This window comes from Centroberyx gerrardi, chromosome 15 (assembly GCF_048128805.1).
Source record: "Centroberyx gerrardi isolate f3 chromosome 15, fCenGer3.hap1.cur.20231027, whole genome shotgun sequence".
Classification (NCBI taxonomy): domain Eukaryota; kingdom Metazoa; phylum Chordata; class Actinopteri; order Beryciformes; family Berycidae; genus Centroberyx; species Centroberyx gerrardi.
Window position 1 is genome coordinate 1,109,198 of NC_136011.1, and position 59,352 is coordinate 1,168,549.

Below are 59,352 nucleotides of genomic sequence, written 5' to 3' on the forward strand. Positions count from 1 at the left end.
AGTCACTTGTGCTATTGTTACCCTCTCAATGCTGATATAGATTAGAATGCATGACATTTCAAATGGGCCACGCCTACAAGGTGCGGTACAAGTGCGAAACCCTATTCAATTTCTCTGGGCAAATTTTTTTTTTGTGACATTTTCTGTGGTTACTTTTTCTGTGTTCTAATAATTTATGTGAAATGTATGTGGTGGTGTTAATCTCCCGTAACCTTCTGTCAAACAACTGCATGACTATTATAATTGAATTATCTGAAAGTCACTAAATGCTAACAAGCTAGCAAACTTCAGTGCAAACGTGCAAAATATTGTGAACTCGGCAACATCACGGTTTTGTACAGCAAGATAATTTGACTTGAAATATTTTGAATGAATCTTGATGAGTTTAAATACAAATAAAAACCTAAGCTTGTTAATATAATCATTTTTGAGGTGCACTGTTGTGGGCCTGCTTTCTCAGAAGTATCTTTCCTCTAAAATCTGTTATCCCTATTACAAATCAATGGGGAAAGGATTATTTTAAGACTGAAATATTTTTGAGAAGCTGAAACCTGGTCAAGTTGACCAAAGACTCGTGCCACCGCCAGAATCTTAACCACATGATTGGCTCATCAACCAGCATTAAACCAGTTTAAACCAGATCATCCAGTCTCTTGTTCATCATCGTCATTCAGAATGGCAGAGTGGGGAAACTAAGAACGATATCCTCGGCTAGCGCTCCTCTCTGAGGGAGGCTTCCTATTTTATGGTACATGGCAAATGTAATAGTAAACCTAACAATGCAAGTCCTCCATCTGACAGAGTGGTATCCTATAGAAGCACAATGTGAAGAGGCCACATGCACAAAATAGTAAACTGGCTATCATCAAACATTTGTATGTATATAATAATACTAACAGGTGTACAATAGGTGCTCTATACAAAGCAATTCAATGTGCATTTTAGTTGGCTAACCATAGGGACAAGGGTCAGTGTGTGTGTGTGTGTGTGTTGAAAAGAGAGATGTTATGCAACTTAGAGTGAATAATCTGTCCCTTGCAGCATTTGATATAAAGGAACTATATCCCTGTTATGGTTTAATGTGATCTCTGTATCGACCTATGTATACAAGTTAGATATTGCTTAACATTTGTGAACAAATCTGTCTATTTGTTTATTATTGATGGAAGGTATTTTTGGACATTCCAGAGCTGTGTTCTAGATTAAACAGAATAAAATGATGTGATGTCTTCCCAGAAAAGGCCTCTACTTCATGTGTTTTTCTCATCAATTAAAAAGCAATCACAAAAGTACAGCTCCAAGACATTTTAGTCAAAGACCACACACAACTATACATGCACACACACACACACAGACACATTGGGTCAGCAACATCAACAATAAATGCATTCAATCAAGCTCTACTGGATCACTTTAAGGACAGACATTTTACTTCGGTAGAGGGCATTCATTTTCTCTACCCACTTATTCCTTTCCAGGGTAGTGGGGGAATGGAGCCAATCCCAGCATGCATTGGGTGGAGGGGAGATACACTGGACAGTCCATCACAGGGCTAACATAGACTGATAGATACGGATAGGAGGAAATCCAGGAGAACACAGCGAGAACCCGCAAACTCCACACAGAAAGGACTGGGAATTGCACCCACAACCTTCTGACTAGGCCATCCTTTGGTAGCCCATACAAAAAGGTTTTATAAGAATTCATGTAAAGTCTGCCCTCTATGATTTGTATATGTTTTGCAATTACATGATACCATAAGTTTAATAGTATGGAAGTGGCCGCTTTTATACTATAAAACGTATAAGCCCTATGTAACTTATAAGACTCAAGACTCAAGTTTTATAGTAGATTTTTGTCTCACTGACAGTATATGGGTGGCTTACAAGTTACTTGGTATGAAAGGGGCCACTTGCATAAAAGAAACATAGCTTGACATATGAAAGTCAGAACATATACACATTTTGTTAGATTCTTGTACATTTTTTCAATATGGGAGAGTTAATTCCTTTATTTAAACAGAGTGAACTTTACCACCAGATGGTACATTTTGGCTATAAATTGCTTTGCCAATTTTGCCATCCTGACACAAAAGTACAGCCAAATGAAGACTGGAGATACTCCTGGCGTTAGTAATAAATATCTAACTTTTTAGATGTTCTGTTCTCAAACTCAGACACTATTTTCACTCTTGTTCCAAAGATAAAAACTTGCGCTAATGTTATAATTACTTTAGGTATGAATTTGCCACATTTCTTCAAGTTGCCATACAATAGCCAACTACCATCAAGTCTGTTGAAAAACTGCTTTAATGGCTTTAAACCAAGCAGTTTTCCAGTCCAGCAGGTGTCACTGTTGGAGTGGACATGTCCTGCCCAATGGCACTAAGGGAACTCCAGGTGACCGTCAATCAAATAATCAATTTAAGAAACAGGCAAAATAGGACATACCTCTATGTTCAGATATAACATGGTAGAATGGTAACTTGTTTTCTCTATGAGGTTTTGGGATTAATACAGTTAATGGTGGTCCATGTCCCAGTGGACCTAAAGGAGACCGCTGCCAAAGTGCATATGTTTCAGCTTTTCACTCCTCTGGTTTATATGTAGCTTGTTTTATCTCTTGTTTTACCTGAAATCTATGCTGTAAACAGATTATCGTGCTCCTCAGTTCTGATTCAAAGCCATTGCCATTGTAAAATATCAATTACACACATATCTGTGAGCTCATAAGAGTTCATTTAAATATTGATGATGTTGTGGTGGACTCTATAGACATTATTCACCATAATCTGTGGTTTGGGTATGTTTAACATACACAGTTATATTGTGTGCTTCTCAGGGTTAAGGAGACACGGTCTCTTTAAGAAAGTCTGGTTTTCTGAGTCTGACGTCTGCTCAATGTATGTTGTGTTTTTGAGCACTAAGTAAATTGTCTTGCTCTGTGGTTAAAATAAATGACACACGAGTTGGTGTAGTCAACGAGAGAGGGTGTCCGTCTCAACTTTCCTGCCACTTCTACACTGTAATATTCTAATATATATACACACACCTGTGATCTCATAATAGTTCATTTAAATATTACTGCGCTAACCCAAATCCCCACTCATACCAATAGTGTCTCATAGTGTCATTGTTTCATTTCTGTTCAAGAAATACTGTATATTGCTAGGCAGAAAAATAACAATTACATTTTATTGACTAAAAAATGAAAGATCTCTTGAACATTTACTTCCTTTATATATAACCTATATGTAATAGTGTGTTACAGCAGATAGACAAAAACAACAAAAATAACATTTGAATTTTATTGAGTAAAAAATGAAAGATCTTTTGAACATTTACTTATTTTATATATAGCCTATATATAATAGTGTGTTACAGCAGATTGATAAAAACAATAAGCCACTTAAGCTTGCTGGGGAGCCAAACACTGGCTTTATTTCAGCATGCCACAGTAGCCCATAGAGTTGCATATAACATTTATAGATGTATGTGTTAACATGCTTTTTCTACAACATGATTCATAGTGAGTAAATAGGGCTCATATTGTCATCAAATCATACCGTAATTTGGCAGTAAGAAGAATGCACATCAGATCGTAAATTAGACCTACTCGTGTGATCAATCAATGGGCTATTATGGTTCACATTATATAGGCCTAGGTTCCTGACTATAATGGCTCACTATATGTATGCCAAGCGGTGCGTAATGGCTTTTATGGCTCACTGTACTGTATATAGGCCTGAAAGTCCCTGTTTGATATTATGATCGTACAATAAGGTTGCTTAGTTGGTGATGGGTTGGGGTGAGGGAGGGAGATGTGGAGGGCCTCCCCAGCTCCGAGCCCCGACATAAGCAGGGCAAGGCAAGATAAGGGGGGAAGGGGTCAGGGGTCTGAGGCAGCCCCCAGACCTTTAGGAGGGACCTTGCCAATCACAGGTCAACCATCTTGTGCTCTGTGCTCATCCTGGTCAGGATTTTTTTTCTTCATTTCCTTCCCTTTTTAAATGACATATATTTCCCAGAGTGACCCCAATAACACAGATGTATGTAAGACTTATGTATTTTTAATTGCAGGTAAAGTAGCTGTCCTGCAGTAATGTAAGTGTTGGCAAGGGTACGGAAATTTAAGTCAAAATGTCAAGTCTGGTTAATGAGGACTGATGCTGCTCTAACTGCTCTCCCTACTAACACAGAGTCGTTGCTGGAACGTAGCTGCAACGTATTTTTAGGAAATGAAAGTGAGAACGTTATACGTTCTCACTTTCATTTCCTCTCTCTCACTCTCTCTCCTCCTTTCCCTTTCTTCACTTCTATGCCCTCCCTCCCTCCCTCCCTCTCTCTCTCTCTCTCTCTCTCTCTCTCTCTCTCTCTCTCTCTCTCAGTAATAAGGTATAGAGATGAGCACTGGACCATGAGATTACATCGTGTGTAGCGCATTAATTCCCATACAAACTCGCGGGAACGCTCGTGCACACTAAGACACGCACGCTAACGCCAGCTGGGCGCTGGGGAATGATAAGCAGTGTCAGTTGTAATCAAACAGCGGTTAATTAGGTAATTTTCCATTTAGCAGATATTATATTTAAACAGATGGCGAGACTGTTCACTTCATGAACAACCGTAATTGCTTCATTAGTGCTACGCAAGGAGGTTACGGGAGGTTTAAAAAAAACGACCAAAATATTACGTCCCGCTCTGATGACGTATGAGAACGCGTCATCATCCTCGGACGTCAGATGTAAACATGTCGAAATCCAAAGTCCTGTGACTTGTTGGACTGCTCCGCAAACTGCACAAGTGACTTTTGAGGTGAGACCAAGTTCGTTTCGTCGCCAGAGTTGTTTTGCTGCTCATCTGTTATTATTCTATCTGTAACTGGCGCTTTATTGTAGTGTAAAAATGTCGGTAGCAGGCTGTGGATAACTCACATAATACTATACAATCAGATATAACAGTTACTCTACTGTTACATATACTGTACCCATTGATTACAAAGTTTGGTCCCGGATGGTTTTGGGTCAAATTGTTCCTATATTTTCTATGGGGTTGCGAAAAGGAGGGTTGAGGAATTTTCTAGTTCAAGTTCAAGTTCACTTAATAAAGCACACTTCAAAACAAGTGTCAAGCAAGGTGCTGTACAATACAAAACACAAAGGCGTGACAAAAGAAGAAAAAAGATAACATAACTTAAAAATATAAACAGTGCTACACTGTTCTGTTTGTTGCTTGCTTTTGTCTACAAGGTACAGAAGAATAGAAATGAGGCCTCTTTTACAGAGAAATCTGCTTTTCTGCCCCTCTGCCCTGCTACATCTCTCTGTGCTGTCAGTTTCACCTGTATCTTTACATAGTTAAATTACAGCCCTTGACATTGTTATCTGCTCTGTTTTACTGCTCAGCAGCTCCTCTGGTCCAGACTGTCCCTGCTCCTCCTCAGGACGAGTCCTTTTCCTTCTTTGAAAATATTTTTCAGTATTAATCTTGGATTGAGGGAGCAAACATTCAGTCAGAGTTAAAAAGTTAATAATAATAATAATAATACACTTTTTTTAACACAAGTTACAAAGTGCTTTACAAGACCTTTGTAACATTAACGTTTGTAATATTAACGTTATCTGTCCAGTCAGTGGATACTGACTAGCAGCTTTATACAGCGTGCTAATCTCGGAAATGCAGCTGTATTCCGAATAACGTTAACTGTTAGTTCTTCTTTTCGGGAATTCAGCCGGCCATCTTCTTCACGCCCCAAGGAGGTTCCACATTAACGCCCTTGTGTGCAATGGGACGTGCACAGACGTTGAGAGAGAGAGAAAGAGAGAGAGAGAGAGAGAGCGCGGAGCAAGTAGGGGCTGAGCGAATCAATGGCTACACACAGCTCTACAATCAAATAGTGAAAAAAAAAAAAGAACACAGTTGTGGTGGTCAGTGCTGATATTTGTTGTCTATGTATGGGAAACCCTGTTATCTATAGGTGATGACTGTCCTGTCACATACTGTACTGTACTGTCAGATATACATGTATTGTACTGTATTGTCAGGTATTGTACTGCACTGTACTATCAGCTCTACTGTAGACAGCCACTGTGGTCTGGAGGATGACTGAAGTGAGCCAGCAGCAGTGGGGGGAGGTTCCAGGACTGGGCAGCGTGGACCAGTGGGTCCTCCAGTCCTCCCAGGTCCGGGTGGAGGTCCTGACCCTGGGCGCTATCATCAGGTCGGTCTGCATCAAGGGGAAGGATGGGCAGCTGGAGGACGTGGTCCAGGGCTACGATCACCTGGAAGGTAGGAGTGGAAGATCACGTGCAGGTTATTTGGCTTCCAACATATCAGGAAGGGAAAAGAGAGTTAATGCTACTTAAAGCAATATTCCACTTAGTTTCACCATGGGGGTTATTTAGCACTTGACTGCCATGAAAACCGTAATATAAACTACTCACCAAGATCAGATGCAGCTGGACAAGTTTGTAGCGTTCAGACTTTTGTTTCCCATTCATTTGAATGAGGCCACGAAAATAGCCTGAAAACTTCCCCCGCCCTTTTTGCTGTGAGTGCCGATGTGCCCTTTTTTTTTTGTACCTTATTAACCAGGGTAGGTCCAGGCCCTAATGGACACTTCCATGCTTCATTCTCTTCACATTAATGGTACACACTCCACTATATTAAAAGCAAGTCTAAAAAAGTGAGTTTTGAGAAGGGATTTGACGGAGGCCACTGAGTTTGCCCACCTGATATCCTCTGGCAGGCTGTTCCAAAGGGAAGGGGCCCTACTAGCAAATGCATGATCACCAAGAGTCTTTAGCCTTGACCGAGGAACTGTCAGAAGGGCCTTGCCAGAGGATCTCAGGCTGCGCTCTGGATCGTAAGGGGTTAAAAGGTCTGTGATGTAAGAGGGAGCTAGACCGAGCTGTGCTTTTAAAGTAATCAATAAAATCTTAAAATCAATTCTAAAACTAATGGGTAGCCAATGAAGGGAGGCTAAGATTGGGGTGATGTGTTCAAATCTGCCTTTACCTGCTCAATGATTGCCTTTACGTGCTCATCATATCCACATTACTTATTACTGATTACACATTACTGATTATTAATGATCATCACTAATTTTCAATATTTTTGTGTGTGTAAATCTTATGAAAGCAGGAATAATCACCCCCAAAATATCCTCACATTATCAATATTGAGGTATTCGGTCTAAAATATTGTGATATTTGATTTTGTCAATATCGCCAAGCCCTAATACGCTGTCTAAATACTAGATGGCACTCAGTAGAGAGCATACCTCTGCCAATGCCATACAGTTGGCAAGATATGCCCGTTCCATATGTCGAAAGGTCAAAATGGTGATCCAAATTGTACTTTAATCTGTGGTGTGTTGTCTTGTGTTGTCAGGTTATGTGTCAGACCGGCGGTACTTTGGGGCACTGGTGGGGCGCGTGGCCAACAGGATCGCAGGGGGAAGGTTTGTAGTGGAGGAAACAGAGTACCAACTGGATATTAACAATGGACCTAACGCACTGCATGGAGGACTGAGAGGCTTCAATAAGGTAGGACATTCATTCACTTCATTCAGTTTGTGGAAAGCCTACAGTAATTTGAGGTAGAAATAAATTGCCAGTAAGGGTGTGATTGCTGGCTGGTCCGAGCCAGAGTGGAAAATTGACTGTGTTGCATTTTTGTATTTGTTTCGTTTAGGTGCCACGCTGCCCAATTACAAGCAAACCGGGGCTTTTAAACAAAAGTCACATGGACTCATAAGTAACTTGTTTATTGGACAGCGTTTTGGTAAGCCGTCATCCCGCCAGGTTTGGGTGGCGGCGGCGCTGTGGGGGTTAACTTTATCTCAGCGTGATGGGGCTCTTTTGCTGTAATTTGGTATACATACCAGTTAAAAACACATGAAGGGGGGACGTCGTGATGGCTTGGTGGTCTAAGGTGTATCCCCCGCTCTCCTCCCTTCCCTGTTTCTCTCCACTGTACTGTCCAATAAAGCAGAAATACCATTTAAAAAAACTCTGTGTAGAAAAAAAAAATGTGTAGAAATTTGAAATTTGCCCTCGCTTCATTTTGTTGTCCTAGGCTTTCCAAGCATGAGGAACCGCTGGCTATCACATATCAACACCCGTCTCCTTACACCCATAAAACCTTTTGTTTTGGGGTCATTTCTTGCTGTTGGTTTGGATTATGTTCACACTCCTAACGAACCGCACTGCAGTTCTTTTGGAAGAGGACAAAGGCGTCTCAGTGCAGTTATTTGGTGCCACCCGAGTTCAAAAGGCATTGTTCTCACCTGGCCAAATGAACCAAACTAAAAGATGAAACGCTCCAGAGTTCAAATAAACTGCTCCAAACATGCCAATTATTGTAATTCTGCATCAAGCTCAACCATAGTTAAATACTCATCAGAGGTTCCGGCTACACAAGCTGACAAGGAAACAGTAAAAACAGAATACATCAGTACATAAATGAATAAAATGTTTTTGTTGTATTTTTGCGAAGGCTTCGTTTGTATTGGTTTTGTTTTAAAACCAACAGTCTGCCCATCAGGCCTGAGGGCTGAAATGTGCTCAGCACTGGCTAATTACAGATAATTAAATTAGCTGCTCCATCAACTACTACAAACACACACACACACACACACACACACACACACCACAGATTCCCTCCCTCCCTTAATGGCTCTTCAGATGGAGCAGCTCTCAGCGCATTATGTGTTAACAACTCCATAAAGACACTACAACTAGTAGAGTGGGAGGACTGTGTGTGTGTGTGTGTGTGTGTGTGTGTGTGTGTGTACGTGTATGTTTGTGTGTGTGACAGATGTTAAAGTCCAGTGGTTACTGCATACTGAGGCTGTTACTTTGTGAGCCCATTCTCATCAAGCTGTCGCCGCTTTTATACAGACTGTCATTACTTTTGATGTTGGCACAGACAAGGTAAAACACACTCGGGTTATTTTTTTTGATTGCACTGCCTGGGGTGACTCAGGCAACATCAAACGTGGTAATGTTTAAGCAGATGCTGGAAAATAAAGAAAGAGGGAGAGAGACAGTCATAGAGATAAAAGTCCTCCAATATCTCTTAGCAAACTTTAGCAAGCATCAATCTTTTTCCATGCTGCTGGTGAGGCTGGTTTTGATTTTGTCCTGGAAAATACATCCTACCTATTGAATGCTCACTGAACAGTTTCTGTCACAATGCTGCAGTTTGTATCGAGGCCTTTCTCTCTCTCGTCTTTTCTTGCTGCCTGTCTCTGGGTTATCTAATGAAGCAAATCTATTAACCACACACCCTCAAACCACTTACGTATGCACTCTGGTCAGTAGCAGACAGTCATTGACGATTCATTGATTTGCAGAGCAGTGAGACACATTAACACAGCCACAGTTAAACTGCTGATTCATTCCTTCTCAGTATAGGGCAGGTAAGCCGTCATGTCGCCCCCTGCTGTTTGCATTCAAAACTGGCCATCAAAATGAAATAGATGGTTTGCACATTTCAAATTCCACAACATGAGGTGTGGCTCCACTGCTACTACCTGTGAAATTTAGCGTTGTCTCAGTGTTTCAAATAATCCGGTGGCATTAAAATGCAATACTATATTTTTCGTTGAGATATTTGCAAAACAGACTACAAAGCCCACGCCGATGATGTCACTGCCATAGTTGCCTTCAGCACAGTAGGCATGCAGTGGCTGTAGTTCTCTTGCACATGTATCTGTTGTTTTGTGATTGTTAATTAGTTGGATCTAGGTAGGCTCGTTCTCTGTGAAATCCTTGGAAACATGCTTGTGATGAAGGGCTATATAAATAAACTTGACAGTGTTGTGCCTTTGCAAAAAAAGTTGTTTCATGTCATTCATAGCTGATGTGCTTTAGTGTCACAATATGTCTGATATATAAAAGTTCAAGCTGTTACTAATTTATAGTCAGTTATTAAAAATCCTCCTGTGGCTAAATGAATGGTGATTTATTTATTTTTTCTTTGAAAGCAACCAGCAGATGGTCGGTAAGGCGTAAGTTGACACCTTCCCTCCCTGTTGACGGGGGCAGATTCCAGCTGTGAACTTGCGGATGGAGGAAGGCAATATCTTACTCCTAAGATGGAAACGTCTTACTGCTTTCACATTTGATTTTATGAGAAACGTGGTTAAGACGACTGGCTTACTACCATATTAAACAGGTTACTGCGGCGTGGAAACATCTCACTGCTTTCACTTTTGGTTTTCACGTTCTGTCAAACTCAGGCTCGCACAGCATTACATTTTGATGTCAACAAAAAACATGGAGGCTCAGCAACAGGGAGGCTTAATCACAGGGTATCAAAGGTTGGGAACAGTTTAACCTTAACCAGTATGACCAGCAGCCAGGTTACTCCGCATGGAAACATAACCAGTGATTATTCTCTCTCTGGTCTTGGTCTGGACTATTTAGAAGAGGATGTGCCCAACCCATAACGTGTTGCTGTATACCAGCATAACCTTTCCTTTTGTTGTCAAGATGACACGATGCCCTGAAAGAGTGTTGATGGCAATATGTGCCTGGCAGTAAAACACACACACACACACACTTTTGTTTGTCTCCGCAGGCCATCTGGGTTGCTAAGGCTGTGGAAGGTGGTGTACGTTTCAGCCATACTAGTCCAGATGGAGACCAGGGCTATCCTGGAGAGCTGCAGGTCTCTGTCTCCTACACTCTACAGGTAATCACACCTGATTTATCAATCCAGAGCTCTATAGCTGATCATCCCCTGATCATAGTCCATTACATAGATTTGCTTTTGGTCATGACACCTTGGTGGTGAAGAAGTTCAGCCATGTTTGGTGAGTCCAGCTTTCTCTGGATAGAGCACTCGCTTGCTGCTGTTTAAGAGACACTTTTGGATTTCACTCTTTAGTTTTGAATAAAGAAAGAAGGAACTTTAGCACATCTAAAAGTCTTTTAGTGACAGGTGCGTAGGACAACAAGCACAGATCCTGTACAGACCCACGGCGTGTTCAGTTCTATGCACTGCGACACGGTTAAATTACCTAATTCCACTAACGTTACTTAAATACCACAAGGTAACGTTAAAGTCACCTACCGTTAAAGTTTATAGGGCAGCGAAGACAAGTTACTGTCTACAAGTCCCCGTTACTGACTGTGGAATGTTAAGTTTCACTTTTGTTTTCACACTGGGAGACTCTGTGGATTGAATTCAATGCTGCTGGTCTGTTGTCTGTACATCTCCAAATTACAGACTTGATGTGATGCACACATCAGGCGCATTAGAGATCGATTTAGATCCATTTCTTTACACTGACCAACTTTTGATTTTGTGCCTCTGCATGGGAAACACTGCATCTGACAGTCAAAAATGCTAGAGGCCATCTGACGAAGTGCATCATCTCACTAAGCGTTACCTGACTGACTGAGTGACTGACTGACTGCCTGACCTGAATTTGCCTCGTGATGCCCTCGGCTGCGCCATGGGAAAAACCAACGAGGCAGTTACTGAAAAAGAAACATAATCCCGTACTCTGTCAGCCACACTAGTCCAGATGGAGACCAGGGCTATCCTGGACTACACTTGCATGGTGCTTTATTACAATCTTTCGGTCATAGGACCTTCATCAGGCAAAGATGAAACAACCACAAAAGAGTAAAGAGTTACAGACCAATGAGGAAAGGTCTCCGAAACGTTGTAATAAAGCACCATGCAAGTGTAGACAGTGTGCGGGATTATATTTCCTTTTCAGTAACTGACTCTTTAGTTTTGTTTTGTCCCACCAGTGACCATACCGACACTAGAATTTGGACAAATAGGGTGAACATATGGCGTCTCAATTAGTGGGTCGATAATCACCATGAAATATTAAACATAACCAGTTATGCTAATTGGGTTATTCATTGAATAAATAATGCATTAATAAGCAAATATGTCAACATTTAAATTTATAGTAATTTCAAGAAAATCCTAAAATCCTAAAATCCTAAATCCTAATCCTCATTCATATAAAAATGTATACAGCAAGGTGCTCCAAAATCTAATCAGATCACCTACTATGAAGTTTCTATCGTGTATTGTTACGGCAGTTATTGTGTTCACAAGAATGTGTCAACACACACACAGACAGACAGACTGACGACACCAGGACGACATGATGGTATAAAAATACGTAGCATTATAATTATGAAAGGTCAAGGCTGAAGTGCAGAAAACAGCATTCAGTCTGAAGAAGAAGTATAGCTTATATAGTACATGCATTGAGTGCAAAATGCTGCATTTAGTCCATTTTAAAGCAATATTCCACTTAGTTGTAACATGGGGGTTATTTGGCACTTGACCGCCATGAAAACCAGAATATAAACTAATTACCAAGATCAGATGCTGCTGGACGGATAGTGTTTGGATTTTTACTTCCCATTCATTTGAATGAAAACTGATATTTAACACATTCCTGAACATATTCAACATCAGATCCCGCTACTGTGATTTTCAATTGACTGTGGGTCCAACATTTTAGAACATAATTTGGTAACCCTTTATTTTACAGTCCGCTAATTACCTGGTATTTACTAGGAAACTAGATGGTAACAAAATATAGTTATTAGGAAAGTACCAAAAATAACTGGCTAGTGAGTACTAAGTTATTACTTATTAAGTACATGGAAACCTACCAGGAAACTAGATGGTAATGAAATCTAGGTATTAGTAAAGTACCCATAAGAAAAGGATAGTAAGTACTAAGTTATTACCTAGTAAGTACATGGAAACCTACTAGGAAACTAGATGGTAATGAAATCTAGGTATTAGTAAAGTACCCATAAGGAACAGATAGTAAGTACTAAGTATTACCTAGTAAGTACATGGAAACCTACTAGGAAACTAGATGGTAAAAATATGGTTAAGTTAATTAAGTAAGTACCCAAATAAATTGGTTAGTAAGTACTTAGTTATTATCCAGTAGGTACATATTACTTACTAGGAAACACCACAGTATTTACATGGAAATACCATAAGTTTCATTGTTCTTTCAACACATTGGTGAGTTCCAGTTGCTTACCTTTATATACCATTTACTGCCAATCCGAAAGTATCCTGCTGTTGCTTGATGATGTGTCATAGGTGCTTATGCAATGTTTTCAATGAACTATCAAAGTACCATGTTCTTTCCCGGTACTAAATTATTACTTTTTGTGTACTAAAAATATACTAGGACTGTAAAATAAAGTAATTCATATGTCCCTATAAATACCAAGTACTTTCTTACCAAGTATACAAGTATACATTTTTGGACACGTGTTTTGGTTTTCCACGTGATTCAAACCACATGTGAATATTCCAACATGTAATCTTAAAAGCACATGTGATTCAACATGTGCTTGTCCACATCTTGAACCACATGTGGTTTTTGGACACGTGTTTTACATGTTGGTTTTTCACATGCGATTAAATTCTTCATATGTGGAAAAACACATGTGATCTTAAAAGCACAAGTGATTCTTCATGTGGCTGTCCATATGTAAACCATGTGTGCTTTTAAGATCACATGTGGGGATATTCACATGTGGTTTTCCACATATGAAGATATGAAAAACCAACATGTAAAACATATGTGTCCAAAAACCACAAGTGGTTCAAGATCACATGTGGGAACATTCACGTGTGGTTTACATGTGGACAACCACATGATGAATCACATGTGCTTTTAACATGTGAACATGACCACCTATCCAGTGGTTGCATTAGACTTTCTCGTTGTCCGTCAAAATGACGGACAGGGTCGTAAAAATTCCGCCATAATCTATTATTGATTGATTGATTTTATTTGGATCTCTTTTAGCCTATTGGCTAATCTTCCAAGAGTCCACATTAAAAACATTTAAGCATACAATAATTCATATTATACAACACATAATTATTGACACACATATATCATATACATACATGCATGACACATATAACCTACATACATTGACACTTATCCCGTATGGACCTACATATATACACATATTAATCTACATGTGTTCACTCTACAAACCTACTGACAGTGCAATACAATAGTATGATGATAACTACATTTAAATCTTGAAATCTTGCAATCAACAATCCAACCGCCGTACTGTTCTTGAGTGAGTTATTGTAATGAATTCCATAATTTAACAGTTCTGAAAATAAAAGTCCGTCTTCCCATTTCAGTTTTTATTTTTGGTAGTACATAATGATTTTTATCTCTTATTCTTATGTTAACTTGATGTTTATCACGTACTAATAGCAGTTTGTCCTTAATACTAACTGGCTTTTTAAACTTTTGAATTTTTGAAATTAGTACTATAGAATGTTGTCTCACATGCTCTACTACTGTGGGCCATCCCATTGTAATATGTAGTTCACTCACTCCTTTTTCAAACCCACACCTTAAGACCATTCTTGCTGCCTTGTTAAGTGTGATCTGCAGTCTCCTCATGTCTCTCTGAGCTGCATTGCCCCACACTGCACAGCAATAATTAATATGACTATAGATTAGACTATGAGATATTACCTTTAGAATGTCTTTAGATAAAAACTTTGCAATTCGTCCAACCATTCCTGCCATTTTCATCACTCTTTTAGAAAGATCTGTAATATGAGCCGTCCATGAGAGATTGTTTTGTATTTTAACTCCCAATAATTTGACTCCTGTAACCTCTTTAATTTGAACACTGCCATATGTTAAATACCATGGCTTTAATTTCTTCCTCTTTCTTGTAGTACATATAATCATATTTTTCGTTTTATTTACATTTAATGCCAATTTATTGTTTTCCACCCATTTGATGACACATTTAAAATCATTTGATAAATATTCATGCAACTGAGTTTGTGAATCTGCCACTGCAGTGATGGTTGTATCATCCGCAAACATATGTGCATTTGAGTTGGCTAACACTAAGGGAAGATCATTTGTGTATATAATAAATAACAATGGTCCGAGGCAACTCCCTTGTGGGATGCCACAGGTAATCATACGTGGAGAAGAAAAGGAGCCATTAACATAAATAGATTGCTTTCTACCGTTTAAATAAGATTTCATCCAATTAATAGCATTCTTACTGAAGCCATAATGAATTAATTTTTTAAGTAGAATTGTGTGATCTATCAAATCGAACGCTGCAGTGAAATCAAGAAGAAGTAACGACACAAGTTTACCTTGATCCAGGGCACTTAGCCACTCATCCGTCATATGTAACAGAGCGGTTTCAGTAGAATGATTTTTACGATATGCATGTTGAGCATGGGTTAGAAGGTTATTAGTTTCCATATATTTCCAAATGTGATCACTTACTACTCTTTCCAAAATTTTGCTTAAGGAGGAGAGTAAGCTAATTGGGCGACTGTTGGGTGCAGTAAAAGCTATTTTAGCATCCTTAGGAATGGGGCAGATTTTTGCATGTTTCCATTCTATTATTACCCGTCATTTTCATTTTCATTTTTTTAATGATAATGAGACATAGCCTATTTAATAGCATTTAATTTTCAAAAACAATCGATCACAATAACATTTAATATACAGAAGAACAAACTTAGATTATGCATTTATCATAGGCTACTATAAAGCAAGGAATCTCTGTCTGTCTGTCTGTCCTTCGCATATCTCGAGAACCGTTCGTCCGATCGACTTCACACTTGGCGGATGTATTGCTGGGGACCCAAGGACGTGCAGTGTCGGATTTGGTGCAATTTGGACACGAGACAGGTTCAATATTAATAAACTTTGAATAAACAAGCGAACAGCGCTCTGTGCAGCAGCGGCACGAACGGGCACTGCACTAGTAAGAGAGAAAAGATGAACAAACGGAGACACCGACCGTCCTGAACAGGCAAATATGAACGATGCAATTTTACAGAATTAGACAATTACAATTAAAATATGAACAAACCATTTACAAGAAATTAAATTGAACTCAATTGACCTGCTGTAGCCTAGCCTGAACTCAAACCTTCCTCCTGGTCCGCACGGACTTAAACTGGGTGCTCGCTTGAGCGTAATCAAACGCATCAAGGGAGATTGCTGCAGAGGCAATTGTCATTAGGTTTTGCGTCTTTGCCTCGGACAGACGGCTTGTCATGGCCGTTTTAATTTTGTTCTGAAGGCTGAACCCACGCTCTGCTGCCACACTGGAGACTGGAATTACCAGCGCCACTTCAGCCAGAGTTTTGAACTCAGGGAACATTTCTCCCAGGGAAGTGATCAGATGTCGGCAAGACTCTCTGAACGTGGGATTTCCTGCAAGCACTCGCTTCACCGGGAGGAAATCCCGCAGTATGCGCTCCTTCTACATCAGGGGCGCGGCTGCTGCACCCCTCTGTGACCCGTAGTGGTCACAGACATGCTCCAAGGAGAGTGAGATCAAAGACAAGATGAGTAAACAATAGCTAATTAATATGCACACTCACCACCAACTGGACAGGGGGGTCTACTACAGGTGGTCTACATGTGGTTATTGACAGTGTTGCGTGTGAATTACTTAACGTTAGGGTAGATCGCCCTCAGTGTAATCTGTCAAAATGACGGACGGCCTTCAGATTTTTCCGTCATTGTTAAAAAAATTCCGTCAATGACGGAAAATATTCGGTTAACGCGACCCCTGCACCTATCTACCAAAGCCAGAAATCAGAGAACTAAGAACTGAACCTGTGACATCTTCAAAATATAAAATCTGGAGCTGGAAGTTCTCACTTGTGAATGTTCTACTGTATATATACACATATATAAGTATAAGCAGTATAAGCAACAAACAACACATATACAGGCTAACACCTTCCAAATCATTATGCCATTTATTGAATACCCAACATATCACCAATAACTTACAATCCCCCTATGAGGAAATGGTCTAATCTAATAGTAATATAATGGTCTAATCTTTCCCGCTGTTTGATTTAGCCAATGAGCTTCTCCCATAAACAGGGTAGAGACACAAGGATGATATGTGATGCATTTGCATCTTTAAAAAAAATACCAGTAAACAGGATAAGGTGTTTACATGCCTGGCAAATGGAACATGATGTTTAGATGCCTCAACGTATCGCCAGAATATGAAAATCCTAATCTTATTCGATGAACAAAAAACATTGCATTTGTTTAAAATAAATAAATAAATGAATAAATATTTGTAACGTAATGAACTACACTTGGACATGAACATGACATCCTGACTCCTATAGTCTATATTCTCTTGTAAATTTAACAATTGAACAGCATTACTTGAAAAACAAGTATTTTGGGAGCAGCCCAAAATCTCTTGCTACACTACATCAGGAACATCTTGCTTCGTAGAGACTGTACTCTTGGAGTGCACTTATCGGCAACACCCAGAAAGACCTTCCTAAATTCAAAGGTGCACTTTAGGCCCTTGCAGTACGCCATGTTCAATGCGTAAAGCAAACCAAACAGAACAGTAAAGGCATTTGTGATGTCTCCTAAGTTGTACATTACAACCTCCTCTTCCAGGATAACAGTTACATCGACCACAGTGGGAAGGGATCTTGGTAGGGCTGCATCATCCTTCACCACCTCAAGAGTCCCCAATGCCAGGTCTGTCATGTGTGCCTCCAACCCTTCAGTATCCTAGGGAAGACAAGAAATAATATTACAGCATTACAGTTTACTACAAAAAAGACCTGATAAAATACAGGCTCATTCACACTGTTGTGATAACTCTAACTATAAAAGGACATGAAAGCTATTTGTAGTTGGCAGAGAATTCACACAGCACCAGTGTGTAGTTGAATGATGTAAATTTGTGCCCTCTACTTTTTGGTTCACGTGCCTCTCTCTAATACTCTCTAAAACAAAATCAATAGTCAAGGGGAATTTCTATTGTTCAGACTTCACAAAAAACTTACAATGTTATCCCAGTTACAACTACCATTATCACTGTGCACCATTGTTGTAGTTATTGTTACAGTGTGAACAATGTCATTTACTAATGTAAAAAAAAAATGTCTCCTGTTATCGCTGTAGTGTAAATGGTTGTGAACTAAGGGCAGCACATAAAAACAGACAGACCTGCATTACTTTAATATGTCAAAAGAGTAACTGGCTGCACAGGTGGTGTTTTGCTTTTGTGTTACCAAATGTAATGTAACCCACATGGGTCCCAGAAAATGTATCAGCAGCATTCATCATGACAAACTCCGACAGCGAGTGGAAGGATGTACTTGTTTTTAACGCCGGGGCGTTCAGGCTTGACATAGGCAGAGTTAGCCAATAAAATAAACGTCAACCAGAGGAGTAGATCAAAAATCATTAATAAACAGGTCTAAATCTTACGAGCACCATCTATGTTTGACAAAATACAGCAAACCCTGACACAAGTCCATCTAAATCTGACAAACTGCATCTACGAATGAAAAAGGCAGTTGAGGATGTCCTAAAATGGCCACCGTAAAGTTGGTTAGATAGACAGATGTGTTAGACATGTCTGTAGTAGTAGCAGTAGAAAGAGTGAAAGCCAGTGCAAGTCTTTTAAACAGCTAGAGTGGAGTAGAGAGACTGCTCAGAAGTTGAAGGAGCCATTCAGAATAGCAAGATTTTGAATATTGAAAGCTGTTTGGCTGGGAAGGCTAGCATGAATTGTGAGTAAGACGGATAATAATAGTGTTCTTGCTGAAGCAACTAGACTAATAAAGAAGTAAATAAGAGTGTATAAGTGTGATTTGTGAATATGTGAATTCTGCATAAACGTGGGGGTGAGGGAGAGAGAGAGAAGAGAGAGAGTTACCTGTTCCTAAACTAGCCACCTTTGTTTAAATGTTGACACCAGTGGCTGGTCCTGTAGCTTTGGTCTAGCTAGGCCAAAGCTAGAAATTGATATCCAAGTGGTGGCGCTACAGGTGACACACACGCACACACACACACACACTTAAAACTCATTTTGTGGCAGTCTGCTTGATTGTTCAATGTAAATGCCAACTTTCTCTTACAGATCACATCTTGGTGGTTCTGTTTTGAGCTCATCTCTAACTAACGTTAGCTTATATTATCACAGAGATAAACTACTTTTCATCCGACATTTGAACCTGCAAAGGAATAACGTTACGGGGAAAAATTAGATGCAATTCGTCATCGGCTACAAAACAAAACAGTCTGAATCAGACGTTTTACTGAATAAAAATGTAGCTACTAACTTGTGGCGTTAACGAAGGGGCTCGGGAAGCGCTGCACCCTACCATTTTCAATGATGTAAGTTAACGTTAGTTAGCTAAGGTACATTTAAGGTAACGTTAAATCAAGCTAACTTACCTTGGAGAATCCACGGTCGGATTGCATTTTGAACTTGAACTTGAATTTTTGTTTTCCCTTGTAACCTATAAGAACCTCCTTGCTTGTAACACAGTAACCCTAATTACCATTTGCTGAATATAATTTGCTTAGTTTACTGGCAAAATTTACATGGTCATTGCCAAAACATTTTTTTATGATGTGATTTGTGATTTTCACATCTCATGTCAAATTCACGTGACTTTGACACAGACTTCATTTTCACCTGTGAAAACCTTTTTTCACATGTGAATAGAGACAATCACATGTGAAAATGTCGAATTCCATGTGACTTTGTAACATACTTTATTTTCACATGTAAAAATTTCAGTTTACATGTGAATAAAGCCAATCACCTGTGAATCTGTCGAACTCACATGTGACTTTGTGACAGACTTTATTTTCGCATGTAAAAATTTCAGTTCACGTGAATAAAGCCAATCACGTGAATATGTCGAACTCACATGTAGTAGTCTATGTATACTTGGTAAGAAAGTACTTGGTATTTATAGGGACATATGAATGGCTTTATTTTACAGTCCTAGTATATGTTTAGTACACAAAATGTAATAATTTAGTACCGGGAAAGAACATGGTACTTTGAGTTTATTAAATCCAACCATTTTAAGGTAGTCTATGTATACTTGGTAAGAAAGTACTTGGTATTTATAGGGACATATGAATGGCTTTATTTTACAGTCCTAGTATATGTTTAGTACACAAAATGTAATAATTTAGTACCGGGAAAGAACATGGTACTTTGAGTTTATTAAATCCAACCATTTTAAGGTAGTCTATGTATACTTGTTAAGAAAGTACTTGGTATTTATAGGGACATATGAATGGCTTTATTTTACAGTCCTAGTATATTTTTAGTACACAAAAAGTAATAATTTAGTACCGGGAAAGAACATGGTACTTTGATAGTTCATTGAAAACATTGCATAAGCACCTATGACACATCATCAAGCAACAGCAGGATACTTTCGGATTGGCAGTAAATGGTATATAAAGGTAAGCAACTGGAACTCACCAATGTGTTGAAAGAACAATGAAACTTATGGTATTTCCATGTACATACTGTGGTGTTTCCTAGTAAGTAATATGTACCTACTGGATAATAACTAAGTACTTACTAACCAATTTATTTGGGTACTTACTTAATAACCATATTTTTACCATCTAGTTTCCTAGTAGGTTTCCATGTACTTACTAGGTAATAACTTAGTACTTACTATCCTTTTCTTATGGGTACTTTACTAATACCTAGATTTCATTACCATCTAGTTTCCTGGTAGGTTTCCATGTACTTACTAAGTAATAACTTAGTACTCACTAGCCAGTTCTTTTGGTACTTTCCTAATAACTATATTTTGTTACCATCTAGTTTCCTAGTAAATACCAGGTAATTAGCAGACTGGAAAATAAAGGGTTACCCATAATTTCGCCAAATAGTGTTTTTATTGATAGAAGAGAACATAGCAGAGGGATACCATTTAGAAGAGATCATTCCTGTTTGGGAGACCGGATCTACTTTTATTTTTAAATAAGAATTTTAGTGTAAACCAAGAGTAGAAATGCAAAATTACGATGGACCAATTACTGCTTTATTGTCTTAAAAGCGGGATCTGTTGTTGAATCTGTTCACAAACTTGTGAACAAAAGGACTATAAAATGTAAAATGAGCTCTTGTATGCTGTGCAGGGGGAAACGCTGACTGCTGAATACCAGGCTCGGTCTACCAAAACCACCCCCATCAACCTCACCAACCACTCCTACTTCAACCTGGCTGGACAGGTAAGGAGATATGATTATCTATCTATTATCTATTATTATTATCTATTATCTATGAATTGCAATGTGTTATTTTGTTTATTGTAGAAAAAAGATGGAAGGAGTGCAGGAGGAAAGAGAAATGGGGGAAAAAGGCCCATCGCTTATTTAACCATTCATTATGATATTATCTTATTGATTGTAGGGTAGATTCTAGGGTGGAGGGGTGAGACGGAGCAAGGGGAAATAATAGAAGGAGTGAGGAACAGGAGAGGAGAGAGAGCAGAAGGAAAGGTGGGGAGGGAGTTAAAGTCTAATTCATCATAAATTATTTGATTGTTCTGTTTGAATATTGCAGGGAGGGAAGGATGATGATTTGGTAATATAAGGGATATAAGGGATAAAACTGGACATGTGACAGTGACTGACTAGTAATGGTGTTATAAACCCTGCACCCCACGTAACTGAACAGAGATGTTTAGTGTTTTGACTTTGCTTCCATATGTAGTTCTGGCTTTGCTAATTATCAATATTTTTCAGTGCTGGCAGTATAATCTCTTTTCTGTGCTATTCCTGGCAAGGGCGAATATTTCATTTCACTGTTGGGGGGGACAATAAACAGAAACATTTCTCAAGAGCAATTCCTGAAGGGGACACCAGACCTCCTGCCTCCATAGACATACATGATTTAAGTTAACCTTTAAGTTAACCTTTGCGAAGCAGCTACTTACTGGAGGTCTGCCACCACTGACACACTTCCAGAAATTGCTCCACAGACGCTCGTACCAAGGGCTAATGTGTGTGGGGGTTCGGGGAGGCAGGTAGGCAGTGGACCAAACCACTGTGAGGCATATGAGAGGGGGGGGGGGGGGGCGCAATCTTTAGAAACTTAAAAACGCATTGTTTTGTGTCTATAATTAGCACAAGTGCTTTCAATGCATATTATTATATTATTTAAAATTATATAGTTATGTTTACAATGATATATTGAGGGGACAACTCTCTGTTTTTCCCAGGAAGGGGGGGTCCGGACCCCCCTGTCCCCCCCGTAATTTCCGCCCATGATTCCTGGCACAACAAAATTTACGTTTTGTCTCACTTGGCAAGTGCTGGTAAACTAAAAAAAAAAAAAAAGTATCTTCCAAATAAAATAATTAAACAGACCCTATTATAGGAATTCAAATGTTCCTCTTTTTATATACATATATGATCAAAGACTTACTTTTGTTCTTAAAGGAATATTTCACCCAAAAATGAAAATTCAGTCATTATCTACTCACCCCCATGCCAGCTGAAACTCGGGTGAAGTTTGTTAGTCCATACAACAGGCCCTGAGCTCCACAGCGGAACAGCATAGAAGCCTTCTCCAAAACAACTGAAGTTGCTGGAGACCTAACTTCACAGTTCAGAAATGTATCTAAACTCCCATTGGCTGTTGCCAGTGTCACTCAGATTTCAGTCTTGGTGAGTCTTGTACCACTTCACGCTAGATGAGCCCGAGCAGACTTGGCCAGGCAAAGTCAAACATGTTTGAAAAAAAATGCGTCGGGCCAAACTGCTAGGAGGCCAGTGCCAGATGACCTGAGACGCATGTTTGGCTCATAACCAGTGAGCAGGTCTGAGAGGTGTTGTGGAGCGAGACCATTTAATGCTTTGGAAACAAGCAGCAGAATCTTGAAGTCAATTCTGAAGCTTACTGGGAGCCAATGCAATGATCTGAGAACTGGTGTATTGTGTTCTATTTTTCGTGTCCCAGTCAGAGCTCTGGCTGCAGCTTTTGGAATGAGCTGCTGCTGCCCCACAGTCTTTTGGGAAGTCAAGTGAAAAGGGCATTGCAGTAATCTGACCTACTAGAAATGAGTGCATGTACCATTTTCACGTCCAGCACCCACGTTGTTTAAATAGCAAATGTATTTGCGCCCATCTTTGCGCCCATGGGCGTGTTGGTCTTAAAATGAGGTGTGGTCAGGCGCATTGTTGGCGCATTGCTATCTTGAGGCAGCGGAAAGCGATTGCGCCATTGACCAACAAAAACCTGGTCTAAAGTCTGGCGCAGTATTTTCCTGCTATTTAAAAGGCGCATTATTCAGATATAAGATGCGTCTCTCTCTCTCTCTCTCTCTCTCTCTTTCTCTCTCTCTCTCTCTTTCTCTCTCTCTCTCTCTCTCTCTCTCTCAAACACACACACTCACAACGTTACCATGCAAAATAGAAAAATAGGATAATCTACTATGAAAATTTGCACTTTACTTCGTTCCTGACATGTATTTTGTTGCCAAATTGCCATATGCGTTCACCATTACGCAATGCCAAATGTGCAACGTACATGTCCCGTTAACCATCATCACACATTGCCAATTGCTAAATACGCAACCTACAACCAAGAAAAACAACACAGTAAATATGTAAAAAGCACAGCCCAACAAAAAGTCATGAAAATAAACTGCAAAGGCATCTTACCTTCACCCGACGCACAACATAGGCCTACCCGACGCACACACACATCGCCATCGCATACGAGCAGATCCGTTTCCTCAGCAGAAAACCGTTCGTTTCTCCAACTTGCCGAATCCGCCATTTAAATAGCAATGCGTCAAGGTGCAAGCGCACCTGGCTCTTAAAGGGAATGGGAGATGACACTCTGATTGGTTGAGTTCATGTTACGCCCAAAACACACCTATGATTAATTAAGGGACTTAGTACAACCCCTTTGCGCCCACATTGTGCGTTGTTTAATTTGGATTTGGACACGCCCTAAATGCACTTTCGCCAGGCGCTTGAGACCATGCGCCATGGATCGTTTAAATAGGACCCACGGACTTAACTTGGACTTGACTTGATGATCTACATTTAGACTTGGGACTTGACTTGAGACTTGTGCCTCAAGACTTTAGACTGACTTGAGACTCGAGCAAAGTTGACTTGGTCACACCTCTGCTTCTAACTTTAGAATTTATTCTTCAAGTGACAAAACGCTGTTGCAGTGATGTTGCTGATATGATGAAGTTGAGGTCTGCTTGCTGTCCTAAAGAGACAGGGAATCCAAATAAGACAGGATTTCCTGTCTCTGTGCCTTTGCTCCTAGAACCAAAACATCTGTCTTAACTTTGTTGAGGGGCAAAAAGGTTCGGACATGCAGTGGTTAATATCATTAATACAATTAATCAGTGTTTTAACAGGACTTCGATTATCAGAGGATAAGGAGATGTAAAATTCTGTATCGTCTGCATATGTTTGTTTCTGGATGATGGAACCAAGAGGGAGCATATAGAGATTGAATAACAGCAGACTAATAGGAGACCCCACACATTGTCAACTTTCTCTGACATCCCCAAGAGAGACGGAGAATGTTCTGCCTTTTAAGTATGAGGCAAACTAATTTAGAACAGGGCCAGCTAGGCCAACCCAATTTTCAAGCCTTGTAAGTAGAATGTTGTGATCCATGGTATCAAAGGCCGCACTCAAGTCAAGCCTGTAATTGCTAATTATAGGTGCATCCAGGCTGCTCCTTTTTAGCAGAGGTTTGATCATGGCAGACGTAAAAGAACTGGGGAAAATGGGGAGAACAGGTGGATGACTTGAGCCACTATACCACCTGAGGTACACTGATAAGGTGGGAGAGGAAGGTCAGATCCGGCACAGATCCGAACAGCAGCTACTGTGATATCAAGGCCTTTGGAGATAATCATGTATGGTATTTTTTATGGGCCCTGAGACATGCTGTGAGAATTAAAAAGTCCCAAGCAGACTGATAAACAGTTTTGCATCTGAATTAATGAATTGTAAATATGGATGTTGAAGTCACCAGAAATTAAAATGTAGTCAAATCTATGGAAATTTTAGATAGCAGCTCAACAAATTTATCCAAGAAACTGCTCTTAAGCTTTGGTTGGTGATACACAGTAAGCAGGAAATCTGGACACTGTACTGGAAACTGTATTTCAGAATCACAGCTAGATATTCAAAGGTTGGTCCTATAGATAAGTTTATCTGCATACAGAGCAGCCACCCCCCCTCCTTTCCTTTTATGTCTAATACTATGGAAAAAGTTTGAATTTGGTGGTGATGATCCGATCACCTCTGTCACTGGTCTGATCTAACCAAGTCTCTGTAAGCATAATGCAGTCCAGTTTATTTGTGCTTATGACAACACTAAACTTGATTTCAGACCTTATAACCAATCCTGAAACTAATGTGTGCTATGTGGAGATTTCATTGAGACATAATGATATAAACCAATATCCACACACGCAGGCCAGTTGTGTTGCTGTTTTCACCTCTTTTCTAAAGCTTATTGTCAAATTCCGGTCCGCTTCAAAGCCTCTCCCGCTCCATTCAGTAGTTAATTTTTTTAAAACTAGCTTGTGTCCTCCCTCGCTGTTTAAAAGCGGCACTCACTCCCTCCCATTCCTGAAAAAAATTCTCGTAATGGCGGAATCAATGAAGCGAATGAGTTAACTTGTTAAACTAGTAAACTTGTTAAACTAGTAAACTTGCTACCTACCTCTTCACTTGTCATTGTGGGACATGTAACCTTCAGTGGGAGAAAGATCTCGCAAAGTGAGACTGGTAACCAGTGAGACTTCTCAGCAGGTATGTTTAGCTTGGCTGTTAGCATTTATCCTTCCATTTGTCCTTTATAGGCCTCCGTAGTGCAGTGGCTTTGCTCTGTGTTATTTACAAATGTGTTGCAGTTTCTGTCGCCCTCTAGTGGTCAGAAAAATCACTTATTGCAGCTTTAAGCAGTGCCAGCTTTAATGAGCATAGTGATAGTGGAAGTCACAGCAGATGATTCTTTACATTAACTGCATCATGGTCAGTAGGCCTCACACTGACTGTTACTGATCTTAACCAGGATGAAACAAGGCAGAGGACAAGCTAGTCCATTATTTCTAAAATTAAAGGTGTCTTGGTTTGACAGTCCAGGGGCCTCATTTATAAACATTTCCATGCAAACATTGGGATTTATAAAAAACAAACTTGACGTGAGATGTTGATGTGCGTACCTCTACGGAAACTTGCACATTTTGCACTCACTGAGAAATTGTGACTTTGACTGCAAAGCAGTGAAATAAAGGAAAACGTTTTAATTACACTTTTAATAGATTCTTTACTCTCCATATCAAGTTATACAGCCTTGGTGTTCGGGTAGCGTGGCAGGAAAATGCTACTACTGTGGAGACCCGGGTTCGTATCGCGGTAGCGGTGCCAGTGTTTGCGGGTGGGAAGCCGGCGAGGGAAGCTGTCCTCGTTACTGAAGAGACTAAAATCCCAGAGGAACAACCAGGCCTTCATCATTTATTTGTTGCATTAGTCTAAAAGCCGTCTGCCCAAAAGCATCTCCCTATATGCAATGAACTTTAAGTTCATAATATATACGTTGCATGTCCCAATTAATGGGCTACAAATTGAAGGTGTTAAGCAATTGGACTGAATGTCACAAGGTTATAAGATAATGATGCTTTCACCACCAGTCGCACCCATTATCTGATACCTCAAGTCCGAAAATGGGAATAAAAAACCTATCAAGTCTGTTCGTTTCTTCTTTTTTTTGTAATACCATTATGAGCAAAGCTGTATTTCTGTATGGATCAGTGTGGCCGCAGCCTTAGTCCCTGAGGTATTAGTGGTGTGGCACCAGTCTGCCACACCAACAATGGAATCAAATCATTTCTTGGCATACCTAAATGCCGTTACCAACACAAATTGCACAAATGCATGGGAAACTCTACTACAATGTCACCATGAGTGGACACAGATCATCAGAGCGTGCACAGTGTCTGAGATTAAGGAGCTCTAGGCACAATGGTCCTGAACTTTTATCTTTGTGCTGTGTGTGTGTGTGTGTGTGTGTGTGTGCGCGCGCGCACGCATGTGTAGGGTGCAGCAGATATCTACGATCACGAAGTGTCCATCAGTGCTCAGTCCTACCTGCCTGTGGATGACACATCAATTCCTACAGGTAAAAGATGTACAGCACAACACACTCTCTCTCTCACTCACACACACACACACAATCTTGTACTTGCCACATAGTGAGGTCCGAGTAAATGAACCAGCAAAGTGAGGACCGCCATTTCTGTTACACTTAGGAACACAAAAATTCTCATTTTGGACACCAGATGCCGCTCTTACCCTTATTATCACCACAGATTATCTGAACCAGTCAAGACTAAGAAAAAGTTTTTAAGGGAATAGTTTTTAACCATCAGAGTGAGGACCGTCCTTGTTGCTAGACAGTTTATGCAAGATTTTTAGTGACTTTTGCTCATAGAATATTAATCCTAGTATTCTGGAGGATTGTTATGTATATGTATCATTTTACATCATCATCATTCCCACAGTCATTTTTAGAGTGTAATGACCGTAAACAAATGAGACCATCACAGAGAAGATTGGCAGCCTTTACCGGCCTCTACACTGCTTTTTACTGGGGCAGATTTGGCGAAAAATCAGCTGTATTGCTTTACGGCACAAAGGGAGAGTGATTTATGCCACAAAGGACTTTACTAGTAATCCACAACTTTATTCCAATTCCACTATTGTAACTGCATAGTTTCAACTTGACGTTAGCTTACCTGGTCTGAATACATATTGGCTGCTATCAAAGCTGTTATTGGCTCTTATCCTTCTTGTTATTCTTTACAACAAATTAGGGCTGGGACGATATGCTTATCTCCCGATTCGATACTATCACGATACTTGGGTGCCGATTCGATATGTATTGCGATTCTTAAGTATTGCGATTCTACAAGTATTGCGATTCGATATTACAATTTATTGCGATTTTCGTTTGCTTTTTTAACACTAGACCATGGGAAAAAGTTGAATCATACACTTCTAGAGACTGTATATGGGACAATATCGCTGTAGGGTGCCTTTTTGTGTCCTGTACTTAAATAATTCATTTGCCATGTTAACTTAACATAAAAATTACTATGAAAGGATTTGTTATATTGGGCTAAGTCTTTATATTCATAAAAAAGCATTACTTGGCTCTTTAGATACATTTTCTAGATTTTTTTCAGTTTTGTATAAGAGGATGCATGCTATTTTGCTATGTCCCATGCACTGCTCATTCAATTTCAATGTGAGTAAAATATAGTCAAATCATAAAATTTATGTGACTAAATGACATGTGATGTGCATTGTTTTTGGAAATATGACTCATGATATATCATGAGTCATATTTCCAAAAACAATGCACATCACATGTCAGTCAGTCTTTCTGAGATTTATTTCAGCAGCATCACTGCTATACTGCATATAAAAGTGGTACATAAAATGTACAATAGAATGCATAAAAAATATATATACTTTTTGAAGTAAACTGCTACATTTAGCTGTTCCTGCTCATCAAGCTAGTGCTCAAAAGACTTCCGGTGCGCCTGAAGGATCCTCCATGTCTCCTCGTCAGTGCGGCTATCGCACGGATAGCCGCACTGACGAGGAGACATGAAGGATCCTTCATGCGTTTTTTGACCAATTGGAACGTCCTTCATGATGGCAGCTCATTTTTGGATGCCGAGTCAGCGAAGAGACGAGGCCGCGAGGACAGAGGAGAGGACGCATTTTGGCCAAATGGAATGCACCTCAGAGCTCCGTGTCAACTCAGCAAACTTGTGTGTATTTACTTTGTATTACTGGTTCTTTTTGCACATACGGTACTTTCACTCATTCAGTATGATCGGCAAACACTTTTGGAGTTACAATTGTCAGCCAGTTCGGACTTTAAGCCGACTTTTGACATCGCGGACCACGTACTCCCCTGGGTCTTTTGTTTACCTGCGCGCCGACGGAGGAAAACAAAGAGAGGGAAGCGCGCCGGGGCTCTGTGCAGAACCCAACAGAGAAACAACAAACCCCCTCTGCCCAGCATTCTGCTAGCTAATGTTCAGTCCTTGGACAACAAAGAGACGAGCTGCACGCACGGATTAAACACCAACGGGACATTAGGAGCTGGTGCGTTCTGGCGTTCACCGAGACGTGGCTGGAGCCCAGCCTGTTCGACTGTGCTGTCACGCCGGAGGGTTTCTCCGTCTATCGGCAAGACAGAACGAAGGACTCAGGCAAGTCGAGGGGAGGGGGTGTGTGCTTTATGGTTAACTCTTCATGGGCCACGGATGTCTGTGTCTTAAATACGCACTGCACCCCGGTTCTGGGCTGCTGACTATCAAAGTCTAGACCAACTACTTCAACACAAATAGGCTACATTTCGTCATCTGCTGGATAAAAGCGGTAACTTCTTTCCACCTCGTTTAATAAGCATAGACTAAAATGAAGCAATTGAATTTGAATTATATCGATTCAGGAATAAAAAAATCGATTTAAAAATCGTAATTAAAAAAATCGCGATACTTAAGTGAATCGATTTTTTTCCCCCACCCCTACAACAAATGGAGCGATGCTGGGAGTGGTAGGGGGGCAGTAGCAACATCCTCTTTGTGACACAAGCACAAATATATGGAGCACCTTTCGTAACAATGGAATAGAAGAGGGGACCACAAATTATAGGATAAAAAAGTGGGTGCAATATTTTTACAAACAGCATTTTTATTTCAACATCCTCTTTGTCTCTCCTCTACCAATTTTCTCCCTCCTTCCTCTACCTCTCTTCTCCACAAGAAAATACTCCTTTTCTATCTTTACCTCTCTCTCTGTCTGTCTCTCCGTCCCTCTGTCTCTCTCTCTCTATCTCTCTCTTTTTTCGGAGGTCAGGTATTGCTGTCTGTGTTGTGGTTAGAGATAATTGTTAGTGTAGTCATCATTAACTTACCCGTGTGTGTGTGTGTGTGTGTGTGTGTCCATCTCCACTTCAAGTTTGGGTGTTTGTGCATGTGCAGTGTGTACAGTACAAGCTTTCATTTGTGTTAACATTTGTTGGTGTGCACCCGTGCCTTCATGCCGTCGACTAGGCATTGTGTGGGTGCATGCGCATTTGTACTTTTGTTTGTTTATGTGTGTATGTGTGTGTGTGTGTGTGTGTGTGTGTATGTGCCCCCTCATGCTCTGTCAGACAAACATTCTCATTACTCTCCAATTAGCCTTGGTTTTCCCGGCGGAGGTCTGGCCTCAGTAGAGACAGAGAAGCTAATGACTGTTTATTTATAGCACTGAATCTGTGTTAGTTAGAGTGGAAATCCGCCCCAAGGACTGAAGATTAGAGCAGCACTTTATTCAAGACTTGAAAGTAAGAAATGTATCCTGTATCAGAGTTACAAGTGCAGGGCTACTTGCAAGTGTTGACAAGCTAGTCCAGGGGAGTGTCCCAGTCTCTCGGATACTGTGGTTTCATAGGGTGGTTGAGGGGGTGAGATAGGACGGCATTGCCCCAGGTAACATTATAACAGACACACTGTATACTGTAGGTCCCAGTTAGAATGCAAATCAGCCCAAAGGACATCCAAGTAAAATAAAGCTTATTGGAGCTGAGGCGGCTCCCAGTGCAGTGTATCGGCTGGTACAGGAGACTAAAGCAGAATACTCTAGCCTTTTTTTTTTAACAGCACATTTAGTGTAGTCTAGTTTATTTATATAGCCCTTTATCACAAGCATGTCTCAAAGGGCTTTACATAGCATCATAGTACATGTCATATACATACTACATCATATATACATACTACATATCCCTTTCTGTGTAGAACCTGCATTTATTTTTTCCCTGTTTGAAGATGCAAATGAGTTGGTAGTAAATTATATTGCAAGCTACCATTTTGACAAAATTAGTTAAATATAATTGTTATGTTTTTCCACTGCCTCCTTTGTTCAAGCAGATTCCATGACAGTGGAACAGTGGCAAAATATTTTCTTGGACATTAAGACCATCAAAGTTCTCTAAAATGCATCAGCTTTAAAACCAAGCACTCCAAAAGTCACACTGTGAGAAACACAACAACAGTGTCACTGACTCAGTGGCTCAGTGTGTATGTCAACTAGGGCTGCCCCCTAATAGTCGACCAAAGGTTAGTCGATGAGAAGAGTCTTAGTCGACCAAGTTTTCATTGGTCTGTTAGTCGCAGAAAAAAACAAAAACAAACCCTCAAACTCCATTCGGGAGCTGCGCCTTGTCGTTAAAAAGTTATTAGACCAGGGTCGCCAACTTTGGGTACCTGGCTGGAGTGAGATTTTGATGCCATCAAACTACAAAGCAAGGAATCTCTGTCTGTCTGTCTGTCTGTATGTGTGTGTGTGTGTGTGTGTGTGTGTGTGTGTCCTTTGCATATCTCGACAACCGTTCGTCCGATCTACTTCACACTTGGCGGGTGTATTGCTGGGGACCCAAGGACTTGGGTGTGTTTTTTCCCGTGAACCAGAGTGTATTTCACCGGTGTTTCTGACCACGAGTACTTGGGTGTGTTTTTTCAAAAAAAATATATTTAAATAATTAAATTAATATCATAAACGTGCGATGACCAGTCGACTAATGGCTTGAACTAACGACTACTAGTCGACTAGGAAAATCTTTGGTCGGGGGCAGTCCTAATGTCAACTGCCTTCGGCAGTAAGAGTCATGAGTTCAAAGATCCAATGATAGGAGACTTGCCAAGTCTTGAGACACTTGGTCACATGAGGGCACTATTCTCTGCAAGCTCGCATGAATAGTAAGGTTTCTCATCTTTGGACAATTTAGCACATTGTGCTTGGACCCCGTTCATTGCCGCGTGTGGCTATATTTTGTTTGGATTAGTGTCAGCTAGCCTGAGGATGATGGTCTGACCATTCACACAGAGACGGAGAGAGAGAAGAATCAAGAAAAATGTTATCTAGACAGTTGTCTTTGTATTTATTTTTTCATATAGAGAGGACCACGATCTTTGTGTTGTATCATCTCTGCTTTAATAATAATAATAATAATAATACATTTAATTTGAGGGCGCCTTTCAGGACACCCAAGGTCGCCTTACAATGCATAAAAAAAGAGAAACACACTCGAAACAGATAAAAACAGCGAAACATGGCAACAACAACAGCATAGACAAGACAAATGACATAGAGTGGGCAGACACGTGTAGGAGGGGGAATAAAAACAGTAAAACTGTAAGGATAAAAGGGGAAATGCATAGTACGGTAAGGGTTACAATGAGTAGGCCAGTTTGAACAGGTGAGTTTTGAGGTGGGATTTGAATGCTGTTATGGTATCAGACTGTCGAATGTGTGGGGGCAGGGAGTTCCAGAGCCTGGGAGCAGTGCAGCTGAAAGCCCTGGCACCCATGGTGCTGAGGCGGGAGGTGGGGATGGTCAGGAGACCAGCTGAGGATGAGCGCAGGGAGCGGGAGGGGATGTAGTCCTGGAGGAGGTCAGAGAGATAAGTGGGGGCTAGGTTGTGGAGGGCTTTGAAGGTGAGCAGGAGGTTTTTGTAGTTGATTCGGTATTGAACAGGGAGCCAGTGTAGTTGGATGAGAATGGGGGTGATGTGGTCGGATGATTTGGTGCGGGTAATGATCCGGGCAGCCGAGTTCTGAATGATTTGAAGCCGGTTGAGCAGTTTGGTGGGAAGGCCAGAGAGAACAGCTTTACAGTAGTCAATCCGGGATGTAACGAATGCGTGGACCAAGACTTCAGTGCTGGATTGAGACAGGGATGGGCAGAGTCTGGAAATGTTGCGGAGGTGGAAGAAAGCAGTCCGGGTGATGTTTTTTATGTGAGGTGCAAAGGAAAGGGTGTTGTCCAGAATGACACCGAGGCTCTTAACTTGGCTGGAGAGGGGTACAGGGAAGCCATCAATGATGATCTTTAGAGCTTCGGTGTTTTGGGCTTTGGATAGGGTGGTTTTGGAGCCGATGAGCAGGGGCCTCAGTCTTGCTGCCATTGAGCTTCAGAAAGTTCCTGCTCAACCAGCTCCTGATGTCCTGGAGGCAGGTGGTGAGGGGGGTGGGAGGAAGGGCAGTGGTGGGTTTAGTGGAGATGTAGACCTGAGTATCATCGGCATAGCAATGGAAGTGGACACCATGGTGACGGAGGATTGTGCCCAGGGGAAGGAGGTAGATGATGAATAGGAGTGGACCGAGTACTGACCCCTGAGGGACACCCAGTGGAACAGCAGAACACCTTGACCTATGGTTCCCCAGTTGGACATACTGTTGTCTGTCGGTGAGATAGGACGAGAACCAGGAGAGTGCAACACCAGTAATCCCAATGTCAGCCAGGCGCTCCAGGAGTAGTGGGTGGGAGATGGTGTCGAAGGCAGCACTGAGGTCAAGGAGGATAAGGATGGTAAGCAGTCCAGAGTCAGCTGCACGGAGGAGGTCATTGGTGATTCTAACCAGGGCTGTTTCAGTACTGTGTTTGGGGCGAAAACCAGATTGGAAGAGTTCATGGAGGTTGTTTGAGTCAAGGTGGGACTGAAGTTGAGCGGCGACCACCTTCTCAAGAGTTTTGGAGATGAAGGGAAGGTTGGAGATGGGCCCGTAATGGTTCAGGTCAGCTGGGTCAGCACCGGGTTTTTTGAGGGTGGGTGTAATTGCAGCCATTTTGAGAGTGGGGGGTACAGTTCCAGAGGTGAGGGAGGAGTTAATTATTTTTGTGAACATGGGGGAAATGGATGGCAGACAGGCTTTGACGAGGGTAGTGGGGAGGGGATCAAGCTGACAGGTAGTGGATTTGGCTTTAAGGATGAGCTCAGAGATGGTGTGTTCCGTTGCTAGGGTGAAGTTGGAGAGGGAGCTGATGAGTGGTTGGCCCGTGGTAACCATCCAGGGTGGGTCCCCTGGGGAAGTGCAAGACGAGGCCAGCTGTAGGTGGATGGTGTTGATTTTGGTGTTGAAGAATTGCAGAAAGGCAGTGCAGTGATCAGAGGAGATATTTGGAGGGAGGGTTCTAGGAGGCTGAAGTAGGTGGCTGACTGTCGAGAAGAGGGCTCTAGTGTTGCCTTTACCAGTACTGATGAGGTTGGAATAGTACGGGGATTTGGCAGTGGAGAGGGCGTTCTTGTAGTGGTGTAGGTGTTCAGCGTAGATTTCGATGTGCACTGAGAGTCCGGTCTTTTTGCACAGCCGCTCGAGTCGACGACCAGTGGTTTTAAGCTGGCGAAGGTCAGCAGTGTACCAGGGAGCGGTGTGGGCAAAGGAGACTGTGCGGGTTTTCAGGGGGGCCAGGGCGTCAAGGGAAGAGGAGAGACAGTCATTGTAGTGACTCACCAAGTTAGCAGGGGAGGAGGATGGGGGAGGGCTGGGGTAGGAGTTAATGAGGGTGATGAGATCTGTGGGGTTGATGTGTTTAATGTTTCTGAAGGTGATGGTCCGTTGCTCTTTTACTTTGGACAAGGGGGCATAAACCTCAAAGAGCACAACTTTGTGGTCGGAGATGGGGAACTCGGCATCAGCGAGGTTACAGGGAGTGATACCAGTGCAGCAGATTAAGTCAAGTATGTGACCTTTGTTATGTGTTGGGAAATTAACATGTTGTGTGATACCCAGACAGTCAAGGAGTGAAGTGAAATCGTTTGCAAAAACACTGGAAGGGTCATCAATGTGGATGTTAAAGTCACCCAGGAGGATAACAGTAGGGGACATAGCACATACAGATGTTAATAACGATGAAAATTGAGTGAGAAAGACAGCAGAGGGCTTTGGTGGTCTGTAGATGGTAACAATAATGATGGGTTTAGAACCTGTGAGTTTTACAGCTAAACATTCAAAAGAGGAGTGATGGGGGACAGTGACAGCATTGACTTTGATGTTCTCACGATAGAGCACAGCAAGACCACCACCCCTCCCGGTAGCACGGGGTATGCTAATATAGGCAAAGCCCGGTGGGACAGCTTCGTTAAGCTGGGAGAAGTCATTTGGCTGTTGCCAGGTCTCAGTGAGGCATAAGAAGTCAAGCTTTCTGTCCATGATAAGCTCATTAACCAGCAGGGCCTTACTGGTAAGAGATCGTACATTAAAAAGAGCCAGTTTTAAACAGTCATGTGCCGCATAGGTGGCTGCCTTGGGCAGGGGGGATAACACACTGTGATTAACAGTACGGGTGGCAGTGCGAGGGGGGTGGGGCTCAGTGGACCAAAAAGAGCGAATGTTTGTGTTGCTGTTATGTTGTGCGTATTGAAAGTTCCGACGAGATCCACGATGTACATATCTTGGTCGTTTGAGAATGTCACGACCAAGGGCAAGCAGAGCTGGAGGGGTCCTGAGGGGGGATCGGAGACGCAGCAGCTCCGTTGCAGAGTATTTCAGTGGCAGGGAGGCGCTCGTGACTGTGAAACACAGAGCGATCCATATGAAGAGTTTGATAATCCACATGATGGTGAGAAAAATTAAAAACAGTGTAATCCAACAGTTTGATAATCCAGATGATGATGAGGGAGCTACAAATCCAGCGTGGCAGAGGCGGAGGAGTGGAGTGTATTGGCTGTAGCCACAAAGCTACACTCGGGGCGGGGAGACCAGACACACGCTGCCGGGCCACGCAGCAGGTTAGCCGGCAGGCAGGTACCATGCACCGGGATGGGGCGGCCTCCGCGTTAGCGATAATCCACGGGAACGACTTGATACCCAGGAGAGCAGGCAGGATAGCAGTAAACAGCCCCAATCAAGTGTACGTGACGAGGCACACCAGATCAGAGTATCCAGCCACGGAGAACACAGAGGAGACCCGACAGTCCCATACAGGTGAGCCCTTACCGGCGAGGTTAGCTCCAGGCTACAGAGTGTCACCACATTGCGCCAAGCACACATAGAGACAACCAGACTGTTAAACTGCAGTTACGGCGTCACAAGATGTCAGACCGGACAGGCTAAGCAGTTAATAACAGACGGATTTAAACAAATCGAACAAAACACAATAAATCACAGTGGAGGCGCGGCAGCAACTTGCCAGCAGTCCCTCCCCCGGAAGGTGAGGCTTTCTTTGTTGACGTGAGCGTGAAGGATTTACACGATGTTGCCAACTCAACTCAATTTCCTGTCTGACTTCCTGTGTGCTACCTGAGCCTGTGTGATGGCAGTGGAGGGATGAGGAGGAGGATTGTGAGAATTGTTGATGGATGTTAAGGTGATCGGTCTGGACTAGGAAACTGCAAGAGAGGGTTGGGTGGTGTGTGTGTGGGTGTGGGTGTGGCTGTGCTGGTGGTCTAGATATAGAGGGAGAGCTGAAGTCTTTCTCTTCTCTAATGATGATTTTTATAGAATATTCTTTTGTCATGTTTATTGACATATAGTCTACAGTAGATCGAGACAGGGTGGGGGGGGGCTATGACAACCCACAACGTTCTGGGTACATGGTATGCACTTTAGCTGACTGAGCCACCAAGGCAGTGATGATTTTGATGAAGATGATGATGTCGACCCATTTCCCAAAGAACTAAATCTAGCTGTGCCTTCACATATCAAATAACTTCTACTGGACATGTTTCTTGTCTTCTCTTTGTAAATGTTTTATTGTGCTGGTTTGCTTTCTCAGGTATCTCTCTTTTTCTATCCTGGTTGTTATATATTTATACATTTGTGTACAGCTAATTCTCCAAAGGACTTCCATGATGGAGCCAGACATGGTTGACGAGATTTGTGACACGACTATAGTCTCCTGTTGAGAAGGGTCCATGGTAAAACTACTGTGTGCCAACATTCTAACTTAGTTTCAGTGATGCACAACGACCAATCAATAAACAAATCAACCTGTCTCTGTCTACAGGAGAGGTCAGATCAGTGGAAGGTACGCCGTTTGACCTCAGAAACCCAGTTCTGATTGGCCCTCGGCTGAAGGAAGTTCCGGGGCCAGGGTTCGACCACAACTTCTGTCTAGCTTCACCTGGAGACCCCTGGGCAGAGAGGCACACTGCCAGGTGTGTGTGTGTGTGTGCGTGTGTGCGTGAGTGCATGAGTGACAAATATTTGTGTCATTCTATGCCTGGCTTTAGCAGAGAACTTCAAATACTCCTGCTAAACTCTCTGTCTCACACATACATATACACACACACATATATACACACTCACTCACACATACACACACACAGCGACAGACACAAAACACATAAGTGGGAAAGACACAAGACTTCAATCCTTTTTTATAAAGGATAATTCCAGTTATTTTCAACCTGGGCCTTGTTTTCCACACTCAAGGGCCAAGCAAGCTCTAACAGTTGAACCCAAAAAGCAATTAAAACACGTCTTTTCAATAAAGTAACACTCACACTGCAGTTCCACGTCTTTAAATAACAGTGATTGAACAATTATCACGACATTTGAGTTATAATAGTACATTTGATACTTTTTTTGCAATGCGTTTATGTCATATCAGGATTTTGTTGTTTCAGCTTGAAAGCGTTCTTTTCTTGTTTTACTCAGTGAAAAGCCCACATCCAAAATCATTTGTATTTATGAACATAAATGAACTCACTTTTCATAAATACGGTTTATTGTATTAGTGTTGATATACACTCACTGGGCACTTTATTAGGAACACCATACTAATACTGGGTAGGTATCAGCTTTCAGCTCAATGTCAACCGGCTACCGAAGTGACATCTGCCTCAAGGTTCGACGTGTTGTGCGTTCTGATGCTTTTCTGCTCACCACAGTTATAAAGAGGTTATCTGAGTTACTGTAGCCTTTCTGTCAGCTCCAACCAGTCTGGCCATTCTCCTCTGACCTCTCTCATCAACAAGGTGTTTCCGTCCTCAGAACTCCCACTCACTGGATGTTTTTGGTTTTTTGCACCATTCTGTGTAAACTCTAGAGACTGTTGTGCGTGAAAATCCCAGGAGATCAGCAGTTTCAGAAATACTCAAACCATTTTTAGTATCTTGGACTGCCAATATTGGTGGATTTCCTGCTATGCTTACTACTTTTGTTGTGCTATTTGTGATGCCAGGTGGGAGATAACGTATCCTGCAAAAAATCCCACATATCCTACTTGTAATTACCACTAGGAGGTTGATGTGATCAGGTTTTACAGAACATCTGATATGACTTGAACGCAGCATCAGAGTACTTCAGTCTATTTGCCAACTAGCTCATGCTAGTTAAAATAACATATCTAATACTGCAATGTATGCAAATTTCAGGCAATGGATAATCATGGGATGTAGGCAGATCCTGTTGCAGTGTGAGTGTTATTGCGTTGAAAAGACAGTGTTTTAATTGCTTTTTGGGTTCAACTATTGGAGCTTGCTTTGGCCCTTTCAGTGTGTATTGGAGAGCAGTGCTATCGGCAAAATAGAGGAACGTAAAGCTCTCCAGTGAAGTAAGTGATGATATTTTAAACACAATCAATCGTCATGTCAAAAACTAGGAAAATAAAGTCAGGTTGAAAATAACTGGAATTATCCTTTAATACGGTTTGACAGGAAGACTTGACATTTGACCTTTCACCATCTCCATCTCCTGTCATCATAGAGTGTGTCACCCGGCCAGTGGGCATGTCCTGGAGGTTTCAACCAGCCAACCAGGAGTCCAGTTCTACACAGCCAACTTCCTGGATGGCTCTGTCGCAGGAAAGGATGGGACTGTATACAGGAAGCACAGCTCCTTCTGTCTGGAGACGCAGAACTGGCCTGACGCCGTTAACCAGGTACGGTACTGGGAAAAAAACAGTTACTGCACTAATGCCATCAACTTCTATTTCATAATAATCTGGTCTCTTATTAAAACCCAACTATTATTGCATTCAAACTCAGAGCAGTGTGAAATAAAAGTATAAATATAGACTTGAGGACCACAAAAGGCATTTTAGTCCATACACTTTCGGGACCTCCCTCAGCTTGGGGTAGTAGTCAGTACTAGGCCTGAACGATATTGGAAAAAATTAACATTGCAATATTTTTGTTTTTTGTGATATATATTGCGATATTAAAAAACATGAGTTACAGAATTTCACCAGATATATGCAGCTCTTAACTTCAATAGCTCCATTTGGAAAGCATTAATCCTATGAATGATTAGGGTTGTTGTGTATGTGGATATTTGGTTATTTGATTACCAACAGGCAGTATAGGTTTGTAAAAATAGTCACCAAAAAAGCTACTTTTGTTTCAGGGTCTGTTTTGTTATTTCTGACTAAAAAGTCCTTGAATACACGATGACTTTCAAACTTGGAAATATGAGCTTACAAGTAGCGCATGAAGGCAGCAAGACAAAATTTCCTTTCTGTTGAATCGACTGTTAATAAAATGCATTCGTTGTAACATTGCATTTGGATTGGATTGTTTACTGCTATTTAAATGGATTCTAGCCGATTTAAAACATGTGCCCGGTAAGCAGTGTTGGGGAAGTTACTTTCAAAATGCTGCTGATAAGTCGTAGGGTACTGAAAATCGGACACAGGCACAAAATAATGTCTTTTAACTCTTTATTTAAAGAGATAAACAGCCTCTTTTTCACTCTTAAAAGTTTCTGATTAGCAGCAAATACTAACAAAAAATAAATCCCACATTCAGCACTTCAACACCTCTTATGGAACAGAACAGATGATGATCAGATAATGATCAATATAGGAAAAAAAAATCTGACTGCAGCCTATCCATCCTTGGACACAGGCACAAAATGTCTTAACTCTTTAAAGAGATATAACAACCTCTTCACTTCACTCTTCACTCAGAACTTATTAGCAGCAAATGTTAACAAAAAATAAATAAGTAAATAAAATAATGTGCCATAGTGGAGATTAAGTAGTATAATGCCTACAAGCTCACAGTGAGCTTTTGAAAAATTAAACCACATTGTGTGTAGGCAAAACTATTTTTAAAGCTGCTTTTTAAACAATAACAATAAAATAAATAAAATACTGACGACCACTTACGGAAAAAAAACATCCTGCATTCAGCACTTCAACATATCTTAATGAACAGAACAGATGATGATCAGATAATGATCAGAATAACAGGAAAAAAATCTGACTGTAGCCTATCCGTAAGGATGTATAGGCAGTACTTACCGGCCTGCTTATTTCTCAAAGTAACAAGTAGACTGGCTGAAGTACTGGTTATAGCGCAAAGCTTTTCGAAACGCTTGTCTGTCAACCGGTTTCTTCTGGGGTGAAGAACAATATTTCCTAGACTAAAAAGTCTCTCGACTGGTGCGCTGGATGGGGGTGGGGTGTTGTAGCGCAGGAAAATCCTTTTGGTTCTTGGGAACCTGTTCAGGATTTCCGTGTCATGTGGTGATTTGAGGTACTCTGTAACTTCTCCCTCCGCGACTTTGCCATGTGACACATCGACAACAGTGTCAAGGCAAGTCTGGAATGCAAATAAGTCATCCTCAGTGGTGTTGCCCACACGTGCAGGTGGGGGAGGATTTGCTGCTACTCCTGGTTTCTCTTTTTCTTCTACAGCAAGGCAGTCTGTGATGAGCTGAAACTGCATTTGTCATCTTTTTGTCTCCTCTGTCACCCAGCCACTGTAAATGGCTTTAACACCTTGCAGTATTAATTTAAAAACTGATACTCCCTGTTTTTGAATGAGGCAAGTCCCACTTTGGCACACAGTTTGTTCAGGTCAGAAAAGGGAATGTCAGTAACCCTTGCTATTGCGTTGTAAAAAGAGTTCCAACAGGTAGCTGTGCGAACGAGAAGTTTCCTCTTGCTGATCTCAGCTCAGCTGTGGTTGATGAACGACTGACCTTTCTCCAAAGAGCGCTGCATTTCTGTTTGGCATTCTTGTAGACAGTCTTTGATTCTGCAATGGATGCAATATTAAAATAAGTATATAGTCGAGCTGTAGTCAAGGCCACCTTTGTCGAGTCCAAGTCAAGTCCGAGTCTAAAGGGGGTCGAGTCCAAGTCAAGTCTGAGTCCAACACAAATCATGTTCTCTTATAGGACCACACTCAAACTAGGATGTCACCACCAGTGCCCATTCAATATATGCTTTAATTCTGTTATTTCAGAGTCAATGGATTTTAAAGGTGCAGTGTGTAATATTTGGTAATGCTTTAGTTTACAGCGCGCTAATTACGGTGTAAGTATTTTGTAATTATGGGGTACTAAGAAAATAACAATGCTGTAACCATGCTGTAATGCATGGTAACAAAACAAGAAGTCCAGGAATTAAGGGGTAACAATTTTGTAATTATGAGAGACTTATAATGTAGTTATAACTATTTTTGTAATTACTGCTTACATAAAAAATAATTACAGGGTACGGTAACGTAATTAGGGGGGACAAAAGAAGTGTTATTGGTGCTTGTTCCCTGTAGTTATGGAGTAAGTACAAGGTGTGTGGGCTGTATAATAAAGCAGTGCTGGTTCCCCTCTTGTTCCCTGTAGTTATGGAGTAGGCCAAGTACAAGGTGAACCTTTTCACACTGCAATATGTTAACAGGAAGTGATGTCATAACCAGGTAACATCCGGTTGAGGCCAGTCCAAAGGCATTTTACAACTTGTCTTAATGATCTCCCAGCTCTCTCAAGTGGCGACATTTAGTCAGTTCATAGAGGAATTTGCACACCGTGAATGTGCAAAGAAGAACAAAGGATATGGCTGTTCTCCAAAAATTACATTTTCGATTATATGGGTAAGTTAACATTTGCTACGATAGCAAGCTGGCTACATAGCATATCAAGCTAGCAAATGTTACGTAACGTTAATCTTACGCATCACTACAGTGATGTTGTTGAGAACATGCAACGGCACTTCTGTCTCTGTCAGCTGTTACATTAACTATTGTATTGTATATTGTAATAATTAGCAACCGTCCAGTCCTAAAAGGGAAAATTTAATGAATTTTATTTACCCTACATTGTTTTATAAAAGGATTCTGAAAGTTTTTATTTTACATTTTATATTATAAATTGACATATTTGATATTTCACCTCAACATACTGTATATTACATTCAATAAAGTTCTTGTATGTTCAATTAAGTCTGTTACTGTGTGTTAAAGTTTATTATTACCATATTTTTTGTGTATGCTATATTGTTACAGAAATGTCACCAAACAGCTGGTCTAGGGTTTCCTCTCCTAACATTGATTACCAAAGTATTCAGATGGACGTGTGTGATTTTCTGTTAAACTGCATTTACTGTGGGGCAACCTTGCACTTACCCTATAATTACAGTGAACAAGAGGGGAACAAGCACTACTTTATTTTACAGCCCGCACACTTTGTACTTACTCCATAACTACAGTGAACAAGAGGGGAACACGCACTGCTTTATTTTACAGCCGGCACACGGTACTTATTCCATGACTACAGGGAACAAGCACCGATAAGATTTGTTTTGTCCTCGCTAATTATGTTATTGTACCCTGTAATTATTTTTTAAGTATGTGGTAACTATGAAAATAGTTACACCATAACTACCTCATAAATCTTTCATAATTACAAAATTGTTACCCCTTAATTCCCGGACTTCTTGTTTTGTTACCATGTAACTACAGCATTGTTATTTTATTAGTACCCCATAATTACAAACTACTTACACTGTAATTAGCAGGCTATAAAATTAAGTAAAGACAGAAATGCAATATACTGTTCATAATTGTGTTTTCCCTTGTGTATAATCACTTGAAAATGAGGCGTTTTTGATATTTCTATAAGCTAGGAATGAGCGCTTTTATCTACATAGGGAGAGGGTCCTCCCCTGTGGAGACTGCCATGTTGCACCACCATTTTTCAACAGTTGCTCAGAAAAGACAAAACAGTCACTGGATATAGGGAGTTCAGTTCAGTTCGTTGCAATCTGCCATGCAACCGCTACATGCTAATGATTTCTACACACTGTACCTTTAACTTGTAATACCACAATATCCACCAGAAAAGCTGGCCCAGTGGCAAACCAGCTCAGATAATGGTGAGACAGTAGAAATTTGCTCTGTTTGTTTTCCCCTCTTCATTTCTATAAGTATGCGTTGCTTTACACAGCTAGCTCATATTTAAATACCTCTTACATATTTTTCTTCATATATACGTTTTTCTGCTGGCACAGTTTTAACCTGAACAGGCAACTAAAAAAAAAACTACATTACAGCCTATATAGCCCACTAAAATACTCACCTGGGTTTGATGACAGCAATTTATCCACGTCGTTGGTGGATATTAAGTTCATGGTGTGAGCGGCACATCTTTGGTGTGGGGGGAGAACAATTGTTTGGTCATCATCGTCACTGAATTGAACATATTGTGGGATGGTTGCCAGCTGTGACTGCGCCATCTGCTGGCCAAGATAAAAAATACTCTGAAAAAGACAGAGCAGAGGCGATCAATGAGGAGAAAGACAGAAATAAGTGAGAGAAACAGTAGGAAAAAAATAGAAATGGCTAGAGAGATGAGAAGGTTAGACTAAGTCACATTTCCTTTAATCTACTCAGATGGGGAGAGAGAGAAAGATGAGAGAAAGAAAGGAAAGGCAAAAAAAAAATGAGGGACAGAGCAAAAATTGAGCTAAAGAGAGCTAATTTAACTGAAAGAATTGAGAGAGAGAAAGAAAAAGAGAGAGAAGTACTCAATGGCAGTCACTGGTTTATGGCATCAGCAACCAGCTCTCCCTAAATCTACCCTTTCTGTGTGAGTGTGGGTGGGTGGCATACAGAGCAAGTGAATGAGGGTTGTCATTTGCATGGAATTGCAGAGCAGAGTAGAGACCACAGGCAAATGACAGATTGAGCTGCAACAGTCAGATGTGCACATTTACATACATAGCAAACCTGTGGTGTGTGGTTGTGTGAGATCATTTTGGTGTTAAAGCAGGAGAGCACTGCAGTGGGGGAATGTACAGAGAGGAGGAAAGAGAGGGGGAGACGACACACACTGTATCACGTTAGAGAAAGCATGCACTATGTATAACATGCACTGGGCGTGTGTGTGTGTGTGTGATACCACAGAACCTGAAATTGCCTTCCCGTTTAACAGCAGTGGTCCACGGGTGGCTGAAAATTTGTTGGTTGAAATCCCAGGACTGGCTGTGAAAATGTGGGTGAAAAAATGAGTAACACTCTTCCCTCCCTCAACCATACTTGCCAACCTTGAGACCTCAAAAATAGGGAGGATTTCGAAACCAAAGCGGGACGTCTGGGGGTCCTCCCCCAGAAAAATTTGAGTTTCAGAGACTTTGTTTTCTGCATTCTGGTGACTTTTAAAGGCTAGGTAAGGTTAGGCTTACCTTTCACTATTTGAGTTGCCTTTGTTCTCCCACATGAGTACTGCTTGGCAATCTCTGAGTCCGGAAACATGTCTTTCACTGACTTATTTATTTCATCACTGAAGGTGAAGGGGATGTTGTTTGGCCAGTAACATAGCCATTTTAGTCTCAGCATATACTACTGCATCAGGTCTCCCTTTACCAAGCAGGCCTACGATGCTTTGCTGGCCCTGGTGCACTGTCATCACCTTCTTATGTTTCTCAGCCTCTCGATGGTGATTCACGTCGGTGCGACCCCCATGCTCGACGGAAAAATCGACACGGCAGATTTTACAAAACGCATGCCCCTTTCCTTTAAAACTTTCTGTAAGAAATGGGAATTCTTCTTTCCAGGACGTCTGAAATTTACACAAGTATTTCTTTCTCTTCGAACTCTCCATTTCTCTCTCCGTCAAGAAGACGGATAGGACGAGGCGAGCAGCTCTCTTCGCGTGCATGCCATGGAAACGATACATTTGGTGTAGCTGTATTGTTGTCCGGGTGGAAACGGTAGAATTTTAGAGTCGTAGGGCTTATACACGCTGTACAGTGCCAGAAACAGGTTGTGATAACGAAAAGGAAAAAAAGGTGTGAAAATTTGTCATAAATCGGGAGAAATACGGGATAATTGTGACCCCGGGAGGAAACCGGGAGAGGGCAATGAAAATCGGGAGTCTCCCGGGAAAATTGGGAGGGTTGGCAAGTATGCCCTCAACAACTGCTCCAGTAGAGCTGATAAGTGGCCAGCAGTAGAAGACTGTTCAGAAACTGGACAGTTCCCAGTAGCTAACAGCAGAAGATATGGTTGTTCCCAGTAGCCAACAGAGCTGTGGTTGTTTTGGGCAACTCCTAGTGTTAATGTGTGGAACAGTATGAATTTGATCCAGGGCATTGCTAGAAAGGAGCATGGAGCTCTGTCAACTTTGCCTGGATAAATAAAAGTTTAAATTCCCGAAGTCCCTGGTAAATGGTTGGTTTCAGTGTGCCATATGCTAACACTTTAGCATACACTAAGTTGAGCGATAGTAGGCTCCATGCTAACACTTTAGCATACACTAAGTTGAGCGATAGTAGGCTCCATGCTAACACTTTAGCATACACTAAGTTGAGCGATAGTAGGCTCCATGCTAACACTTTAGCATACACTAAGTTGAGCGATAGTAGGTTCCATGCTAACATATTAGCATACACTAAGTTGAGCGATAGTAGGCTCCATGCTAACACTTTAGCATACACTATGTTGAGTGATAGTAGGTTCCATGCTAACATTTAAGCACACACTAAGTTGAGTGATAAGTTCTATGCTAACATTTTAGCATACACTATTGAGTGGTAGCTCCATGTTAACACTTTAGCATACTATCACTCAGCATAGTGTATGCTAAAGTGTTAGCATGGCGCACCAGAGCCAATGATATCCAGTTTTTTCCAACTGTGACATATTGCTGAAGTACGGCATATGCTTTTATGCTTTTATTTCCTCCCATCTTGATTACTGTAATTCCTTGTTCACATCTATATCTCTAAACTGTAATACTAAAGTGAGGTCCAATAGATAGTGCGCCAGTTCAATAGTTTCAGACCACAGCAGAAGCAATTTTTTTAAATTAACCATTTTCCAAGTTCTTTAAATGGCTTTGAAAGTCTTTTCCCATTTCCTTCTTAAATAAATCAATCCAGAAACAAAAAATAGTTCAATTTCAATTCATTTACACATGAACCAGTTCAACTCATTCAGCTCAATCTGTGCGTGTGTGTGTGTGTGTGTTTCAGAGGACAGGTGTTTTTCTTTATTTCCATTTAGTTTCTTTTACATTGTTGCTGCTCCTTTTGTTCTGTGAAGAACATTATAATCCTTGTTTTGAAAGGTGCTAAATATTTATTTAATGAAGCTTCCCATTAGTTCAGGCAGGACACATACTGTAGGTCATGCACGTCACATCAGTTGATCCAAACAAACACCAATCACATTCGGCACTTCAAACAAGGCGGTCCATGTCAGCTCCTCATTCATCCCAGCAGTTCCTACCTGCTACGCTGCTGTTGATTGGTTGTGCTGCTTCATCGTTATCACTCAAGATTACTACACAGATCAGTATTTGCTTGTGATGAGAAATAGATATTGTCTATTGTGGTGTCTTACCTTCTCTCTCATGCTCACAATATCTTGCTTCGAGCCAGATGAAGCATTTTTAGAGGCAGAAGGCATTATTTCGAATGCTCAAATAAATAAAAATAAAGAGAGATATAGTGCGTGAAATGAAAACAGGGGCTTTCATAACACCCAGGCCTCACTCAGGTCATTTGAATGCCCGCATTCAAGTCCTGGAAAACCGGTCTTTATCCCGCCTCGCTCCATCTCCAACATCTGCGGCTCCTTCAGCACCAACCTTTCTCTTCCCAAGGTATTTCGTTGCATGCTAATGATGTCACGTCACCACTGAGAATACTGAGAACTGCTTTCCCAACTGCTGCAAATTAAGTCCCCTTCTTGTCTGTTTTTTTGCAATCGTCAAAAAAAATCCAATCCATCGCCGATCCCTGATGTATTCATCCAGTCGGCCAACCCCACTCCCTGCTGAATCTTTAGCATGCTGCTTGGATTCAAACTGGGAGCACCTAGAGAGCAGAACCTGTCCCGCCAAATTCAACTGTATATACATATACATAATGGTTTTAACTTCATGACGAGAGTGTTCCTGACTGAACTTACTGGGGACACATGGATGATTTTAGTGTCTATGTTCTTGTCTCTTAACAGACAAGTAGACAATCTCCTAAAAACTTGGTATTCCTTTAATATGTGGGATTTCTGTGAAAATGGATGTACAGTAATGGCACACATTGATAGTAGTAAAAAGTTAAGTTTACTAAACATTTCTGTTGTTGTGACCTTCATCTCCTCTTCCTCGTTTGTGTGTGTGTGTGTATGTGTGTCTGTCTTTCTATGTATTTTTAGGCCTCGTTTCCTGACTCTCTGCTGCGTCCTGGTGAGGAATACCGACATGTCACCCGCTTCACTTTCACCACTGTCTGACCTCTGACCTTTGACCCCCCCCCCCCCCAATCTTCTGTCAGCACCTTTGAGAAGAATTTGGAAGGTGAAAGTTTCCCACCTCCAACCCAGCAGGATGAGCAACCACAGCATCTCAGAGGTCAAATAATCACCATTCGGGAATCTGATATATGGACATATATGGAAACAGATATATGGATATGCAGTATGTCTCTATAAGTTACACTGGCTGATTTTGTATATGTATGTCTATATCCAGATATATGAACATGTATGTAACATATGTAAACCCCTTTAAGATATTGTAGCATATATGGCCATCTATTACATTTCTGTATGGAGCGACCCATTAGATCAGTGGCTCCTAACGTGGGGTCCAGGGACCACCAGGGGTCCTTGAAGGAGCTCCAGGGGGTCCCCAGCAAGTTGATGAATTGTTAAACTTCAGCATTATTTAATTTACAAGAAGCTAACACAATTAGAGAATGTAGAAGAAAGACTGTTTTTATCATAGTTTCACTGTTATCACTTTACCTATAGCACAGTCTTGGAATTCTGGACAAAATCATATCTAACAATAAAAAATATTCTCAGATTTGGGTCAGAGAGACAAAATCTCATCAAACGGGGGTCTGTGTCTCTAATGTGGACTAAATTAGGAGTCCTTGATATGAAAAAGTTTGAGAATCACTGCAGTAGATCACCAGAAATGAAGGAGGTGATGGTGGGTGTCCAGTATGTTATGTCAGCTTCACAGAGATGAATGTAGATGGCTGACAGAATTTTGATGGGGATTGCTAAAGTTTCTGTATAAAGAGCCTGGGAGCGGCCATAGGAGAAAAAAAAAAAAAAATTGAGGCCACAATTTACTACATTGAGGGCATGAGTCACATATCGTTCCCTCATTTTGGTTAATTCGTACCTTCATTTTCATTATTTTGTGCACACAATTTCATAATTTGTGTGAATAAATGAATTGACACATGCCCACAAGTGAATAAAATGTGCACGTTTGCTCTAGACTGCAGCAAGTTTCAAACTGATTTCACTCACAGGCAGGAAACAGGCAGGAGTCAGTATAAAAAGGAGGAACATTTATTTTGACATTCAGGAAATGTATAGGCGCAGTCCTCGGTCCCATTCCGCTTTCCTTTCCCCCTTGTCCTCTTCTCCTCCAGTCCTGAAACAAGCCAGCAGTTCTTTTGCACAACGGTGCTGAGGAGGCTGTCCTGTAACAAGGCTCCAGGCCGTAGTATTAACAACAAAAATCCAGATCCAGGTTTTTCCTTAAAACAATGTTACAGTTGTAAAGAGGTTATCTGAGTTACTGAAGCCTTTCTGTCAGCTCCAACCAGTCTGGCCATTCTCCTCTGACCTCTCTCATCAACAAGGCGTTTCCGTCCGCAGAACTGCCGCTCACTGGATGTTTTTGGTTTTTCGCACCATTCTGTGTAAACTCTAGAGACTGTTGTGCATGAAAATCCCAGGAGATCAGCAGTTTCAGAAATACTTAAACCAGCCCGTCTGGCACCAACAACCATGCCGCGGTCAAAGTCACTGAGATCACATTTTTTCCCCGTTCTGATGTTTGATGTGAACATTAACTGAAGCTGCTGACCTGTATCTGCATGATCTGATGCATTGCACTGCTGCCACATGATTGTCTGATTGGATAATTGCATGAATAAGCAGGTGTACAGGTGTTCCTAAAGTGCTCGGTGAGTGTATGTATATATATATATATATACATATTTATATCTAATGCAACACATTAGCGCACATTTTACATATGCACACACAATAGCAGGTTGGGTGTGTGAGAAAATACTATAACGAATACTGTACAACAAAATATATTTTTCCGGCCACTGCACCAGGTCCATTCTTGTTCCGCTGCAGTCTGCTGTTTGTGTTGCGCCTATCTACATTTTACCTATGTGTAAGTGAACACAATTATCTAGTTTTGCTTATTTTTCCATAAACAACTCAAGTTGTACCCTGAGGAACATAAATGTACCATATATTTGATGTACCATATATATATTTTGTGTGTGTGAGTGTAGGCATACTGTAGCCAAATAGAAGGCTTCTCAGTGGCTATCCATAGATAACCTCATCTCCAACATTTATTTAAGTGGCGTAGGTTCATGTATCTCTATTTTGTTTACTGAAATTATGATAAATAAGAAAAATAAGCTGGCACCCTTTTCCACTTCCACTACATGTCAACACTAGGATAGGGAAGAAGTGGAAAATTAAGAATTAAGAACATAATTCATTGTTCACATATTGTTTCACAGTATACGATGTAATTCAGCACCTAGTGCGAGTTCAGCCAGAACTGGAGTTCTAGCTAGAGTAGCTAGAGTCATCAGTGTCATCTATATTAACTCCACAATCTGGATGCATGGCTGTGTAATTTGTGATTTTATGTTATGTGTGCTATGGTGGGCTTTGTAACATATTTGCAGCCAGTACTTCTGAAGAAGGTGCAGATAGTCCAAGCTGGCCAAACTGTCAGTTCTATTCCATGTAAACATTATTTAAAGCTCCTAGGCCATCCCAGCACTTTGCCATGAGATACACAGTGTTGCTATGGCAACCTCCAATACGTCCCTCCCATCCATCAGTCATTCAACCTTCAAACAGCTTAAACTTGATAAAGCATAGTGGAAGTTGTGAGCACTGACATCCCAGAGCCGGAGAGACAAACAGGAAGAGCAGCAGCGAAGTGAGGAGAGAGATGGATGGGAGAGGAATTTTAACAAGGTCCTCTGGAAATCTCATCATAAGCTGATAACTTTTTGAGATATCCTGCTAACAGACAGACAGACACACACAGACGGAATGAGGCAAAAACATAACCCCCCCTGAAACAGCAGAGAATTTAGTTGTTTCCTCTTGTTTCACATCAAGCCGTGGGTTCACTCCTATTTCCATGCCCTTAGGAAACGGTAGGCTCAGGTAAGTCAGGGATATGACCCTGAAGAATGAAATAACTGTTTGCTTGGATGTTTGGAGAAGGGATTGAATGATGGTTTGTCATCTGGTTTATCCAGTGGGCACATTTTCTTTCTTCATTGCTAAACACCGAAAAATCATTTGGTCTAGGCCACATACAGTAAGTTTAACATCCCATAGTTTTCTTTTTTCTTTTCTTATTTTATGTTCCTCCCATGGTTTGAAAATTGCAATGAATTTGCAAGGAATTGGAGTCAGTCAAATGTGTAGACACATAAGTAATGATCTAACACCTTTGCACTGACATGAGGTTATCCATGCAAGTTCACGTGAAGTGGATGTGTTTGATTACTTTGCTTGTCTGGGTGACTACAGATCCAATGGGGAGCTTCTGCAGATCTAGATCCTATTTCCTCATGTTTAAATTATCTAGAAATGAATCCTACTTCTTTAGTTTGGGGAAGCCTCCACCACTCACTCAAATCTCACACAAGTTTGTTTCCATGAGGTGACAGTGTTCCATGCACATGCACTTTCTAAATGCTAGGCAAAGATGTAACCATTATCTAAATATGCAAAATAAATAATTGAAAGTGCAGTGTGCTTAAATATTTGGAAGCATAGCATATACTTGCATACTTCCATCAGTCTGCTCCACTCTGCATCCCTGTTTGCTTTCCCTTTTCCCACAGCGTCCCCTCAGGCATCATATTCAGGTCAGGCAGTCAGTCAGTCAGTCACTCAGTCAGGGTGCTTAGTGAGATGATGCACTTTGTCAGATGGCCTTTAGAGGGCGTATTTGACTGTGAGATGCAGTGTTTCCCATACAGAGGCACAAAATCAAGTTGATCAGTGTATAGAAATTGATCTAAATCAATCTCTGATGTGCGCATCACGTCATGTCTGTCATGTGGAGATGCGCAGACCAGCAGCATTGTAGTCAATCCACAGAGTGAGAACAAAAGTGAAACTTAACATTCCACAATTTGCTCCAAACTCGCCTGTGTTAGTAACAAATTTGTAAACAGTAACTCGTCTTCTGCTGCCCTACAAACTTTAACGGTAGGTAACGTTATTACCTTGTGATATTTAAGTAACGTTAGTGGAATTAGATAATTGAACCGTGTCACAGTGCTTCAGTGCATAGAATTGAACACACGCCGTGGGTCTGTACAGGATCTGTGGTTGTTCTCCGTTAGGTTTCAGCAACCATTTGATCCTACAGAAAGTGCTTAATTAAAATGAAGCACAATCTGACAGACTGGTATGTTGCTGGACACTTCATGTGTTAATTAGGTTTCCTGAGGCTGTCTGAAACATGATTTGGAGGAACTTGGTACACTAACGTCTTGAATTTTTTAGAATTCATAATTTTGTCTGTGATGATTTTGCCACCATGGGTACAGGAAAGGTGAGTGCCTTAATTATGGCAGGTGAGTCCTCATCCAAAAAAAAACGTGTACGTTTAAAAATGCAATTTCCTCCCAGAGTTAATGGACGCCTTTTTATCCTCCCTTAATCTCCCCAGCTTGTCAGATGATCAGAAATCTACTCTTGATGCTCCTATATCTAGGACAGAGGTGCTTGATGCTATTAAGGGGCTACAGTCTGGGAAGGCGCCTGGGCCAGATGGGCTCAGTAGTGAGTTTTATAAAGAGTTCCAGAATATATTAGTTGACCCTCTGCTGAATATGTTTAATGATTCCTTTGAAAAAGGCGTCCTACCTATGTCTTTGAGGGAGGCAAATATCTCCTTAATTTTGAAAAAGGGTAAACAGCCTGAGGACTGCGCCTCCTACAGGCCCATCTCTTTACTAGACGTGGATCTGAAACTCCTCTCTAAAATACTGCGACACGATTGGAAGGCTTACTCCCTCTGCTTATTAATGAGGACCAAACTGGTTTTATTAAAGGTCGTAATTCATGTAACAACATGCGCAGGTTACTAAACACAATCCAGTTTTTTCAACAGCAGTCAATAGATGGTCTGGTTCTTTCTCTGGATGCTGAGAAGGTATTCGACCGTGTTGAATGGCCTTACCCGTTTCATACATTACATAAATTTGGTCTAGGTGAAAAGTTTATTGGATGGATCAAGTTACTCTATAATAATCCTCTTTCTGCAGTACTTACCAACGCTTTGCGATCTCCCAATTTCCCCATTTGAAGAGGTACAAGGCAGGGCTGTCCTCTCTCACCTCTACTGTTTGCCCTAGCCATAGAGCCACTCGCTGAGGCAGTTAGGACAAACACTGACATACATGGCCTAACCATTGCAGATAGACAGCATAAGATTACTCTTTATGCCGATGACGTCCTGGTCCTTTCTGACTAGGCCTGAGGTATCCATTTCCACTCTTATTGAGACCATCGGCAGGTTTAGTGCTTTTTCAGGTTACAGAATACATTTCAGCAAGTCAGAAGCAATGCCCTTAGGTAGTTTAAAACAAAAACCTCAAACTCCATCTCCCTTCCCTTTCAAATGGTCCCCAGCAGGCTTTGTATATTTGGGAATATATATAACACCCATTCTTGACCAAATGTACAAAACAAACTTTGCTCCTCTGTTTGAACGCATTAGACTAGATTTAGAGAGATGGAATGCCCTCCCTATTTCTTGGTTAGGTCGTGTTGCTCATTTAAAAATGAACATTCTCCCTAGGTTACTATATCCAATTCAGATGATTCCAGTTTTCTTCCCACATAAAGCTATCAAAAACCTGAATAGCTGGTTTAGCTCCTTCATATGGGCTAAGAAGAAGCCACGCCTCAAAATAGCTACGTTATGTCTCTCATCCTCAGAGGGTGGTCTTGACCTCCCTGACATTCGAAAATATCAACTTAGTACTCACCTACGCATTATAGCTGACTGGGTGCACAATAAGCCCGCATCTCTTTGGTTTGATATAGAAAGCTTCATGTCCAAATTCCCCTTAATAAACGTATTATTTATTAAAAACCTTAAATCGCTGAAGCCTGCCTGTAATAACCCGATTACAGTCTGCACTGTTAAAGTATGGCGGACTATTAGAAGATTAGAGGGTAGATCTCGATTCACCTCTGTCTTCACTCCAATATGTGATAACCCTGATTTCTTACCAGGAATGACGGACAATGGTTTCCGGGTTTGGGCAACTAAAGGGCTCTCTAATCTGTATGACTTACTGGAGGGATCCACTTTGATGTCTTTTAGTCAATTAACCGAAAAATACAATATTCAAAAACAGGACTTTTTCCGTTACTTACAGATAAGGGATTTTGTTAAGAGGGACACTACAATCCTTGACAACTAAAATGTCTCTCACTCTGAGAGGCAGCTTTTCTTACCACAGTTGGGCAACTCCATAAGCTCTTTCTACAGCGTGCTCAAAGGGTATGACACTACAAGCACTTTTCACCTAAAGGAAACATGGGAAAGGGAACTCAACGTAGAGATTATGGTTGATGAATAGAATGAAGCTTGGGAGAGTGCAAAAACCTTGAGTGTCTGTAACAGAGTAAAAGCAATTCAACTCAAGATTTGACACAGAGCCCACATATCCCCCTCCCAACGCCATAAGTTTAACATTGACTCCTCCCCCCAATGTCCCAAGTGTAAAATAGAGACGGGTACTCTCACCCGTTGCCTGTGGTCTTGCAGGAAAATACAGCAATTTTGGCAGATTATAGGGCGGGAAATTAATAAGATCCTATCTATTACTATAGAGTGTGATCCACTATGCATGTTACTTGGGATACAGAATGGCTTTATTACTGATAAATATAAAGGGAAACTCTACAAAATGCTAACATTCTGTGCAAGAAAATGCACTTTTGAACTGGATATCAGACAAAGTTCCATCTAAAACATATTGGCAAAAGGTCATACTTGAATATGTATCATTGGACTATTTGACATGCATGTTACATCGCAAAGACAATGTATTTTGTAGAACATGGGAGCCTTTTATGTCATATATTGGTTTAGATATCTCTGCTATTCTTACAAGAGGGTTTATGTAGTATGGACCTGTGTGATACCTGCTATTTAGCTATTTGTTATTTTTATTTTTATTTTATGTAATTCCTGAGTCACTTGCCTGTTTGAATGTGTGAGTCTGTGAGCCGAGATGTTTTGTTTTGTTTTGATTTTGTCCCTCTTTTAATTGTTTTTGTTGATGTGTGTTGCTTTGACGCAATCATAATGTTTTCTGAATCAAAAATCAATAAACATATATATATATAAAAAAAAAAATGCAATTTCCTGCAATTTGACATGCAGATTCAAAGACTTTGGACTTATTTAACACTCAACTAAATTGTTTTTTGTAACTCAGTAATCTCCCATCTTACATTAAGTATATTTTAGAGATTTTCATGTCCGCTAATTATATGTGCTTATTATATATTCAGTGGTCTTCACCTCTCCTTTTGTTCCTCCACTTATACTGTTCCCTCATATTCTTCTCCTCTGTTATAGGCACCTTTTCTTTTTCTTCTCTCTTCTGTCCCTATACTCCTCGTTTCCATCTTGCATCCTCTTACTGTAATCTTCTCCTGTCCCCTTTGTTAATTCCTCTTTTCTTCTAGTTTCCTCTAGTTTTATTTTTCTAGTTTTTTTATTTTTTTTATTTCTCCTCTCTCATTATTTTTTGTTTATTCCTCCACTCCTTTTATTCTAGTCCTCCTATCTTCTGTGTTCATCACTTTGTTCTTAATCCTGTTCTTCCTTTATTCTTCTCCACATCCCTGTTCTTCTTACCCTGTATTCTTCTGTCCCCTTCAACTAATTTAGCTAATAATGTCACAGTGGATTGGGCTGGTTTGAAGCTTAGCTATCATTAGAAGTTTATAGTAAAGTTTGCCGGTGAGGCAACATCAGCAGCTTTTGCTGGCGATTTTAATCATTAAGGAAACACAGATGAAATGCATAATGCGAGAGCCCGGCCTGCGAGAGGTACACTTGAATCAGGAAAAGTAAAGCACCAGAGACACAATTCAACAAAGGCTTTCTTTTTATAACGTGCAAGGCCGGTGTAATGGGAATAAAGACAAACTTAAAGCCATATTCCTCTTAGTTTTAACATGGGGGTTATTTGGCACTTCACCTCCATGAAAACCAGAATATATATATATATATAAACTAATCACCAAGATGCAGCTGGACGAGTTTGTAGTGCTCGTATTTTTACTTCCCATTCATTTGAATGAGGCCATGAAAATAGCCTGAAAACTTACATTTAACAACAGATCTCACCACTGTGATTTTCAATGGACCTTTGGTCCAGCATTTTAGAAAATAATTTCGCCAAATATCATTTTTATTGATAGAAGAGAACATAGCGGAGGGATACCATTTAGGAGAGATAGTTCCTGCTTGGGAGACTGGATCTACTTTTATTTTTAAATACTAATAGTGTAAACCAGGAATAGAAATGCAAAATGATGACAGACCAATTACTGCTTTATTTAAGCGGGATCTGTTGTTGAATCTGTTCAGACGTGTTAAATGACAGTTTTCAGGATATTTTCATGGCTCATTCAAACGCTACAAATTCATCCCAGCTGCATCCGATCTTAGTGATTAGTTTATATTCTGGTTTTCATTGCATTCAAGTGCCAAATAACCCCCATGTTAAAACTAAGTGGAATATTGCTTTAAATTCGGGGACAGGGGGTGAGACACGCTGGGAAAACAATGTTCATCCGGTGCCTAGACAGTGAGAACACAACGCCTCATAATACAGTACAAATACAAAAGAGTCCATACAATGAAATTAAAGTGCTAAAGTGTGCAAAAACGCAGAAGTGTAAAGTGCAACATTTTACATTGTGTGCAAATTAAGCACATTTATTACACGTGGGATGAAGGAAAATTATTGCACTTTACTCTAGGGAGCCTATACCTTCGGCCTGAGGGGAAAGGGTTGAATTCCTTAGAGAGAGGGTGGTCTGGATTTCCTTGTCTCCAGGTACTTAGCACCTAAGAGGAGGAATATTGGTGGTCAACTTCAGCCCAATCCCAATGTCCACACTCATGGCCTCGCGGACTTTGAGGTGCATTCCCGCTAAGTCCGCAAGGGTTTAGGGCTGTAAACTAACAAGTGTGTGAGGGCGCTGATGCACACTTTTTGACGCCCATATGCGGCCTCGAGTCCGCACATTGGCAAACTTTTCTGAGGAACTTCCCCACAATTAATAGTATTTGTGATGTTAATATCGATGTACAGTGAGTGCATCCCAATACAAAAAAAAATTTTTTTTTGAAAAATAAACAGACACACAAAAAAAACGATTAACAAGAACTTTGAGAGAAACAGACATAAAAGGGTCAAACAACATGCATATACAGTTAAAAGAGAAAACATTGCAACATTAAAACAGAATAAATAGATAAATTCAGACAAAAAAGAAAGCTCATGTTTTGGGAAGGCTAGATCCCGCTAATATTAGCAGCATGTAATATAGCCTATTATTTACGCTCATTAAGCTTTATTAAAAGATGCCTCCTACTGTTTCTTTTTTGTTTTTTGTAGTTTGTAGAGTTCTAAATCTGTGTCGAAGAAAGCTATTAAGAAAACCAGCAAGGCGCAGCAATCTCCACCAGTAAGTCCCGACATAGACACCGCCATTGCATTCTACAGCATAGAGATTCATTATCTTCCTCATACTTTCGTTCTTTTATGACTGATTTAAATATTGTCGATCCATGGCATCTTCAAAACCCAGAGGTCAAAGACTTTACTTTCTTCTCAGGCCGACACAAAACACAAAACCTTCTCCCATATAGACTACATCCTGGTCTCAGCCAGCTGTATGAAGAATGTCACCGTCACCGAGATCCTGCCTATGCTCCTCTCTGATTACACTCCAGTGCTACTCTCTTTATAAATATCTCATCCGACGTGGTGGGAGATGGAGGTTCAATGTCTTTCTCCTCCATAATGAGCAGTTCATTCTCTCACTCAAACAAGAACGTATACACTGTATTGAGTTGAACGACACCCCTGACATCTCTCCTCATAAATTGTGGGAAACTGAAATGTTTTGTCCGTGGTCACTGTATCTCTCATACTTCTAACATATCTATATCTCGAAATCAGAGGATGGTGGCCTTGGAGCATACAATTTCTCAATTAGAATCACTTCAAAAGCAATGCATTGATGAGGAGAGACAGAATGCTGTCAATTCCTTTATCTCTAGATGCTGAAAAGGCATTTGACCGCCTTGAGTTTTGGTTTCAGTGACAAGTTTATATATATGGTAAAAACTTTGTATAGTAGCTCCACTGCTAGTGTACAGACTGGTCACATGATCTCACAATAGTTACATCTGGAGAGAGATACAAGACAAGGATGCCCACTCTCTCCGACTATGTTTGCTCTCTCACTTGAACCTCTTGCCCAAACAGTGCGCCAGAGTCCTCTGATGAAGCCAATATGCTTAAACAACACCTGTCATCACATTTCTTTGTATGCAGATGATATTATTTTATATCTATCAGATATCTCTAACTCTGTCCCACATGCCTTAGATTTTTTAATAATTTTGGCCACTTTTCAGGTTACAAAATCAATTGGGCAAAGTCTGCATTAATGCCTTTACAATCTGTTGATAACCTCTCTCAAAACTCACTTCCAGTCCAGATTGACCCCACTGGGTTCATGTATTTAGGTATTAGGATCCATTCTAGCTTAAACTCTACACGTAGTGACAACTATCACACCTCTCTGGGCAAAGTGAAAAACAACCTAGCTAAATGGTCCTCTTTACACCTATCATTGCATGGCAGGATCTCGTGATCAAAATTAACATTCTACCTCAGATTAACTAATGTATCAGAATTGTCCAATTCTGTTTGACAAACAGATGTGCATATGGCTGGAAACTCATGTCAACACAGGGTGTGCCGTTGAAATAAGCAGTAAAGTAACACAAGGCATTGAAAATGGCCCGTTTTTTAAGAGTGGAAGCTGAAAAAGAACCAAATTGCTTCAAAAAGCCCTCTGTGTAACAGGAAATGGTTTGGGGATCCTGAATGACACCATCTGCTCTCTCAGTGTTAGTTCCCGTTTTAGCTGCCCTGTGTGAACACTAGGGAGGGACTACTGTGTGTGTGTGTCCTGCACCATGCTGTGAACTATTCCTCCGTGCTTTCTGCAGGTATGCTGCAGAAGGGATTTGAATTATTTTGGTATTATGGCTTGTCTTGTGGTTTGAGCCAAATAATTGTATCTGTTTCAGCAGGAAGGGGTTCGAGAAGTATTTTGAACCTCCAGTGACTCAATTTTTAGATTTTGTCACCAAGCAATATTAACCATAACTCTGCTTACTTTTGTTTGTTGCCAGCAGTGTTGGGCAAGTTACTGAAAATTAGTAATTAGTTACAGTTACTAGTTACTTACTAGTTACTTTCAAAAAATAATTTAATTACTTTACCAATTACTGCATAATAAAAATAATTAGTTACTAGGGAAAGTAACTTTTGCGTTACTTTTAAATGTCTGCTTCAATTCTCTTATTACACATAGCTATATTATTTGCAGACACTTTTGGGGGAGAAAAAGAAAGAAAGAAAGAAAGAAAGAAAGAAAGAATTCCAGCAAAAACAATAGGGTTCCAGCACTACGTGCTTGGACCCCTAATAACACGCCCAAACACAAAATTGGCCATAACTCATTGACCATTCATCTAATCAAACCAAAATTCGAAACACATGTTGAGGAGTGTTGCTAAAAGATGGAAGTCGGTTGGAGTTTAACCACTAGTTTAATTACGTGTATTGAAACTACAAAACCCACGGTTCCTCCATCAACTCCAGTCTATTTTCACTGCTGGGTGCTGAATTAGTGTATTTGTGTGTGTGTGTGTGTGTGTGTATGTGTGTGTGTGTGTGTGTGTATGTATGTACATAAAGGTAACAAAGTAGGTCAGCACATTCTCTCCAACCAGTATGATTAGCTACGATCTGAATAGTGATAGTATGTTTGGAATGGAACTCGGAGAACTTGAGTCTGTGTATGAAATGTGCTGTAAAAATAACCTTGAACTTTGGAATGGAACTTTTCTCTGGCCTGACAAAGCTCCGGCCCTTACCTGACCCACCTGAAACAAACCAGGAAACCTCACTGATAAGACACACACACGAGAGACAGACAATAAGATTCACCTTACACTGAGGGAGGACAGCCACAGGAGGGAAAACTGGAATACTAGGAATACTGGAATACTGGGAATACCGCCACTTCTTTTTGCTGCCGAACAGGAGTTTTAGAAGAACCAT

General features: G+C 40.9%; 1 protein-coding gene across 2 annotated transcripts; it reads left to right on the forward strand.

Moving 5' to 3' along the window:
- The first annotated feature begins 4,733 nt into the window (after nucleotides 1-4,733).
- On the forward strand, nucleotides 4,734-48,148 carry galm (galactose mutarotase). 2 transcript variants are annotated; one of them, XM_078288863.1, is made up of 9 exons: nucleotides 4,734-4,814; nucleotides 6,069-6,287; nucleotides 7,392-7,546; nucleotides 10,587-10,700; nucleotides 20,992-21,084; nucleotides 26,941-27,022; nucleotides 36,691-36,841; nucleotides 38,394-38,568; nucleotides 47,072-48,148. In XM_078288863.1, the coding sequence occupies exons 2-9, from the start codon at nucleotides 6,101-6,103 to the stop codon at nucleotides 47,147-47,149; spliced, it is 1,035 nt and encodes a 344-aa protein (XP_078144989.1). In that variant the 5' UTR covers nucleotides 4,734-4,814; nucleotides 6,069-6,100; the 3' UTR covers nucleotides 47,150-48,148. The 2 variants fall into 2 exon arrangements, with proteins under 2 accessions (XP_078144989.1, XP_078144988.1); XM_078288862.1 differs by having other exon boundaries at nucleotides 4,738-4,814; nucleotides 6,044-6,287.
- Nucleotides 48,149-59,352: the final 11,204 nt, after the last annotated feature.

Coding starts and splice junctions, on each gene's coding strand:
- galm (XM_078288863.1), top strand. CDS start 6,101: ATGACTGAAGTGAGCCAGCAGCAGTGGGGGGAGGTTCCAGGACTGGGC. Junction 6,288..7,391: donor GGGCTACGATCACCTGGAAG/GTAGGAGTGGAA, acceptor TTGTGTTGTCAG/GTTATGTGTCAGACCGGCGG. Junction 10,701..20,991: donor CTGTCTCCTACACTCTACAG/GTAATCACACCT, acceptor TATGCTGTGCAG/GGGGAAACGCTGACTGCTGA.